The sequence below is a fragment of the Hemiscyllium ocellatum genome, chromosome 32 (genome assembly GCF_020745735.1).
Source record: "Hemiscyllium ocellatum isolate sHemOce1 chromosome 32, sHemOce1.pat.X.cur, whole genome shotgun sequence".
Lineage (NCBI taxonomy): Eukaryota > Metazoa > Chordata > Chondrichthyes > Orectolobiformes > Hemiscylliidae > Hemiscyllium > Hemiscyllium ocellatum.
In genome coordinates, this window is record NC_083432.1 from 50,057,978 (window position 1) to 50,129,053 (window position 71,076).

A 71,076-nucleotide genomic window follows, 5' to 3' on the forward strand; every position below is an offset into this window, starting at 1 on the left:
TGCCCTCCTGGTGATCTGTTATTCAGTATTTTGTTGTGAGTTGGAACCTGAGGCTAATTCTCTGGGGATGTGGGTTAGAATTCCACTCAGAAAAAAGTCAGAATTGAATTCAATTCATTTCTGGAATTAAACGCCAGCGTGATGATGACCATGTAACCATTGTAAACTGCTGTCCACTAACACCCTTTAGGGAAGGAGATCTGTCATCCTTACTCGGTCTGGCATATATGTGACTCCAGGCCCGGTAATGTGGCTGATTATGGGCTGCCCTCTGAAATGGCTGAGCAAGTCACACTGTTGTATTAAACAGCTACAACGTCAGGAAAAGGAATGAAATCTGAAAATCTACTTGGTGCTAGAGACAATGATAAATTCAACCCTGCAAAACTGAGGACTGCAGATGCTGGAAATCAGAGTCTAGATCAGAGGGATGCTGGAAAAGCTCAGCAGGTCAGGCAGCATCCAAGGAGCAGGAAAATCGACGTTTCGGGCAAAAGCCCTTCATCAGGAATGCTCCTTGGAGGCTGCCTGACCTGCTGTGCTTTTCCAGCACCACTTTAATCTAGACATAAATTCAACCCAGTTAGCCACTCAATGTTCTCTTCATCAACATCTGGGGGATTGAACCTAAATTGCAAGAGATTTCCTTTAGACCAGCCAAACAACAGCAGACATAATCATACCATCCAGTTAATGTCCCAGGTACCACCATCAGTGTTGCTGAGTCTCCCCATCCCTCTGGCAGCACTGGGGAGACAGTCAGGATAGAGCTGTCCTCAGACACCTCAACTTTGACTCATGTCCCACTTTGGGTCTCAGTATTGAAACAGCTGTCACAGCCAATCACTTTGGAAACCTCTGTGTCCCGCTCCTGTTCTTTATTTTTCTAATTTGCTTAAATAGCTGTTCCTCTTCTTTTTAGTTTAAATACCTCTAATTATTTAATTCACCAGGGTACTGTTTTAAGTTGCACCCCTCCCACCCATTCCCACCCCATCCTGGTATCAATGCCCCATGAACTGAAACCCATTCCACCCACACTAATTATTGAAGCATACGTGTAACCCCCGACCTTACTAACCCTGAGCCAGTCTTCCCTTAGCTCAGGTAGTAATCCCGGAACCAACCCACCAACTCAGGACAGCCCTCTGGAACTGTCCCACCTGTCCATCTCCCTTCCCACCTATCCCCTCCACCCTCCTCTCTGACCTATCACTATTACCCCTGACATCATCTCCCTGCCACCTTCACAGCTATCTGCAGCCCCCCCACCCAAGGCTCACTTCCCTTCCCCTCCCATTTATCTCTCAGCCTCCTTCCACATTCCCTCCCCCACCTCCTCATTTCTGATGAAGAACTTAAGCTTGGAACGTCGACTCTCCTGCTCCTCGGATGCTGCCTGACAGACTATGCTTTTTGACTCAGGTAGTAATCCAGAGATGACAAATATGGTCCCTCTGGTTGTAAGTTAGCTCTTTTCTGTGTAAGTTCTTTTGCAGGTCCTCCTTTTATTGCTTGATCCATGTCATCGGTGCTAATGTGGATAATGACAATCGAATTCCTCCGAATCAGCTTGCGGGAGAGGTTCTCCACTCCTGACAGGAAGCCAGGATCCTGACTACCCCTCCCAGCTGCACAGAACAGAATCTATTCCTCTCGTTATACTGTCCACTAATCACAGCTTCATTCCTATTTCTTGCTCCTACTTGAACAGCTCCCTGCACCAAGGCTCGGAAGTTAGTTTGCACATCCATGTACAGTCACAGAGGTGTGCAGCACAGAAACAGACCTTTCAGTCCAACTCGTTCATGCCGACCAGATCCCCAAAATTAATCAAGTCTCATTTGCCAGCACTTGGCCCATATCCCTCCAAACCCTCCCTATTCATATACCCATCCAGAAGCCTTTTAAATGCTGTAATTGTGCCAACCGCCACCATTTCCTCTGCATGAAAACTTTGCCCCTTAGTTCTCTTATATCTTTCCCCTCTCACCCTAAACCTATGCCCACTAGTTCTGGACATCCCCCCCCCACCCCCACCATAGAGAAAAGACTTTGTCTATTTATCCTATCCAAGCCCCTCATGATTTTATAAACCTCTATAAGGTCAACCTTCAGCCTCCCACGCTCCAGGGACAACAGCCCCAGCCTGTTCAGCCTCTCCCTGTAGCTCAGATCCTCCAACCCTGGCAACATGCTTTTAAATATTTTCTGAACCCTTTCATCATCTTTCCTATAGCAGGGAGACCAACATCCTTCCAATACCAAATTGCACACAATATTCCAACAGTGGCCTTACCAATGTCCTGTACAGCCGCAACATGATCTCCCAACTCCTGTACTCAGTACTCTGACCAATAAAGGAAAGCATACCAAACGCCTCCTTCACTATCCTATCTACCTACAATTCCACTTTCAAGGAGCCATGAATCTGCACTCCAAGGTCACTCCCCAGGACCTTCCTATGAAGTGAATAAGTCTTTCTCTTGCAGTCCCCACTCTTACCCACACAGCTTGGAAAAGCCTTGTAATGGTTGGAAAATTACTGACCGAGGTTCCATGAACACCAACTCTTGGATATAGATGTCCCTCACGTGTAGTTACATCCTCCTGTGCCTGATCATTGATTAAATTTCAATTATGTAATCTAAGGAGAGTCACTGCCTCCTGATGCAAAGTATTCAGGTAACTTTTCCCTTCACCTCATGTAGTGCAATATCTACAGCTCAGACTCCAGCTCTGCAATTCAGATTTGACATACTTTCAGTTGCAAACAATTACTGCAGGTGTGTTAACTCTGGATCATTTAAATATCCAGCAACTCCCACATACTGCAGCAGCAACACATCACTTGTTCTGCCATCACTGTTGTATGCTATTTAATTTATTAATTAATTCCCTACTCCTTACACTTATTGTAATTTTTAGAAATATCAGTACCAATCTTACACCTAAAAAACTAACTTTACAAATAAAGAGACAATCCAAAGACCCTACTTTTACTTTCAAAACTAGAAATATTCACTAAACCTTCTCACCAATCAGGTGCTTTGTTTTGGTAAATAGCAGCTAAACACCTTTCTTTCCATGGCTTGACTTCCTGAGACACTCAACTCCAGCAATTCTCTCATCACACTTTGTGCTCAGGAGCTGGATTTTGGTTTTGCCTGTCATTGCTGTATGAAGAGTTGATGAATTGTACCACAGAGTAATTGACAGATTCTGTCTGTGGGGAGAGTCTGGTCTGCAGAAACATCTTCAGCAGATGAGTCAAATTGCACAAAAATCAAATAATCATTTCACTGGAGGGTCCTGATACATCACAGTTTCAGGAGTCAGAAAGTCTGTACTATTTGTCTGTATCACAAACTGACCATGTGACTGTATTTTTAAATAATGCAGAATTGGTTTGAACAATTAAATATAAATGGGGTGAATGAATCACAAACATGTTGCCGAATTTACACAATTCTTTCAATTGCCGTGTTCATCCATGACTCCATCCTGTGTGTTCTAATTCACAGGCTGGGTCTCACTCACTCACTCACTCACTGTCCCTGTGCTCACCGACGTACATAGGATCCCAACGTAACCGTTTCTAAAATCCTTCATCTTGTTTTCACTGCGCAATCATCAACAGCAGTTTACACACGAACTGTGGCGGGGTGGAGGGGTGGGGGGAAGGGGGGAGCTGAGGGGTGGGGGTTAGCTGAGGGGGGGGGGAAGCTGGGGGGGGGGGGGGTGGGAGCTGAGAGAGATTATAAAATGAAACTTGGCCGTAAGCCACATAAAGACATAATTGGATAGATGATGAAAAATTTAAGGCAGTCTTTCAGAATCGTCTGAAAGGAGGAAAGTCGTAGAGATGTACAGCACGGAAACAGACCCTTCGGTCCAACCCGTCCATGCGGATCAGATATTTTAAATAAATCTAGTCCCATTTACTAGCACCTGGCTCATCTCCCCCAAACCTTTCCTATACATATACCCATCCAGATTACCTTTAAATGCTGTAATTGTACCAGTCTCCACCACTTCCTCTGGCAGCTCATTCCATACATACATCAGCCTCTGTGTGAAAAAGTTGTCCTTTAGGTCTGTTTTATATCATTCACCTCTCACCCTAAACCTATGCCCTCTAGTTCTGGACTACCCCTCCATAGGGAAAAGACTTTGTCTATTTATCCTATCCATGCCCCTCATAATTTTATAAACCTCTATAAGGTCACCCCTCAGCCTCCGACGCTCCAGGGAAAACAGCCCCAGCCTATTCAGTCTCTCTCTGTAGCTCAGATCCTCCAACCCTGGCAACATCCTTGTAAATCTTTTCTGAACCCTTTCCTTACCATCTTTCTTAAATAGTGGCACCACGTTAGCCAACCTCCAGTCTCCAGGCACCTCACCTGTGACTATCGATGACACAAATCAAATACAAATACAAAATGATAGAGAGAGAGAGAGAGAGAGAGAGCTGGAGGGTCATGTAGGTTTGGGAGAGCTTTGCAGAGGAAGAGAGGTTAGAGATGGGGCAGTAATTTCCAAGGACAATGTGGCCAGGTATTGTTGCTTTAAGGTGAGGAGTGAAGGTAGCAGAAGGAGACAAGGATAGTGAACCATTTACAATGTTAGCACGGGGTTAGATACAGAGTGAAGCTCCCTGTACACTGGCCCCATCAAACAGGGACAGCACGGGATTAGATACAGAGTAAAGCTCCCTGTACACTGGCCCCATCAAACAGGGACAGCACGGGATTAGATACAGAGTAAAGCTCCCTGTACACTGGCCCCATCAAACAGGGATAGCACGTGGTTAGATACAGAGTAAAACTTCCTCTACTTCTATAAACTGAATGTAATGCTCTCTCTACACAGCCCCCAGGAAACCCATGCCCTCAAAGACAGCTTTATGTCTTAACTGAAAAACAAAAATCTTTCACACAGTGAGAGGTATTGACATTAGTCTGAAATAACTTGATCAAGACTTAACTTTGATCACAGCTGCTTTACTAATGGGAGATGCTTGCTGAGGGATATCTCTTTAAGAGAGAGGATGGGTGTAGTACGGTTTCCCCTGTACTCACTGAGGGAGTGGTTCCCTGGCGATTGCAGTTTGCTTGTTCCAGTTGAACCTGACCCCACCCTCCAACAGGAACTTCCCTCCTTCCCGTGGGAGGGAGAATAAAAGATCCACCAAGGAGCTGGGAACTGGATTCGCCAGCAGCAGGCAGCTTCCTCACTGCACTGGAAAGGTAAGGCACACTGGGTTTGCTTTTGTTGGAAATGAACATCAGAAATTCGGGAAGCTTATGGAGTAAAGACTGTTTGAAGGAGGACGTGGGGGATTATCCGTGTGGGATGAAATGGATGGGGGCAGACCCAGATGGGCAAAGGATAGGGCTCCGTCTGTTTCTGGAACCAAATGTGAGGTGAAGAGTTTGCGAGCTTTCTGGTCAAAGGGATTGATTAATTTGATTTAATGATTACTGCTGAATATTCTGGAGAGAATTCCCTGAGATCCAGAAGCTGGAATCAAGAAGAGTTGAGAGATTTGGCAATGCCAGTGGGTAAGGATGCTGACTGGAATGTGTGGCCTCTGACCGAGGATAGAGGTGATGGTTCCACTGACTGGGCAGAGACATGAGGGGCAGCTCGGGGCTGTTATACCCATCAAACAGCAGATTCTAAGCAGAATGAGGGATTAATTGAATCATCCTGCTGTTCACAGTGGAACGACAGGGGGAACAAGCAGATTCAGGATTAGTAGTGCTGGAAGAGCACAGCAGTTTAGGCAGCATCCAAGGAGCAGCAAAATCGATGTTTCGGGCAAAAGCCCTTCATGAGGAACTGCTGGGCTGGTCATAGGATCAAGCCCACATAGTGAATGATAAATAGCAGAGGATGGGGAAGTAGAACATGGGAGGAAGGAGATTGTGAATTCAGGGCTTTAGTTCAAAATCCCTCAATGGTTCAGTCAGAGTCTGATTAAACTAAAATAGGAATTTCGTTTTCTTCAACTTGCGATATAACTAATGCCATGGAGACATGTTCACAAAGGTGATATTTAGGATGAGGCTTTAGTAACTGGAGGCTGTAAAATGCGACATCAGTAACAATAACACCAAAGGGAGAATGGGGATTTCTTCCTGCAGTGAGTTGTAATTTGGAATGTGCTGTCAAAAATGACACTAGAAGCAGATTCAGAAAGAAATTGGCTGAACATTTCCCTGGGAGAATTACTCAGGACAATGAGGAATGGACAAAGGGAGTGTAATTAATTTGACTGACCAAAGACTGAGCATGAACACGATGGGCTGAGGAACCTCCCAGTTGTATGGTTCTATTTCTTTCCAATTGAAACACTTAAATCCCACAGCATTTTCCTGTTTAAAATTTTGTATCTGATGAAGTTACTGAATTGTATAAGTTCAGGGGGCTTGCAGATTGCCCGCTACCAGGGTCACTATGGGGTCACTACCAGGGTCACTACGGGAAGGGTCAGGGTTTTTATTGGGACACAATCCACCTGGGATTGTATTCAGGAGCTTTGAGAAACTTCAGCTTAACATTCTCATTCGGGAGCGAATGCAATTTGGTTTGATTTATTACTTTCATATGTACTGAGCTGCAGTGAAAGGTGTTGCCTGTACTATACAAGGTGTGTCTAGGTAACAGAACCGAGCGCAGGGTAACAGGGTTACTGCTGCCAAGAAGGTGCAGAGGGAGATCAACACTAACATTAAAGTCTGAGAACAGTGGGGAAGAAACTGTTCGAGAATCTTTCCTCTTCCGTCTGAAGGCAGTATACTCTGGGTGGGAGCGACCTTTGACTGAGGCAGTGGGAAGTGTAGATGGAGTCAGTGAATGGAAGGCTGGTTTACTCGATGGACTGGGCTCTCTGTAGTTTCGTGTGGCCTTTGGAAGCACAGTTGCCATGCCACGCTCTGATGTATCCAGACAGGATGCTATCTGTGGTGCATCTATAAAAATTGGTTAGAATCCTTGCGGCCACGCTGAATTTCCTTAGCCTCCTGTCAGTATACATGGACTGCTGTAGTTTGAGAAGGCAGCAGTTTACCACCTTTTCCAGGGACAATTTGGGATGGACAGCAGGTGCTAGTCCAGTCAGTGGTGCCCACATCCTGGCAGCGAATTTTACAAATGTCAGGCTGAAAGCTGCTGAGATTGTAAGATGTTCTGCTCCATTTGGTTTGTATCTTTGCTTCAGTATCTGTGCCAAAGAACAATTCAAAAACAATGTGAAATGTGCCGATAAAATACACTTTTAACTGAGCACATTTCAAATGAGACATGCCCAGCTTTATTGACTAACAGGCTGCTTCCCCTCCCACTGCAAGAAGACCTGATTGTGAGATTTTCTAATCAGCCCGTTCAGAGAACCCCCTCTGCAACAGCTGGGTCTCCTCCTACTGCCTGTGCCTGGGGTACAGTGAGTGGGCAGGACTGAGCAACTCAGTGTCAGCTAGAAATTCAGACTAAACTCCTGATTCAAACGTTACTAAAGATCTCTTAGTCTCAGGTCCAGTTGTGTGCAAATTGTTGGAATCCACAATTCCTGGTAATATCTATAAACATTTCACATTAAATAAAACACTGCAGAGGAGATGGACCAGTATGGCGCCTGGGCTGAAGAGTCTCAGTTAGGAAGAAGCATTGGGCAGACTGGGATGGTTTTGTCAGAGCAGAGAAAATTGGTTAGGAGCATATTTGAGATGTATAACATTTGAGGGACATAGATAAGGTAGACAGGAAGAGAGATTTCCTTTTGCTGGGGTGGAATCAGTGACCAGGGTCATAGATTTAAGGTAAGGGGCAGGAGGGATGGAGAGAATGTCAAGAAAAATATCCTCTCCCAGAAGGTGGTGGGAATCTGAAACTCAGTGCCTGTGAGGATGGTAAAGTTAAACCCCTTCCCCCCAATATTGAAGAAGATTTGCATTTGTGGGTAATCCCAAGACACATGCAGCTCTGAGCCAAGTGCTGGATAATGGGATTGGAATAGTTAGATCTGAAATACAAACAGAAATTCTCATGAAATTCTGCGAATCTGGCAGCATCTGTGGCAGGAAAGCAGGGTTAATGTTTCGAGATCGGAGACTTTTCATCAGAACTGATTAGGAAATACCGAGTGGATGAACCATCTCAGCCTCCTCCAGTGGTCCCTCAGCGTCACACACACCACTCTCCAGTCAATTTGATGCACTCCACATTATATCAGGAAACAATTGGAGACACCGGATACTGCAAAGGCTATGGGCCCTGTCAACATACTGGCAATAGTACTGAAGATTTGTGCTCCAGAACTTGCTGCGTCCCCTAGCCAAGCTGTTCCAGTACAGTTACAACACTGGCATCTACCCTGGAAAATTGCCCAGGTATGTCCTGTACATAAAAAGCAGAACACATCCAACCTGGCCAATTACTACCCCATCAGTCTCCTCACAATCATCAGGAAAGTGATGGAAGGTGTCATCAACAGGGCTATCAAGCAGCACCTGCTCAGCAATAACCTGCTCAGTGACGCCCAGTTTGGGTTCCATCACGGCCACTCAGCTCCTGACCTCATTACAGCCTGGGTTCAAACATGGACAAAAGAGCTGGATTCCAGAGGGAAGGGGAGAGGGACAGTCCTTGACGTCAAGGCTGTATTCAACTGACCGTGGCGTCAAAGAGCCCTGGAATCAATGGGTATCAGGAGGCAAACCCTCTAGTGCTTGGAATCTTACCTGACATGTAGGAAGATGGTTGTCTTGTTGGAGGTCAGTCATCTCAGCTCTTGCCCAGCTCTGCAGGGGTTCCTCAGGGTAGTGTCCTAGGCCCCACCAGCTTCAGCTGTTTCATCAATGGCCTTCCCTCCATAAGGCCGGAAGTGGGGATGTTCACCAATGATTGCGCAATGTTCAGGACCATTCGTGACTCAGATACTGAAGCAGTCCATGTTCAAATGCAACAAGATCTGGACAATACCCAGGCTTGGGCTGACAGGTTACATTCACACCACACAAATGCCAGGCAATGACCATCTCCAATAAGAAACAATCTAACCATGCCCCTTGGCATTTTGAATCCCTCATTGTCAACCTCCTGAGGGTTACAATTGATGAGAAGTTGAACTAGACTAGCCATCTCAACACAGTGGCTACAAGAGAAGGTCAGAGACTGAGAATCCAGCGGTGAGTAACTCACCACCCCTCTCCCCAAAATTTGTCCACCATCTCCAAGACACAAGTCAGAAGTGTGATGGAATACTCCCCACTTGCCTGGATAGGTGCAGCTCCAACACCATGTTAAAAGGTTTGACACCATCCAGGGCAAAGCAGCCACTTGATTGGCCCCACATCCACAAACACCCCTCCCTCCCCCACCCACGCTCAGTAGCAGCAGTGTGTACCATCTACAAGATGCACTGCAGAAACTCACCAAAGATCTTCAGATAGCACCTTCCAAACCCCTAATGATAAGCTTTGCTGTATATCCAACCCTGTGCTGACTCTGTCCTGGAAGTGTTTGATGGGAACAGTTTTTAAAAGTGAAGGTAAAACGTCTCCCTGAGTAGAGGGACTGTGCGCTGTCTAAGCAGTTTGCAACCCTCTGAATGTTCACTTTCATGAACAGGGAATGCTTCAGAAGCCTAAAGTTGAACAAAAAGACAATGCTGGTTCTGAGTAAGGTTTAGTAGTCAGTTGCTGGCTTAGCTTCCTTTCATTGTCAACAGCTGGGGATTTGAACAATGCCCTGGGTGAGCGAGAAGGAGCACTGCCGAGGGTCCTGGGTGTATTGGGAAGTTGGTTAGTGACCACAGAAATGAAGCTAACCATCTTGCTGACAAGAGAATTGAATCATCAATGCAATACTAACCATCAGGATGCCCAGCAAGGTGCCCAGCAGGGGGAGTGGCGGGAGTTGAATGGGTGAGGTCAGTGTGATTAGGAAAGTTAGACAGCTGCTGGAACTCCAAAAATGGAGTAACAGGGATAATATTTGTGAAATGGTGTACCAGAGCAGAGCTGCATTTCTCCTGGAGGGTCTGGAATTGGGTATGGGCCCTCCAGCTGTTAGTCACTGGGTATGTTTCTGTGTGTTCTGGACATGGTGCTACCAGTCTCCTAGGGTCACTGCCCACATGATCAGCCTTTCTCTATAAACCTCTGATATTTATTGAGCTGTTTGACTGTGGGGGGCTTCACAGCTCCAACCTGATCTCATCCACAGGCTGTTTAGGTCACTTTCAGACAGCATTGAAAGGAGATGTACTTGGGCAATGATGGGATCCGTTCTCTGAACCAGGATTTCAATACAGAAGGATACAAGCTGCAGGAGTGGTGGAACTGAACTGTTTAAGAAAAAGGATTTGATTGGGTTGATAAAGAAAGAACAGTACTGGCCTTTTGGCCCATCCAGACAGCAGCAAAGCCTGATGCCTTTCTAAACCAAAAGCCTTTTGCCTCTATGCTGTCCGGATCCCTCTATTCCCTGATTGTTCGTGTATTAGTCAAGATGCAGCTGAAATGTTGCTGTTGTATCCACCTGTACCCCTACCTCCTCTGGCAAGGCATTCCAGGCACTTACCACCCTCTGCATTAATAAACCTGATCTCTCACATCTCCCTTCAACTTTCCCCTTCTCCCTTATACTTTGTAATTGTTGTTTCTACCCTCTTGGCAGGCGAGGGGAGACTCTGAATATTTGTTCTACTCAAGTCTCTCATCATTTTCTAGACTTCTATCAGGTTGCCCTCAGCCTCCAACCTTCAAGCGAAAATAAACCCAAGTTAGTCCAATCGCTCCTCACAGCCGATACCCTCCAAACCAGGCCATGTTGTGACACAGCAACTTCCCCTCTAGTGGGCCAGGGAGGAGTCGGTGCATCGGGAGACCACTTCACACAAAGGGGAAATCTGGAGTTTATTGCCCCAAAAATGTTGCTAAAGTTGAAAAGATGGATGAGTTCCTGTTGTGGAGGGGGGTTACAGAGAGCTACAGAACGAGAAAGGTCAATTAAACAAAGAGACAGCTGGCCTGTTATCTAAACGATGAAGATCCAACAAGCTGAACAGTGTATTCATCCTTTTGCTCTGAACAGTTTCCGTCCAACGTGAAATCAATCAAACCTGCTGTACCACTCGCTAAGACCATGGCTCGTCTGATGTGGGCTCCACTTCACTTCCCATAATCCTCCACTCTAGCATCAGTCAAACATTTGTCTAACTATCCGAGGGAGTGGTTCCACAAACTCCCAGCTCTCTGAGAAAAGCAATTGGATCACTCAGTCTTATTTCTAAACTGTGACCCCCTACTGCTAAATAACCCCATGGGCACACTCTATATGTGTCCCTCCTCAGACTCTAACCTGTTACAGTAAGGTCACACCCTCCCCCACTTCTGAACTGCAGTGAGTGTAGACTCCAGCTGTTCAGTTGTTCCTCATAAAGCAACATTTCCCTGGGGCTTGAGGGACCATGCTACTGGGCTGTTATAGGAAAGATGTGTATGTATTGGACAGAGCGCAGAAATGATTTACCAGAATGAGAAATGTCACTGATTAAGAGAAATGAAAAAAGTGGGACTGTTGTCGCTGAGGAGATCTGATAAAGGTTTTCAAAATCGTGAATGGGCAAGATGGAGTCAGACAGCACAGACAAACCCCCTTCGGTTCAACTTATCCACACTGAGCAGGCATCCCAGTCTGATCAGTCACATATGGCCCATAGCCCTTTTTAAACCCTTCCTATACATGTCCCCATCCTGGTGCCACTCTTTCTGACAGCTTGTTCTATACATGCAGCACTTTCTGAGATCCTCTCTAAATCATTCCCCTCTCTCGATCTCTAACTCACAAATGTGATAGGGAAGAAGCTGATCATGATTGTAAAAGGGACATGAGGGAACAGATTTAAAGTGATTTGTGAAAGAAGCAAAGGTGGGGGGGTTGTTGCAGGTTCAATTGAAGCATTACAAGGGGCATTGGATGGTTACTTGGTGGAAGTGGTGTGCAGTGTCACGGGGTGAGAAAGGCCCTGGGTAATGATGCCTGTTTGACAGGCTGTAGCATTGTGCTTCTGGGACTGTCTTTTTTAAACAAATAAGATCTTCAAATTATTCTGATTCTCAGTAGTTCTGTGATTCCAGGTTAATATTACCACTGCACGGCCACTCCTTGCACCTTTTGCTAGTCAGCGCGCTGAGAATCCTAGCAATGATCTCAGTATCTGGCTCTCTCCCCAGCCTCCGACACACCAGCCCGTGTGTCCGTGTTTCTGTGTGTCCGTGTGTGTGTGTATACAATATTTGTGGTGAACATAATTTCCTGAGTCTGTGTCATCACCACAGTCAGTGCTGAAGGCCTAGCCAGATTTGTCTGTATTTCCCTTCCCCACCCACTGCCTGGACATGATGTATCTGCACTATCCCTGCTGGAAATGTCCAGAGAGCTGGATGTGGGTGTTCAGGAGGCATTTAACTGGCATTCTGCCACTCAATCACTCAGAATAACTCATTGACAAGTTCAGGAGAGACTTACCTCAGCCATTTGTCTACTGTCAGAACAGGAGGAGACCATTCAGCCCATTGCTACCTTTACTATTCCATTAGAGGTTGCTGTACTAGTTGTGTCCTTGCAGAGACTTGACTGACCATTTGGTAAACCTGGCCTTGCCTTCCAGCTGACTGACCAGAGAGTTTCGATTTGCTGATGGTTGTGTCTCAGTTGTAGCCCCCAGTAACACCCTGAGCCACAAGGTTATGGGTTCAAATCCCACTGCAGGAGCTGTAGCAGTTCTGCAGAGAGGGCCTGTAGTGAGGGTTCAATATTTTGCAGGTCTTGTTAGGGCAATGTATGTACAAATTTGTGGGAGAAATGGGGTGGTGCCAGTCTGTCTTTGTATTTAAAGAAAAATCTAGATTGTGAAAATGTTGTCAGAAGACAGTTAACATTTTTTTTATATTGAAAGTTTGTGAGAAGATTTGTAGCTCGGGTGTTTGTTGTTGTGGTTCTGTTCGCCGAGCTGGGAGTTTTTGTTGCAGACGTTTCATCCCCTGTCTCGGTGACATCCTCAGTGCTTCGGAGCCTCCTGTGAAGGGCTTCTGTGATGTTTCCTCCGGCATATCACTATAAATACAAATCACTATAAATGCCGGAGGAAAGATCACAGAAGCCCTTCACAGGAGGTTCCCAAGCACTGAGGATATCACCTAGATAGGGGATGAAACGTCTGCAACAAAAACTCCCAGCTCGGCGAACAGAACCACAACAATTTTTTTATATGCAGTCACGTAAATGTAATTCCGAAACTTTAGCAAACTCCTCTGCAGGAGTGTCTCGGTGGTATCCTAGACCCTACCATTTTAACTGCTTCATCGATGACCTCCTCTCTGTAGTAAGGTCAGAAGTGGGATGGTTGTTGATTGCACAGTGTCACTCTGATTCATGACTCTTCAGATACTGAAGTAGTCCATCACCAAATGCAGCAAGACCTGAACCAGTAGTATCCAGTTTGAACTGACAAGTGACATTTGTGTCACGCTGGTACAAGACAATGACCATCTCTAATAAGAGAAAAACTAACCGTTGCTCCTTGATATTCAAGACCATTCCCATCACTGAATCCCCCACTACCAATGTCCGGGTGTTACCCTGGTTCTGAAACTGAACTGAACTCTCCATATAAATATTAATACAGTGGCTAAAAGAGCAGGTCAGAGGCCAGGACTTTTGCTGTAACCTGTATCTCTGTAAATACTTCCAGGGCCAACACACCCTCCCTATCTCTGTAACCCCCTCCAGCCCTAACACACCCTCCCTATCTCTGTAACCTCCTCCAGCCCTAACACACCCTCCCTATCTCTGTAACCCCCTCCAGCCCTAACACACTCCTCCCTATCTCTGTAACCCCCTCCAGCCCCTACACCCCCTCCCTATCTCTGTAACCCCCTCCAGCCCCTACACCCCCTCCCTATCTCTGTAACCCCCTCCAGCCCCTACCCCCTTCCATCTCTGTAACCCCCTTCAGCCCGTACACCCCCTCCCTATCTCTGTAACCTCCTCTAGCCCCTATGCCCCTCCCTATCTTGTCATCTCCACCACCCCCATGTTGTTCCTACAGATCATTACAACTCCTTCAAAAAGCTTCTGTTTAACTTGTGTGTTTGGGCCATATTTAATAATGGTGTATGATTTTTTTTCAGGTTTGAGGACCGACCCCTGACCGATTTAAACAATTACCAGTAACCAGGAGGACAAACCCGAGAACTGCTTCCAACCTCTGCCCCAGTGAGACCTTCAGGCCCTGATGAAAGACAGAGGCTTCCTCTCTGATGCCATGTCCAGACACACCGTCCACGTGAACAGGAGCCAGAGCTCGTGTACGTCCCCCCGGGTGGAGACCATCGTCCTGAGTGGGTCCTCAGCCAATCGCAGCCAATCGAAAGCCTCCTACCCGGACCCAGAGCATATTTCTACAGGATCCCACTGCCCTCCTGTGAGGTGGGTTTGTCGGGAGATCTCCCCTCCGTACCCCAGCTGCCCGTTACAGGACAAGCTTGAACCAGGGCTGGGAAGATCCCAAACCTTCATGGTGAACTCCGTCACCAACCAGAAGCCTCCAATCCATGATGGATGTCGGCGGATCATGGCAACTCGAGTAAAACCACACCCTGATCCCCAGGAGATGCCAAAACCCTCCCAGAAGGCCCGGAGCAGCTCTGAAACAGCAAAACCAAACTGTGCTGGAAATGATCCACTATCACCAACCTTAGACGCAACCATTGAAAATCTGAACAACCTGATTTTAGAGCTGGATCCCACCTTTCAGCCAATCAGCACCCGTAACCAAGGACATGGCTTCGTGAGTGGCAACAGCAGGTTCCTGGACAGGGCCAATGAGGAGGCTCCATTGGATGGACATCATCCAGGTAGAGATTGCCGGTTACCATGGTTAGCTGTGCAAACACAAGTCACACTGAGGAACAGATGGAGTCTCCCCACGATGACCGAGCTTACAAAACCCCCGACACTCAGCCTCCCTCTCTCCAGCTGCTTCAGAATTTCCTGATGCTTTTCCCACAGGGGACTGGGATATGTTCAACCTCCAACTGAACCCTGTGCTGGGATATCGGCTATGGATCACTCATGGGCTGGGGGTCATGCTTGGGGTAGGAGTTACAGGTTAAGGTTCATGCTCTGGCTGTTTGAGGGTTGAATTCTGCTGCTGGGTCCAGTGGGTGCTGATTGGTTAGAGTGGTGTCAGGCAAAAGATAGGCCAATAGAAGCATTTTGTTGAGATTTTGCAACATAGGAGGAGGAATGGATTTGGATAGCCCTTTGAGTGGACCAGCACAAGCTCAATGGGCTGACTGGTCTTCTTCACCATAGTCCATCCACTGAGGAGCACAGTGGGCCATTCTGCCCCTTGATAGTACACATTTTAATCAAGTTGCCTCTTCCTCTTCAGAACTCAATGGATACAAGCCCAACTACTCCTCATGAGGCTAACTACCCAATCCAGGGATCAGTTTTGGAAACCTTCCCTGAATTGCCTTCCTTTGAGCAATCCTCTAGGAACGCCATCCCAAGTGTACACTTCTGGACAATTCTACTAGAGTTGGCCAGTGAGAGTGAGGTGGGACCTTGTGGCACTGAGCCAGTCAGCATCCTGTTCCTGATTTATTGAATTAAAACAAAGTTCTGTAAACACGCAGCAGCCCTGCCCGCATTGTGGAGTAAGAAGCAGGCGTTAATGTTTTGAGTTGAACTGTTCTTCAGTCTCTGACATTTCCGATTTCCAGACTGTGCAGTGGTTGGACTCACTGGGTCAGTGTGAAAGTCAGAAACTCCATTTCTGTGCTCATTAGCTTGGTCAGGGTGGGAGGTGGTAGAAACGATCAGGCAAGGATCAGGATATTATGGGATCTTCCCGGACACTGGGTGAATGTGTGCCATTGGGAGGGGCACTGAGGATCTGCTGGGGTGGGTGGGATACAGTTCCACATGAGAATGGCCATGGGATTGAATGGGTGGTTGGCCACTCAGCACCAGACAGCGGGCAGAGTGGGGAAATTGCTGGAGAATGTTCAAGCCACACAATCTGACTCAATGCGAGCGGGAACACGCTCTGTTTTAAGCTGCTTTGGCTCAGAGTCTGTCACGTGTTATTGAATGGTTGACTTTGTTTTGTAATGATTTCCTGTCCCTCCAATGCAAATATAGTTGGGTGCAGCTCGTGGAGCGAACAGTGTTTGCTCTGACAATCTGCAATCCTATCAGCAGCATTTAATACCAGCTGATAAACACAGGCCTGCTCCATCTATGGAATCGGAGTCCGAGAGTCATACAGCACGGAAATAGACCCTTCAGGCCAACCAGTCCACGTTGGCCATAATCCCAAACTATCTTCACATGCCTGCACTTGGCCTGTATCCCTCCAAACCTTTCCCATTCATGCCCTTATCTAAATGTCTTTTAAACATTTTAACAGTGCCCACAGCCACCACTTCCTCTGGAAGTTCATTCCACACAGGAAGCACTCTGTGTTTTAAAAACAAATGCCCCTTATGTCTTTTATAAATCTTTCTCCTCTCACCTTAAAAATATGCCCCTAATCTTGAAATCCCCCAACCTAGGGAAAAGACACCTGCCATTCAACTCATCTATGACTCTCATGATTTTAGAAACCTTTATAAGGTCACTGCTCAACCTCCTCCTCTCCAGTGAGAAAGTTCCCAGTCTCCTCTTATAACTCAAACCCTCCATTCCCAGCAATATTCCTGGTAAATCTCTTCTGAACCCTTTCCATCTTAATCATATTCTTTATCTAACTAGGCAATCAGAACTAGACACCGTTCCAATCTCTCCCAATTCCTGTCAAGATCTGTCTCCTAATCCTAATTCCTAACCCTGTTAAAGTCTCTATTCCAAAACTTGTCCCAATCTCTGTCCCAATCCCAATTCCAATACCAGTCCTATTCCTTTCCCAATCTTAAACTCAACCCCATTCCAAAGCCTGTCTCGATCTCAATCCATGACCCTGTCCCCTATTTCATATCTATACCTTTTCCCTGTATCAATCCCAGTCTCTGTCTTGATCCCCATCGCAATCCAGGTCCCATACCTAACCCCTACACCGATTCCATTCACCATCTTCGAGACCCATTGCACCAGGGTTTCTTCCTCCATCAACTTATTTCCACAGGCTGATAGTATTTAACATGTTCCACTCTCTCTTCCCCAGGAATTCTGATTTATGAAGAATGGGATTCGGGAAGAACAAGCAACTCTCTGCACAGCAGCACATCAATTAATGACGATCACCAATCCGATTCACTGGGGATTCAAACCACTGGCACTTCGACCAATCCTCAAAACCGTCGGCTGGTAGGAATATAAGCAGCTTTAATATACTGTCTGTCTGTCTGTCTGTCTGTCGGTGAGCGTGTCTGTCTGTGTCTGTTCACTCTCAAACACAGCGTAACTCTCTGACCCTGCTGAGTCTAACAATAAATGTCAGATTTCTTTTCTCAGATTGTCCGCTTATAAGCCAGTTCTCTGATTAGTTTTGGGGGTTAATTTCTTCGAGTAAAAAATGAGGTCTGCAGATGCTGGAGATCACAGCTGCAAATGTGTTGCTGGTCAAAGCACAGCAGGTTAGGCAGCATCTCAGGAATAGAGAATTCGACGTTTCGAGCATAAGCCCTTCATCAGGAATAAGAGAGAGAGAGCCAAGCCGGCTGAGATAAAAGGTAGGGAGGAGGGACTAGGGGGAGGGGCGATGGAGGTGGGATAGGTGGAAGGAGGTCAAGGTGAGGGTGATAGGCCGGAGTGGGGTGGGGGCGGAGAGGTCAGGAAGAGGATTGCAGGTTAGGAGGGCGGTGCTGAGTTGAGGGAACCGACTGAGACAAGGTGGGGGGAGGGGAAATGAGGAAGCTGGAGAAATCTGAATTCATACCTTGTGGTTGGAGGGTTCCCAGGCGGAAGATGAGGCGCTCCTCCTCCAGCCGTCGTGTAGTTGTGTTCTGCCGGTGGAGGAGTCCAAGGACCTGCATGTCCTCGGTGGAGTGGGAGGGGGAGTTAAAGTGTTGAGCCACGGGGTGATTGGGTTGGTTGGTTCGGGCGGCCCAGAGGTGTTCTCTGAAGCGTTCCGCAAGTAAGCGGCCTGTCTCACCAATATAGAGGAGGCCACATCGGGTGCAGCGGATGCAATAGATGATGTGTGTGGAGGTACAGGTGAACTTGTGGCGGATATGGAAGGATCCCTTGGGGCCTTGGAGGGAAGTGAGTGTGGAGGTGTGGAGGGAAGTGAGTGTGGAGGTTAATTACCAGACACACACTGCTTGGTGCATGGGCTGTATTCACAGTAAGGACTCAGTGTGTTCAGTCTCTCAGACACTGTAGAGCTTCCTCTGACTGACATTCTGTGAACAAGATTTCAAGAGCTGACTGTCTTCAAACACATGCTCATACTCTTAGATAACTCGAATTGTTGCCTGTAACTAATGTGTTCTCTCTGCAGCCCAACTCTTTTGGATACAACAGGTTGGATGGTGGACAGCTGCGGTCTGCCCCCTGCTCTCTGCCTGCTTCCCCAGCTTTCTCTGGTTCTACTGGGTCACCACACTGTAACTCCTCTCTTGGTAAGATATAGCATCATGTGGGGTTTGTAAATTTGGTCAGGAATTTCCAACAAGGTCCCTTCACCAGCCACAATCTGCTAACACTGGCTACACGGCCCCAACAGAAACCTCAGAGACATAGATCCTGAGATCAAATCCCTGAATAATAACATCAACATCATCTTTGAACAGACCACTGAGAGAAACCACCTGCCTTCCACAACTGGGACAGGTACACCTATATTGCTTTTATCTTCTGAACAATTACTGAAAGAGTTTCTCTTTGGGTGACACATTGAATCTGAAAAGAGGGATCTGATCTTCAAACTCTACCCAAAGGGATAAAAAGGACCTTGGTTCAATGTTTGTTCCGACAGTGTGGCGCTCCGTCAGTGCGTTGACCCTCCGACAGTGCAGCACTTTTGGATATAACGGGACCATATTTGTTACAACTTACTGGAGCAATGCTCTGGAAATAAAGCCCCACTATTCCTTGAGCTATGACAAAATGTGAAAAGGTTTCGTCAAACTATCTAACATTCCTGATAAACTTTGATTAAAGGCAAGTATTCACCAGGTTTCTGTACTTAACAAGAGAATAACTGTTCCACAAGCAAATGGTCTTTAATGTTTCCTCATTGCCGTTGATTAAAGCTAACATCACTCTACAACTTAAACCCTATCCCTTCTTAAAATCAGCCCTCTCCCACTCCTTCACAAATGGACTGTCTCACAAAGACAGACACGAATGGGTATTAATACTGGGAATTAAAATGATCAGGGAGCACAGGTCAGTCGCACAGGATTTGAGTTGCTTTCTTTCTCTTCTTTTCCCCAATTCCTTTTTGCTGTTAACCCAATGCTGTTAACCCAATGCTGTTAACCCAATGCTGTTAACCCAATGCTGTTAACACACCAATGCTCTCTTTCAATCACTAGCTGAGAGTATATCCTTGCATTCTCTCTTTTGAAGGTGTTTTATTCCTCCTACAGTGGGGGGAGGGGGGATGGTGGTTGTATAGAACAGTGAGTGGAAGCTGTGCCTGGAGCTTCTCTCTGGCTCTTGGGTGGAGATACTGGACAGAGAGAGAGAGAGAGAGAGAGTCAGAGATTTGCAGGCTATTTACCCTTTGCCGCACTGGCCCCACAGGAGTCATGGTCACTTGGTCAGGGGCAAATCACAACATTGTTGTCAAGCAGTTGTCCTTCAATTGGGGACCAATGACTCTGTGACCCTCTGTGATCTTCTGCTCTCCTTGTTCCATGAAAACACAACATTGTGCACAACACACCCCAGTGGGACATGGCTTTTCAAGCTGCAGCCATCTGTTTGCATTGACCCTCCGAGTTAAAGTAGTTAACAAACCAAAAACAAAGGAAATGGGAATGTGGCCTTGACATGCAGTGGCTTCATTATAAATATCTGCTGCAGGAAAAGCTGAGCTCCTAGCAACCTGGGCAATCATGTTATAAACAATACCACTTCGAATCAGAATTGACGTTTGTCTCTTAATCTTGATGATTCAGCGATATCACTCAGTGTGGATGTGTTTAAAAGACTGACATCATTCCAAAGCTGCTGTTGTTCAGTAAGCTGTAGGCAGCTGGCCACTCCCCTGTACTGACCTGGAGAAACTGATTCTGATTAATCTGAACATGACTCAGGGCAGGAGTGGCTCGGTCCAGCATCGGGCTCGGAGTTCTTACAGTCAAGGACTCCAGGACCTGGGAAATCCACTATTCCCAGGTGACCAGCAGAATTTCAACCCCAGAGAGATTACCAAATGGAGGATAAGAATTATTGACACCACTCTTGTTGTTTTAACAACTGCTGAAAGACAAACCCTCCAGCCCTGTGTGTTTGAACAAGTTTAAAAGCTGCCTCACCCACTTGGATCATGAATCTCATTCCAAACATGCCCTAATCCCCAGAACCTGTGTGTTCCTGCCCCCGGATTCTGGCATGGAGCAGTCCGGGGCTGGGGGCTAATGCTAAATGAGGACAAAATAAAAGGGAAAGGGAAGAGTCCCAAGGAGACAGGAAGCAGAAAGCAGCTGCAGTTGTTGAGAAATTTCCTCCAAATCCTGTAGGAAGTGTGTGAGCACCTGGGAGGAATTTAACCGATCCATTCCCAGGGCTGCGCAACAAACTGGGTTAATGTAGCCACACTGTGACAGCTTTGAAGGATTCAGAGGGCTCTAGGATGGGAAGGAATGTAATGGTTATTATGGGATGTTTACACGTTGAGGGGATTTTGACTTTGGTCAATATTGTAAAAGATATTTCATCAACCCTCTTTAATTACCTTCCTTGGTGTTTTCTTAAATTACACGTGGAATACAGGTGTTACTGTCTGGGCCCAGTATTTATTGCCCCGTCCCTAGTTGCCCCTTGAGAAGGTGGTGGTGAGCTGCTTTCTTGAACCGCTGCCACACTGCCCTGAGGGAGGATTTTGACCCAGTGACAGTGAAGGAACAGCAATATACTCCCAAGTCAGGATAGTGAGGGGCTTGGAGGGGAACTTGCAGGGGGTGGTGTTCCCATGTACCTGCTGCCCTTGTCCTTCTAGATGGAAGTGGTTGTGGGTTTGGAAGGTGCTGTCTGAGGGTCTTTGGTGAATTCTGCAGGACATCTTGTAGATGGTACACTCTGCTGCTACTGAGCGTCGGTGGTGGAGGGAGGGGATGTTTGTGGATGTGATACCAATCAAGCGACTGCTTTATCCTGGATGGTGTCAAGTTTCTTGAGTGTTGTTGGAGCTGCCCCCATCCAGGGAAGTGGGGAGTATTCCATCACACTCCTGACCTGTGCCTTTCCAACTTTGCATTCCATTATCCAAAATTATAAAGTCTTCAACAGAAGATTCATTGAAATGACTCGGTTTGAGTCCTGAGATGAATTTCTCGCTGACCTAGACCTGATCTTAAATCTTTTCTGTTCACAGAGAGTTTGATCACTGTCTGCTGGTTTTAGTTAAATGGGGGTTGTATCTAACCATGGGGGGTGCGCGGGGGGGGGGGGAGGTGGGGTGGGGAGGTGTTGGCTCAGTGGCGAGCACTGCTGCCTCACAGCGCCAGAGACCTGGGTTTGGTTCCAGCCTCAGATAACTGTCTGCGTGGGTTTCCTCTGGGTGCTCCGGTTTCCTCCCACAATCCAATGATGTGTAGGTTAGAGTGGATTGGCCACGCTAAAATGCCCATTAGTGTTCAGGGATAAATATAGGATAATAGGGTAGTGGAGTGGGTTTGTGTGGGTTATTCTCTGAAGGGTCAGTGTGGACTTTTTTTTTTCTGTAGGCTTAGAGATTAGATTCCCTACAGTATAGAAACAGACCCTTCTGCCCAAGTCCACACCGACCATTCAAAGAGCAACCCACCCAGACCCACTCCCCTGCCCTGTATTTACTGCTGACTAATGCACCTAACACTATGGGCAATTTAGCATGGCCAATTCATCTGACCCGCACATCTTTGGACTGTGGGAGGAAACCGGAGCACCCGGAGGAAACCCACGCAGACACGGGGAGAATGTGCAAACTCCACACAGTCAGTCACCTGAGGCTGGAATCGAACCTGGGTCCCTGGTGCTGTGAGACAGCAGTGCTAACCATTGATCCACTGTGCCACCCTTGTTGGGCTGAATGGCCTGTTTCCACACTGGAGGGATTCTATGATTCTATGCATCAACACCGAGTGCGTAGGCAGCTGTGTATTCCTGATGAAGGGCTTTTGCCCGAAACGTCGATTCTCCTGCTCCTCGGATGCTGCCTGACCTGCTGTGCTTTTCTAGCACAGGAGGCTCCAATAGCACTGATGATGTTCCCTAGCCAGGGAATGAAACGTTTGCAGCAAAAACTTCCAGCTCGGCGAACAGAACCACAACAGGTTTCATGGATATTGCCACGTCACTTACACAGCAAAGAACCTGCTGATTCTGAGAAATATATAAAAGATTCTGAACAAAGATCAAAATAACTCCTTTTACTTCCTTTTCTCTCAGGTTTCCAAAGTGTGAACACCTTTCCCGGTCAGACTGGACAGTCATCACAGGGGACTGCAGAGAGTTCAAAGCAGCGACAGGGGATAGTGTGCTCTGCTCCAGTCTCCATCTCCCCACAGCAGGGTTCTTGCCCTATCCCTGTGCCAGCTTCCAGTAACTACACCCCTGCCAGTGCGAGTTCCTTGCCAAGTGCACACGAACAATACGCTGCCTCACTGTTACACACCAGCACCCACAGTGCAGCAGCAGCAACTCCCTATCTGTCAACCTCAGCAGGTTCGGAACATCCACTCCAGACTGACCATACCAGTCACACCGACAGTGCCATCTCCTTGCTGTCCACCTCTCCGGCCTGGGACACACTGGGAAGGTACTCTCTCTGCAATTGTTAACAATGTGTAATTCTAATGAAAATTCACCTCTGTTGTATTGACTCTCAAATCAAGGAATGGAATTGGGATTGATATTTTCATCATTAGCTCTGACCCTCTTGTTGTGCATCATCTGTGGCTCAGGCACTAGCTCTCTCCTGACTCTGCAGTTGGTGTGGGATCAGGTTTCACTCCAGAGACTTAAACACGTGATGCAGACTCACTCCCAGAGCAACACTGAGGGAGCGCTGCACAGTCGGAGGGTACTCATTTGGATGAGATATCATATTGTTATAAATGTTCCCAGTTATGATTAGATTACTTACAGTGTGGAAACAGGCCCTTCGGCTCAACAAGTCCACACCGACCCTCCGAAGAGCAACCCACCCAGACCCATTCCCCTACATTTACCCCTTCACCTAACACTAAGGGCAATTTAGCACGGCCAATTCACCTGACCTGCACATTGGACTGTGGGAGGGAACCGGAGCACCCGGAGGAAACCCACACAGACACGGGGAGAATGTGCAAACTCCACACAGACAATTGCCTGAGGAAGGAATTGAACCCGGGTCTCTGGTGCTGTGAGGCAGCAGTGCTAACCACTGAGCCGCCGTACCACCCCCACACACAAAAACAATAAATTGAACCTTCAGGATCGTGGGGAATGTTTGTGTCCCACATCAGATAAAGAACCCTCCTCCCCTCACCACCTGGTCATTTTCATATCGGTGCTTGTGGGATTGTACTGTGGGTAAAGTAACTGCTGGGTCTCTATGGGGATTATTTAACAAGTTATTGTGTGTAAAGTGCTTTGGAAGGTATTTATCCTGTGAAGGTGTGAAAACATGCAAATGTTCTTTCCCTTAGCTCCCAGTCTCTGCTGAGTGATGATGGAGAAGCTGGACGGATTTTTCGATCTACTGGAAGCACATATGGATCAAGTGGATCCTTTGTGAACCTGACGAGCCCTTACACAGCATCACCCTCCTCATGCAAGAGCTCTCTTAGTGACCAACATCTTCACCAGGCTCCTGGGCACCCAGCGGACTATCGGACTGTGCCACGCTCCCGGGGGAAAGGAGACCACACTGGTCAACAATCAGCCTCTGGCAGCACCCTGGGTAGACCAGTCATGGCCCACGTTAAAGATCACTCCAACAGCTGCCCACCATCTGCTGCCAGTTCATGGACTGATATCCCCGTCCTACTGGTGAACGGGAGCACACAATACTTGGAGCGAGACATTCACAAACTGAAAAATAAGAGGCGTCAATCCAGTTCTTCAAGTACTCCCAGCCTTCCCCTCAATTCTTGTTCCAACCTTCCGTTTGCAAAGGCTTCGAGCACCCCATCCCTCAAAGGTAAGCCCCTCATGGTGCCACTCACTTGTTGCTTCTTATTGGCCTCCACTAACTCAACATTCCCAACTTAATCATGTCAGAAATCCCTGAGTGGTGATCTCCTCTTCTTCTATTTCCAGGTTGGACATTCTTCTCTTCCCTCTGGTTTCCTGTGGATCACCTCCCAATCCCTGCTACAACCCTTTCTATCCTCAAAAATCTCCTTTAAAACCTGTTCCATTTACACCCTTTGCTGCTGGACTAATTCACTTGAATTAATTTGTTTTTAAGGAAGGAATGAGAGGGGGCCGTGATGGAACTATAAAACTCGGACAGGCCTGGACAGACTAGAGACAGCAAGGATTCTCCTGAGAGGGGATGGGGGAAGTCTAGACCCAGGGGTACAGTCTCCAATCCGGGGTAGCACTGAGATGAGAAAAGATCTTTTTATGCAGAGGGTGGTGAACCTGTAGAATTCTCTACCTGTCTTCTCAAATATTCCTGTTAATCTTTTCTTCCAGATCTCCAGTGTGAGACACAGCCTACAGTTAAATTTGTACAAGATACATCCAAATATTGGTACAAACCGAACATCAGCCGACATCAAGGTAAGGTCACACTCTCCCCGTAATTATTGTGACAATCAGCCCAGTTACAATCCCATGGTGAACCACATCAGATACACACATTTAAATTCTCTGAACATCTCAGTATGATGTAGGATGCAGCATCTGAGCTGTAGTCACTCTGCACCTTCATCATTAAGATTACCAACTCCAGCAGTGCCTCACTAGGAACGTGTACAGCACTATTCACAAACCTCAGATACTGAAGCTGTCTGTGTCCATCCAGATAAAAGACCTGGACATCATTATTCTCTTTTTTTTCTGACTCCCAGAGACTGTCCACATCTCCAAAGTACAAGTCAGGAGTGTGATGGAATACTCCCCACTTGCCTGGATGGGGACAGCTCCAACAACACTCAAGAAACTTGACACCATCCAGGACAAAGCAGTCCACGGGATTGGAACCACTCCCACCACCGATACTCAGTAGCAGCAGTGTGTATCACCTACAATATGCCCTGCAGAAATTCACCAAACATTCTTGGACAGCACCAGATCCATGACCACTTCCATCTAGAAGGACAAGGGGCAGCAGATACATAGGAACACCACAACTTGGAAGTTCCCCTCCAAGCCCCTCACCATCGTGACTTGGGAATATATCGCCTTTCCTTCACTGTTGCTGGGTCACAATCCTGGAATTCTCTCCCTCAGGGCATTGTGGGTCTACCTACAGCAAATGGACTGCAGTGGTTCAAGAAGGCAGTTCACCCCCACCTTCTCAAGGGGGCAACTAGGGACGGGCAATAAATGCTGGAGTCAGCCAGAGATACCCATGTCCCATGAATAAATAAGAACATACCATCCTTCAGAACAGCTGCAGAGTTCAGTCCTTTTGTTTTAGTTCAGTGAATTCAGTCTGTTTGGAGAGGATACCGCAAGGTTCATCTCTCAGTTCCTGGAATGATGGGTTGTAGCAGGAACGGTGAGGCTGGGTTATATTCATGGGGTTTTGTAAATGTTCAGGCAACTCGACTGAAACATAGAAGATCCAGAGGGGCTTTGACCAGGTGGATGTGGAGAGAATGCTTCATCTCATTGGTGATTCTGGAATGAGGAGGCACTCTTTAAACATTAGCTAAGACCAGGATTAGGATAATCTATTTTCTCCCAGAGAGCTGAGAGCCTTTGGAACTGTCTTCTCTGAAGGCACTGTGAGTTGAGTATCTGAATGCTTTGAAAGCAGATGTTTAATTGTTGATAAGCCAAGAGGGGTGAAAGGTTTTCTATCCAATGTGAGGACGTGGAGTAATCCGATCAGCCATGACCTTATTGAACAGGCTGAAGGGACGAATGGCCTACTCTTGTTCCCATCTTATATTGCTGTGTCTGTGTTAATTTACAAAGGATGAATGTTGAAGGTGAATCCTGCTCCCAATCTTTATCGAATATCTTGTGATGGGAAATGCACCTGTGCAGGGTGATGTCTGCTGTGGTTGGATTCCTTCCACGAAATTTGTTAATTCGATCTCCTGAGTGGGGTTGATAATTGCTTGGATAACTAGTTAATGATAGGATGCAGGGAATCTTTACATCACATGTAGTGTTAATGCTTCAAAAGTGCTTTGTTGTCTGCAAGGCATTGTGGGATGTCCCAAGATTGTGCAAGTTGCTATATAAACAAGTCTTTTTGACATTTGTGCCTGGGTTAAGGGTGTCACAGTCTAGGCCAGCATTTACTGCCCATCTCTAATTGCCCAGAGGATAGTTAAGAGTCAACCACATTGCTGTGGGACTGGAGTCCCGTGTAGGTGAGACCAGGTAAGGATGGCAGTGTCCTTCCTGAAGGATATTTGTGAACCAGATGGGTTTCCCAACAATTGTGAGTTTGCTTAATTTTTTATTAACATTTTTTAATCAACCTGTTTCGAGATGTTATTACACACCTTGGGAGCAGGTGGGACTTGTACCTGGGCCTCTGGGTCTAGAGGTAAGGACACTACCTCTGCAACACAGGAGGGAAGAGTTGGCTTATTGGTTATTGTTTGTTTTTATGCAGCTGTGGAGATGTTGAAAGACAAGGAGCCGGGTGCCTTTGTTATTCGGGAAAGCTCCACGTACGTTGGTTCATTCGGATTGGCCATGAAAGTCTCTTCAGGAGATCTCGGAAACTCTGAGGCTAAGCCAGGTCTGTACTCTGGATCCAAATATACATCCTGTACTAGAGCAGGGCATGTTGAAATTCGATTATCGATTAGCAATCTGTCTTACACATTATAACACTGTTACATATTGTGAGTAATATCTGTGGACTATGTAAGTAAGAAATCTGAATTGTGTGGGATATGCTACAATGGGACGGATTTATGTTAGTGTTCTTGACTGTAACCTTACTGATTCATAACAAAACAGCTATTGTCCTCCAAGAGGAACTATCAGGAACACATTTGAAAACTCAGCTACTGTTTAAATGTACACTGCTCCACCAAGATGTTGTAAAATGACTGAGTGACCCGGGGTGTGTGTGTGTGTGTGTGTGTGTGTGGTGTTACAGACCACCCATGTCTGAGTGTTTCATCTCCTCCTGTCACTGGCGATGACCTTTAACAGGTTAATGACCCTCTCACAGGGTATGGGCTGTGATGTGAGAGAGTTGAGCTGAGATGGTCACCACAACAGTCTCCTTGGAGAACGGTCAGTAATCTCTGAGAGGATCTACAGACCGACTGAGGGACCATGGATGGACAGATAGACAGGCAGAGGAGCGACAGGCAGACAGTTAGACAGACATACCAGATTGAAGATGAGAGCACCATTGTGAGATCAATTCTATGATGTACAATGATATCACCAATTCCTCTCTCGTTCCCTTGGCCCCTTCCTAAACAGATCTTCCTGCTGATTTAATCCGACATTTTCTGATTGAATTCTCCCGAAAAGGAGTGTGTTTGAAAGGATGTCCCCAGGAGCCATATTTTGGTAAGAAACATTTCACCGTTTCACTGTTCTGTGTGATTTTCAGGTTTTTTTTCAAAAATATAGTTTATTTGTAAAAAGCATCTTTGTGTATACACACAGTCACAAAGGCAGTTTGGTTCTGTACAGTAGCAGGTCAAGGGAAACAAACAAACATTGGACCTTTTAACTTTATCTAAAAACCAAGACCCTTACTTACACACACAAAACTACATCACCACAGAGTCTGGGATCATTGGTTGTACACTAACCAGTCCACACATTACACTGAGGTAACTCCAGGTTATAATCCAACCGGTGATAACCTGGTGTTGTGATTTTTAACTTCCTCCACTCCAGACCAACACCAGCTCCTCCACATCAACACTGAGGTAACTGTCAGCAGACTGTGGCCTTGTTGTGGATTGGTCAGTCTTTTCTGCTTTAATAGTGATCTGTTTGTCTAACAGGGAGTCTGTCAGCTCTTGTCTATCAGCACTGCATCACCACCATGAGCTTACCTTGTCGACTACGTCTACCAGACAAAGGTGAGACACCAAAACCATCAAAACCCGCCAGAAATCATCACTAAGCCAGGAGAGGGGTCTGAGTGGGGCAAGGTCAGAGAGGGGGTCAGAGTCTTGACCTAGATCAGGGTATGGTCACACCAGGGGTTATGAGGTTAGTTCAGGGCTCAGATGAGCGGTTGGAGGTCATGGGAGGGGATGGGGTCAGGTCAGAGGTCAAGATGGAGGGTCAGGGCCCAAATGCTGATAGCGGCTAGTGAAAGGTGGATAACCTGCATCGAGAGTGAAGTGTGTGGACAATCTGCTCCGACACTAGACACATCAGAGCTGAGAGCATGGATCACCCTGTGGGGGTGTTCATCGAGAAATCCACAGGGCACTGACAAACCCGGGCTCCCAGATACATCAAGCTCTTACAGAGATTGGACATGCCTCGGGCTGCAGATAGACCCTAAGGCCTAGCCCACATGTGGGCTGTAATTATACAACTGGACTGAGGCCAGACCCCAACTGGACCCTGAGTGGTCAGCCCTGTTCTCCCATCTGGTGTGAGAGAGGGGATGTGTCAGTGGGGGAGGCTGTGGTTGGGGGATTGACTGCTAAGGAAAGAAACAGCCACAAGGTACAGGATAGAGGGAAACGGCCAGGATAGGGAGTGGTCTCTCTGCTCTGCCCTCCTTGAACACTGTTTGTTTGTTTCTCTTACAGACTATTTGAATGATAAGAGTGAAGGAAGTAGTCCAGACTCAACCGACAACTCCACGTCACCTCTGGGAAAGCAGAGTGCAGGTCAGTGCCTCCCTCCTGGGGAGGGTGTCAGTGCGGAGACTGAGTACAGAGCGATCCCACACTCCCTCACAATCTGGGTCAACATCAGAGTGACAGTCAGTCACAAAGATGCAGTGACTTGTAAATAATTGGGAGGAATTTAAAAATATGACTTGTATCAAATCAGCTTCTTGTTAGAAAGAGGTGGGATTTAAACTGGGGAAAGGAATCTGACTGCTGTTCTGAAAGGGCTGATGTTGAAGTTGCTTTAACTCCACCCTAGCTGGTGAAGACCAGGGTTTTACACTGGCCTTTGCAGGGACCTGAAGGATTCTGTCTAGCACCAGAGAGTCCTTAAGACTTTTTTAATGGTATAAAGTTAGATCATGTGGGATTCAGAGCATGCTTGCCAACTGGATATAAAAGTGACTTCATAGCAGGAGACAGAGGGTGGTGGTGGAGGGTTGTTTTTCAGACTGGAGGCCTGTGACCAGTGGAGTGCCACAAGGATCGGTGCTGCGCCCTCTACTTTTTGTCATTTATATATAAATGATTTGGATGCGAGCATTAGCGGTACAGTTAGTAAGTTTGCAGATGATACCAAAACTGGAGGCGTAGTGGACAGCGAAGAGGGTTAGTTCAGTACAATAGACCTTGATCAGATAGGCCAATGGGCTGAGATGTGGCAGATGGTGTTTAATTTGGGAAAAATGTGAGGTATTGTATTTTAGTAAAACAAACAAAGACAGGATCTAGGTTAAAAACAATGACTGCAGACGCTGGAAACCAGATTCTGTCTTAGTGGTGCTGGAAGAGCACAGCAGTTCAGGCAGCATCTGAAAAGCAGCAAAATCAACGTTTCGGGCAAAAGCCCTTCATCAGGAATAAAACTGATTTTGCTGCTCGTCGGATGCTGACAAGGGCAGGATCTATCCAGTTAATGGTCGGGACCGGGGTAGTGTTGTAGAACAGAGAGACCTAGGGGTTCAGGGACATCACTGTTTAAAACTTGTGTCACAGGTAGGCAGGGTGGGTAAGAAGGGGCTTGTCTTCATTGCTCAGACCTTTGAGTGTAGGAGTTGGGACGTCACATTGAGGTTGTACAGGACGTTGATGAGGCATCATCTGGAATACTGTGTCCAGTTCTGGCTGTCCTACTATAGGAAGGATATTATTAAACTGGAGAGGGTTCAGAAAAGATTTACCAGGATGTTGTCAGGAATGGAGGGTTTGATTTCTAAAAATAGGCTTGACATTTTTCACAGGACCTTGGGAGGTTGAGGTTATAGAACTTTATAAAATCATGAGGGACATAGATGAGGTGAATAGCAAAAGTATTTTCCCTGAGGTGAGAAATTTCAAAACTAGGGGACATAATTTTAAGATGAGGAGAAAGATTTAAAAAGGACATGAAGGGCAACATTTTTAGTGTTTTGTGTGGAATGAGCTGCCAGAGGAAGTGGTGGATACAGGTACAGTTACAACATTTAATAGACATTTGGATAAGGACATGACTGGGAAAGGTTTGGAGGAATATGGGCCAGGAGCAGGCAGGTGGGAATGGGTTAGTTTGGGAACATGGTCAGTATGGACTGGTTGGACTGAAGGGTCTGTTTCAGTGCTGACTGACTCTATAAATGCCAACTATTTATTGCTATCATTGCAGTAAACCATCTTTTGCCTGAGACAGGTGCCTGTTCTGTTAAGACGCAGCCACTATCTATCCCACAGCGCTGACAGGGTCTGCAGGGCCATCCAGATGAAGGAGGACTGGTGGCAGTAAACTACAGCAACTCTTTTGCAGCTTCTCAGACTCCATATCGAAATCCACAACCTCCCAGCTTGTCCACTACCCTCCAGTGTTTTTACATTCCCCGCACTCTGTTTCGGCTGGGTCTTGTTTGCTTTCTCTCAGGAATGTTCACCCATTTTATCCTCTTCACACTTTCATCCATTTTACATCTTAACTTCCTCTTTTACCTGCATTTGTCTTTTTGCTCTGGGCACCATTGTAACACGTGAGGAACATTTGAGGATTCTGGGTCTATACTCAATGGTGTTGAGAAGGATGAGGGGGGATCTCACTGAAACTTACAGAATACTGAATGGCCTGGAGAGAGTGAATGTTGGGAAGATGTTTCCATTGTAGGAGAGACTAGGACCTGAGGGCAGAACCTGAGAGTAAAGGGAAGATCTCTTCGAACAGAGATCAGGAGAAACCGCTTCAGCCAGAGAGTGGTGAACCTGGGGATTCATTGCCATGAAGACTGAGTATATTTAAGACAGAGATAGATAGGTTCTTGAGTATCAAGGGTTACAGGGAGAAAGTGGGACAGTGAAGTTAAGAAATGTTATCAGCCATGATTGAATAGGGTGAATGGCTTAATTTCTGCTCCTTGGTCTTATGGTCCATGCAAACTGTTCCACATTCTCCTCCTCCCCCTCGGTCCATGGCATCAAAATCACCATTTTCCAGCCCCTTTCACTTCTGGGGAAGGGTCAGATTGGACCTGAAATGTTAACTGTGTTTCTGTCTCCACAGATGCTGCCAGAGCCACTGAGTTTCTCCAGCATTTTCTGCTTTTGTTTCAGATGGCAGCATCCACTGTTTTTGCTTTAACTTAACAACCCTCCACCTTGTTCGACATGGGGTAACGGGTTGTTTTTGCCGATATAGAAAAGGATTCAGAAAAGGGGGACAGCAAGAGAACTATTAACCCTGCAGGTATTTAGGGACTTGTCAGTGTATAATTGCGGTTAATTAAATACTAACTTTGGTGTGTAATTACCAAAACAAAAAGTTCTTTTTGTAAAATTATGCTTTCGGCAAAAAGCTGAGATAACCGAAATGCTAGAGTTGTCCAAAATGATGCAAGTTAATGAGATGTCCGAGGGTGGAATATACCAGCAGCATTGATACAAAATGTTAAACCAGATCTTGACAAAATAAATGTATGTGTCAGCATTTACAGAGAGGAAGGTTACCATCCTGGGGAAGGGGGAAGTAATAAGGGTGGGGCACAGCTGGGCAGTGGTCTGGCACAGGAAGAGAGATTGGGTAATTAGGAGTCTGGAGAGATGACCTCACTCAGCTCAAAGGGTATAACTGGACACTAACCTAAGTTCTAATTTGCTGATACAATTGAAGCCTTTACTTGCAAGTTCGTAATAAATTGTCTTGTCTCCAGTTTTGGTGGTCTTGTCTAAATTTTATTGAAGTTTGTTTCTAACAATCTGAGCCAGAGACTGACTGAGGTGGTAGGTACCAGGCGGTATCAGGAATGGGTATTGCAGCAACTAAAGTGTTACCGATGGTGTATTTTGAAAATCCTAAAATTCTTAAACTTTTATATCAACATTTGATCACCAATTACCTGCTGTTGGAACATAAATGCTCACAAAGGTGATGAAAGCTTTCCTGAGATCCCACTCCTAACTGAATAAGATCAATAATTGCTCATTTCGATGCTCAGAGAATCATTGCTGTGGGATTCCCCCATTCCACAGTTACCTCATAACAACATCGCCATGGTAACGGGCCTAGGCTGTTTCCTGTGCACACAATTACTCACCCACCATGAACCTGTTATATCCAAACACAGTCACAAGTTTCCAAAAGGAGAAGTCATGAGTCAACCCTGGAAAACAGCATCATCCCTAAATTGCTTCTTCCGAGTCTTTGAGACAGAACTTTAAACTGAGGCCCCACCTTTTCCCTCCGATAAGGCAAACTGAACCTCCGAGTTCACTCGAGAGTTTCACGGGCAATATTTATCCAGCAAACCACCATCACCTCACATCAAAGGATGGAATCAGGAGTGAGGAACCATGGCAATTTTATTCCTGACCACCCCCAACCTGGGGTGGCACAGTGGCTCAGTGGTTAGCACTTCGCCCTCACAGCGCCAGGGACCCGGGTTCGATTCCCACCTCGGGTGACTGTCTGTGTGGAGTTTCCACATTCTCCCCGTGTCTGCGTGGGTTTCCTCCCACAGTCCAAAGATGTACAGGTCAGGTGAATTGGTCATGCTATCATCCCCATAGTATTTGGTGCATTAGTCAGGGGAAACTATTGGGAATGGGTCTGGGTCAGTATGGACTTGCTGGGCCAAACGGCCTGTTTCCATACTGTAGGTAATCTAATCACTGGGGCAGATTAACTGGACTTTATCACATTGTGGGAGTTTGCTGTGTTTCCCACATTACTCCAGTGGCTGCCCATTGGGTATGAAGTACTTGGGGAGGTTCGCTGCAGATGTAAAAGGTGCTATGGAAATGCAGTGTGACTGTGTTTTATTTGGAAAGTGTTGATGAGATGTGACTTTGTTTCCCCAGCATGCTGTGTTCTGTATTTGAGCTCCGTTACCATGGAGTCTCTGACAGGACCACAGGCTGTTCTCAAGGCAGCCTCTGCAACCCTAGAACAGGAGCCACGGCCTCAGCCCACTGTCGTCCAGTTCAAAGTGACCGATCAAGGCATCACCCTGACCGACAGCAAGAGAAAGTGAGTAGCCCCAGCTACCTTGGACGGGGGAAGCCTCTCTGTGCTTTGCTGCTGCCTCCTCCTCCTCCTCCTCTACAGGAACATTTTTAACTTGGGGGGCGAGGAGGAGGAAGTGGGAGTAGGTGTGTGCTGGGTGAGGGAGGAGGTGGAGGGTGAGGCATGGCAGGGATTGGAGGGGTCAGGAGTGTGTGGAGTGATGGGCTGAGGGTTATGGAGGGGCAGTGTGGAGTGAGGAAGGGGGTTGGGGGGGGTGAGGGAGATGGGGTGAGTGATTGGAATGAGGGGGCGGGGTAGGGCACGGTTTCCTGAGTCTGAATCTTGGAGATGAGTGAGACCAGGATTATCCCCCGAGTAAGAGAGGCCATGGCGGGGTTTCTGAGACAATCCTGGGCAAGGGGAGACCCCGAGGGTGCACAACCCAGGGAGAGGACAGCTTTCCTGCTCCCTGAAGCAGGGCCCAGGCCGCCCTGAGGCTGGGCCCAGGCCGCCCTGAGGCTGGGCCCAGGCCGCCCTGAGGCAGGGCCCAGGCCGCACTGAAGCAGGGCCCAGGCCGCACTGTGTCCCTGTTTCGCTTTCACCTGAAATCGATTGATTTTACGTGTTCCCTGAAAGTGAGCTGTAACAGCCATGGCCAGCGAGGGGGCAGTGTGACTGTGGAGTTAAAGACATGGCTGTTTTTAATTGTTTCCCCTTGCTGACAAGCCTCTTCCTCAGAGTGTCTCAGGTTTAAAGTTGGAATCCCAATCCCGGGTCAGACAAGGACACATTGCCATTTGGAGGAAGATGGGCTTTTCTGTCACTAAGACGCTGAAGCAACTGACCAGGGGAGGGTCCAGGCGCTATGTGGATTCAAAGCCACTTTTAGCAACATTTGGGTTCAAAGGTCAACTTGTGAAAACTGTCCAATCATCATTAATCCAACTGTTTTTAATATTTCCCGATCACCTGGTCTGATGTTCTCAGATATCTCTCTCCTGTGCTGTCGATATAACCCCTGTCCAGTGCTGCCCAGTGACGCATTAGCAGCTCCTGTTTAATGTCCCCCTCCCCAAGACTCTGACAGTAATGGGGGTGGGGGTGGGGGAGGTGGTCAGGTGCTGGAGGGAGTACCCCCAGAGTGGGTGAAATTGGGGGCTGGGGTAACTGGCATTGCAAGGCAGGCTTGGGATCTGTGGACAGTGAGTTCCAGTGGGTGAACCGTGTCTCCAGGTCTTCAACCCTGTTCCTCACGGGAGCAGATTTTAAAGGGTTAATGTGTAAAGGGTTGGTTACTCTGCCTGTTTGACCTCAAGCAGTTGAGGTGATGGGTTTATGTTTGAGGTGGTTTGAAGCTGCATCTTAATCATTTCTGCCTTTCCCTTTTGAAGACTTTTTTTCAGACGACATTATCCTGCCAACACTGTCAATCACTGTGGTTTGGATCCACTGCAGAGGAAGTAAGTCAGTAATCACGGTGTTAGTCTGGGTGCAGTCTGCAACGCAGCTGCAGAGTGAGGAGTTAGCCTCCGATTCCCCCCACCCCTCCATTGCCTGGTGAGACCAAGCCTCTCCCTGGGGGGACTGGGGGGTGAACAGAGCTGGGATCACAGCCTCTGGCTGGGATGGAAAACGCTGACATGAGCAGTCTCTTGTGAAGGCAATGGGGCAGGTTTGGACATAGAGCTGAGATCACCGCACACAGCTCCACCCTGGATTGGGTGTATCAACCCCACACACTTCACCCTGACAGAGACAAAAACATTTCAAAGCAGGAGAAATGATTTGATTCCTTTCTGAATGCAGTTTAAGCAGAATCATGACTTTGATGCAGTTATCCTGCCCCCAGGAAATCAGTGACTAACAGGGAGCCATTCAGAGACACTTCACTGATTTATCATCCGATCCAGGGGAAAGGAGCACTTCCTTCATTACTGAAAGGAAAACTTGCATTTGTGTAGCATCTTTTCCCAACTGAAGAATGTCCCAGAGTGTTTTACAATCAATCGAAGACTTTCTGAAATGCAGTCGCTGTCATAGTGTAGCAGCTAGCAGAGACACAGCAGGATCCCACAGTGTTGCAGGTTGGGAAGATCCGGACCTGGGGGTGGGATAAATATTGCACTTAGAGCATGGGATGGGGGAGATTCATCTGGTACCAAGGAGAGTGGGAGGGAAAGGGCATCAGCTGAACATGCTCCTGGAAAGATGTTGCCTCTGACAGTGCCCCACCCTTCCTCCGTCCTCTTTGCTCCCCCTTCTTTTCTCCCCCCCCCCGCTTTCTTCCCCTCCCTTCTCTTTCTATTCCCCTTTCTCTCCCCCCCATGAGCTCCTGTCCATCACTGTGGTCCCATGGATTAGTTACTTCCACAGAATTGATTGACGGGTGTGGAAAATTACTCCCTGGGCCAGTGAGGCCAGTGGGGCCAATATCCCACCAGGAGCTTGGAAATGACCGGATTTCAAAAGATCAGGATCCTCCTCCAGTGTGAGTTTATTCACCAATCACCGTGATCAGCGAGTCTTCAACAGCAATCACCAACCAACCCCCCCGCCCCTGAGAAATGTACAGGTCAGTTTGGGGGATGAGAGATTGACCCTAACTCCTGCCCCTCCCAAGCACCGTCCGATCAATGCTGTTCCCACCAGGATCTGGATTAGAGGTGCTGGAAAAGCACAGCAGTTCAGGCAGCATCTGAGGTGCAGGCAAATCAACGTCTCGGACAAAAGCCCTAGTGCTTTTCTCCTGCTCCTCGGATGCTGCCTGAACTGCTGTGCTTTTCCAGCACCACTGATCCAGCATCTGCAGTCCTTGTTTTTACCCTTTGTTCCCACCAGGAGCCTGGACAGTCAGTTGATCCCTCCCTGACTGAGATTGGTTTGTGGTTTTGCTGATCCATACTCTGCCTGAGCCTCGAGTCCCAATGGGTTAATGATGGAATCCCTACACTGTGGAAACAGGCCATTCGACCCATCGAGTCCGCACTGACCCTACGAATGGTGGTCAGAGACACAGAGCCATTTCTATCTCCTACCCTATCCCTGTAACCCTGCATTTCCCATGGCCAACCCACTCTAACCTGTACATCTTTGGACTGTGGGAGGAAACCGGGGCACCCGGAGGAAACCCACGCAGACACGGGGAGAAAGTGCATAAGACCATAAGACATAGGAGTGGAAGTAAGGCCATTCGGCCCATCGAGTCCACTCCACCATTCAATCATGGCCGATGGGCATTTCAACTCCACTTACCCGCATTCTCCCTGTAGCCCTTAATTCCTTGTGACAAACTCCACACAGACAGTTGCCCGAGGGTGGACTCAAACCCGGGTCCCTGGCGCTGTGAGGGAGCAGTGCTAACCACTGAGTCACCGTTAACCAGCTGGACATGAGCCATTATCAAGCCAGCCCAATCAACTGAAGCATCATTACAGAGACCAAGGTTCAATAGTCTTTGCCCTGCTCCTTGCAGTGGAGTTATTAATGACATTAACTTCCTGTGTCTGGGGAGGAGGGAAATGTGGGGGAGACCCTGGGTGTTGATCATCAACATCAGAATTGAGGTTTTCTACATCATTGTTCCTCAATCAAACCTGTCGAATGTCGATTGGCTGAGTGTTCAGAGCATTCCTTTTGTGGGATCTTGCTGTGTACTTGTGTATGTAGCAACAGTCAAAGTAATTGGTTGTGGGTGAAACAGTTAAAACTGTATTGGGGTTAATGACTGAACTGAGAATCTGTGAGAGTTTAAATCTTCCTGTTTTGTTTTCCAGGTGGCGTAAGGATAATGAGCCTTCCAGGTAAGGGTTTGTTCACCGACCGGCCACGGATTATTACAAACGTTGGTGTGAGGACGTGTTTTGACTTGAAGCTGACCTCTCTCTGGGAGCTGGGCGTGGGTCAGCTTGAGTCTGCTGGACATGATGGGGTCCCGGGGTAGAAATCCGACCCCAAACCCAATCCCCTTCCCATCCCTGTCACGAAGGGCTCACTCAGCTCTGGTTTCGGAGCTCACTAACTGTGCCTCTCTTTAGGGGACAGTGTGACCCCTCCCACAAATCAAACACCTCAACTAGGTAGCTGATTCACTCAAACAGGAATCATCATTCCCATTGGACGGAACAATGTTGATCACTTTGCTCTCAGGTCAAAGGGCGGTTATCCTGCTCTAGAGACTGTCTCTGGGCAAAAGGCTTGTCTGGGCTGGGAAACTGACACTGTTTCTGTTTCAATGGGGACAATAAATGATGGTTATATAGAGTGTGGGCTAGGCTCACTGGGCTGGATGGCATGCTCCTGTTCCTATCCTCCCATCAGCCGCAAGGAGACAGACAAAGGACATTCTCAATAGGACATGAATTACAGGCCATTCAACGTCCAGCCTCCTTTCCCCTTCATGTTTGTAAAGGTCTAATATCAGAGGGATAAAGAAATCCTGCCTCATGATCTTTGGGCCACCCACCTGCTTAAATTTCAGGTTAGACCTTGTCACGTGTTTTACAGGAGGGCAAACTGTGTTAGGGTCAAGGAGCAAAGACCCATCCCATTAATCCCAACACCCCTCCATCACCTCCCACCCCCCAACTCCAGCATTTATACCTTGGAAATTAGGATTGGACTCTGTGAAAACAGTGACTGAGTCTGGGAGGTTTAAAGCTTTTAATTAGTTTGAAGTTTCTGTCAGGGAGTGAGTGGTTAATAACAGAACTGTGAGGAATCAGAGTCCCTGTGGAAATTAACATCCCGGATACGATTCACCTCCTGGGAACTGTGTAACTGTTAGATTTCATTAAATTTCTGTGATTTTCTTTCTCTTTTTAGTCTAATACTGTGTAACAGAACCATAAATAACGTGCAGTGTTTCTGACATCAGACACTCTTATCCTATTGGTTAATTGTGTAGATGGCTTTGAGGTAATTTTTATTTTGAATGCAGGATGTTGTTCAGCTTTGGTTTTTATTTTCCTTTCAGGCTTTTTGCGTTTGTAGCAAAGAAACCTGGCAACTCCTTGGAAAATGTCTGTCACCTGTTTGCAGAGTTTGAGCAGGAGCATTCGGCTCACTTCATTATTAACCTTGTGTCCAAAGTTGTCCTGGAACCAAACAGGATGTGATCAAACCAAGAAACTGGGGAACAGTTCCAAAACTCTAGCCTACGGACCTCCACAGTTTGTGCTGGGACCCTGCTCACTGTTCTCAATGTCTAGGAGGCTGACGCACTGCACTCAAACAGTGACACTAACAAACCGAGAGCCCGATCCCACTGGCAGTGTCTGAGGAGCTAATGGAGCCCTCTCACAACGCCAGCTGGCATAACGTGTTTCACAGCTTTAGCCAAACACTGAGGGGGCCATTGAGGGACTTGTTAGTAAGTGCCTCACAGCCAGTTATAAACAGGGGGCTGTGCTGGAATGATATCCCATTGCTGTCTGTCAGTGCATGGAATGTGTACGGCTTTTTACAAAGTCACATTTATATGGAATCACATTCAAACTGCACAATGAAAACTGTTCCACATCTGACAGCATTATCACATCGATGTAAAGTTAGTAATAACGAGTACTGACCATCTCTCCATCTCATCTATTATCCATTGACCTGCTGTGTTGATTAATTACCCAAACTCTCCTTCCAATCCTCTGGCTTCAATCTCTCTCTGTTACTAAACCACCCACCTCATTCAGAGAATTCATTCTTTATTTATTTCTCCGCTTCCTTCACTCCCTCTGACAAGAGACCCGAAAACCTCTTCCTTTTTAGTTCTTGGGATGTAAATGTGACTAGGCCCAGTATTTATTCCCCATCCCTAGTTGCCCCTTGAGAAGGTGGGGGTGAGCTGCTTTCTTGAACTGCTGCAGTCCATGTGCTGTAGGTAGACCCACAATGTCCTTAGGGAGGGAATTCCAGGATTCTGACCCAGAGACACTGAAGGAACAGTGATATACTTCCAAATCAGGATGGGGAGTGGCTCCGAGGGAACATTATAGGGGCTGGTGGTCCCACGTATCTGCTGCCCCTCTCCTGGAAGGAAGTGGTTGTGGGTTTGGGAGGAGATCTAAGGAGCCTTGGTGAGTTGCTGCACAGCATCTTGTAGATTTGTGATAGAATCATCACAGAATGTTACAGCAAAGAGGAAGCCATTCAGCCCATCATATCATGCTCCCCTAGCCCCCTCCTTTTACAACGGCGTTGTGAAAGGTCTCCTTCAGATACTTCCTGAGTTCCTTTGGACGATGTTTTGAAGCAGTGGCCATCATGATCTGACACTGCATTTTTTTAAAAAAAGTCCTCATGTCACCTCTGGGTGTGTCTCTAGTTAATGACTCTCCTCCCAGTGACAATGGTGTTGCCTCCATGTTCATGTGAACACTGTGCTGCCTAATCTCCTGTAAACCTACTGTACTGAAGGGAGAGCGATCCACATTCACCTTCCCATTCCCTGACTCCATCCCAGTAAACCCTCTCCCTCTGAGAGACTAAAGAGAAACCTACAGAATTGGACAAAATATTCTGTTTGGAATCATGTTGTAAAAACATTTTGTCCTGACTTTGTGAACTCTCAGCCCTTGTTTCCTTCACCCTTCTTTAAAATGGTGTCATTTCCTGGGCCCTTCAGCTGTGCATTACTTTACATTTCTTTGGGTTAAATTGCATCTGCCTCCTGTTCACCCTCCCCCCACCAACACCGAGCCAGTCCCTGTCCCCCTGAATCCTACCACCACCCTCCTCAGTGTTACCTATGTTTCTGCAGTTTAGTCCTGTCTTCAGATTTTGTCTCCTGTATTGGCAGGTCGACCGAGTTAATTAAATCGGGGAATCTGGAACTCGCTGCCTGAAAGGTGGTAGACACAGGAAACTCAGAACTTCTGAGATGAGCATTTGAAATGCTGTAGCACAAAGTCTACAGGGCAAGGTACGGTAAAAATGGGATTGGAGTAGATGGATGTTTGATGAACAGCACAGATATGATGGACCGAAGGGCCTCTTTTCATGCTGTGAAAACTCTATCACTCTATCACTAGCTGTGGTCCTGACACTGATCGAACCTTCCCCATTAATGTCTATCTCTGGGTTGAACCAGGCTCTATCCCTGTAATCCCATTGGTGTGAATCTTGTAAACTGGGGGTCTGAACTGGTCTGAACTGAGCCTTTCAATCATCAAAGAGTTCAGAAGCCCAAGACCCACCACATTTCTAAAGCGATGTCTCTGTTAGTTCATCAAAGAAACACTATAAAGGCTTCCTAGTGACACAATGTGAGCTGTTTTATTCTCCGCGGTAGAGCTCATGCCAGTGGGTATAATCCTGGACTGGATTATAGGGTTGTTGGGGGTGGGAGGGCAATGTAGACAACCCCCCACCCTCCGAGTGTGCTGCCCCCAGTGGCCCACAGTCCCAGGCAGTTTCACAGCGGAGCCCCCAAACCCGGTGGCAACAAAAGCTGCAGCTATTGGGCTCTGGTTTTCCAAGTAGTGGCTCCCCGACCCTCAGTAACTCCACAAAGACGGTATATCATCCATGCTCCCTATCACCCCTCCCTCAGCCAGTGAGTCTACAATCCAGCCCCTTGTTTCTAAGAATTTTGGATTTTCTAAACATTCTGTAACTGAATTAATATTGTTTTTACCGTTCTACATACTGTAATTATAAAATAAAAATGTCTGTCTAAAATCAAATACTGCAGCGCATTTATCTCTCTCTCGCTCTCTCTCGCTCTCTGAAGAGATGACTTGTCTGAAACATGGAACATGCTGATGGGTCTCAAAAGGACGGGGGGAAGTTCCTTTGTGGGACAATCTGGAATTTCATTCTCCCAGAGGATTGTGTAACTTTGGAACCCTTTTCCTGGAAAGGCAGTGGAAGGGGGGTCTTGGCAGAGGGAGAGAGAGGCTCTGGGGCCAGTGATGAGCTGGGCGTATTCCCCCTGAGCACAACAGCTCAGTAATGTCACAGGGAGAGCTTCCCCACTGCAGCCTGAGGTGTAGTGTTGAAGGGCAAAGGCCATTCCTCCAGGCTAGAGGGGTCCAAAACCAGAGGGCAGGGGTTTAAGGTGAGAAGGGAAATATTTAAAAGGACCTAAGAGGCAACTTTTTCACACAGAGGGTGGTACGTGTATGGAATGTGCTGCCAGAGGAAGTGGAGGAGGCTGGTACAATTACAGTATTTAAAAGGCATTTGGATGGGTATATGAATAGGAAGGGTTTAGGGAGATATGGGACAATGGGACTAGTTCATATTAGAAAGGCTGGTCAGCATTGGAGGAGATGGGTCGAAGGGCCGATCTCACAGCTCCCACATCAGATGCCAATGTCCCATGGCCATGGGGTGAGTGTGGCTGGTGCCCTGAGACCTACATGAAGCAAGTGGTGATATGAATCCACCAGGACCCTGCTCTTTACTGAGTTTATTCAAAAGCATGTTCGGTCAGAGAAGAGACTGAATATTAATGGGATGGGGTTATGGCATTAACAAGCACCAATGCCCCATGATCAACAACCTTTCTGCTGCCAGTGAGGAACTTCCTTCATTAGTCAGCAAAAACATGGAAGCAGAGTTGGCTGCATTTAAAATGGACCCATGCTGAGGCTTATCCAATTCTCCCCCAGATTTCACCCTCACCTACATCACTCATAGAACATAGAAAAATACAGCGCAGTACAGGCCCTTCAGCCCTCGATGTTGCACCAACCGAAGCCTACCTAACCTACACTAGCCCAATAACCTCCATATGCTTATCCAATGCCCGCTTAAATGACCATAAAGAGGGAGAGTTCACCACTGCTACTGGCAGGGCATTCCATGAACTCACAACTCACTGAGTAAAGAATCTACCCCTAACATCTGTCCTATACCTACCACCCCTTAATTTAAAGCTGTGTCCCCTAGTAACAGCTGACTCCATACGTGGAAAAAGGTTCTCACTGTCAACCCTATCTAAACCCCTAATCATCTTGTACACCTCTATCAAATCTCCCCTAAACCTTCTTTTCTCCAATGAGAACAGCCCCAAGTGCCTCAGCCTTTCCTCATACGATCTTCCTACCATTCCAGGCAACATCCTGGTAAACCTCCTCTGCACCGTTCCAGTGCCTCCACATCCTTCCTATAGTATGGCGACCAAAACTGCACACAATACTCCAGATGAGGCCGCACCAGAGTCTTATACAACTGCAACATGACCTCAGGACTCCGGAACTCAATTCCTCTACCAATAAAAGCCAGTACACCATATGCCTTCTTCACAGCACTATTTACCTGGGTGGCAACTTTCAGAGATCTGTGTACATGGACACCAAGATCCCTCTGCTCATCCACACTACCAAGTAGCCTACCATTAGCCCAGTAATCCATCTTCTTGTTACTCCTACCAAAGTGAATGACTTCACACTTAGCTACATTGAACTCCATTTGCCACCTTTCTGCCCAGCTGTGCAACTTATCTATATCTCGCTGTAACCTGCCACATCCTTCTTCACTGTCCACCACTCCACCGACTTTCGTATCATCCGCAAACTTGCTCACCCAGCTTTCAAGCTCCTCCTCCAGGTCATTTATAAAAATGACAAACAGCAATGGTCCCAAAACAGATCCTTGCGGAACAACGCTAGTAACTGCACTCCAAGATGAACCTTTACCATCAACTACTACCCTCTGTTTTCTTCCAGCCAGCCAATTCCTAATCCAAACCTCTAATGTATCCTCAATGCCATACCTCCGTATTTTTTGCATTAGCCTACCATGGGGAACCTTATCAAACGCCTCACTAAAATCCATATACACCACATCTACCGCTTTATCCTCGTCCACTTCCTTGGTCACCTTCTCAAAGAACTCAATAAGGTTTGTGAGGCACGACCTGCCCTTCACAAAACCATGCTGACTATCCTTGATCACATTATTCCTATCCAGATGTTCATATGATATCCAGACCCTGAGAAGATCCTGCCCCTTGTTTCATTCACCTCTGCTGCTGCCTCTCCTTCCTATTGGCCTCATCTCAGAAAGGATGGTCATCACAATATATAAGCTTATACATCTCAAGATGTAAACTTTTCTAAAGCAGGGGCTGTGGGGCTGAATGAACCATTTTGCTGCAGGAAAACAGGTAAAAATTGAAATCAGGCTGAATAGGTATTTCTCTAATCAACCTGTTTAGAGATAGTATGACACGCTCTGGAGTGGGTGAGAATGGAGAGCGACCTCCTGTATCAGAGACAGGGACACTACCATCGCACCACAAGAGTCCTCCCAGTCTGGCCACATTGACTCACTCGAATTCCCTTGAAAATTGACTCAGTGGTGATCATGTTGAGGTATTTAACAGAAAGGCTTTGACAGGTTCGACAGAGAGAAAGAATTCCCTCAGGAAAGGAGAGGCCGGAACAAAGTAGCAGCATCTTCAAATCCAGGTCAGGCCCCTCCTGGGGTAAGGGCAGGAAACACTTCCTCATCCAAAGGGAATGGACATTGGAACAGTCTTTCCTCCCACAGCAAATCAAATAGTTGAGGCTGGGGTCATTGAAATGACAAATGAGCATTAATAAATTTTTATCGAGCAAAAGCTACTCAGAAGATTGGAGCAAATGTGGGCGGACATTTTACAAAGACAGAAATTATTTAACTGAAATGGAACATGCCCAAAGACTGACAGATATCCACCAGTGCATTGCCCTTTCACACAGAACAGAAACATATTGCTCACACACTCAGTGACCACAAGAGGGAGACAGACTCCACATCTTGGTGGAGGTCAGTCCCAGAGGAAGGAGCTTTCATCCTGGGACTGTCCCCCCCAGAACATCCCAGTGCCCCCCCCAGTCACTTTACCCAGTGCCCCCCTATCACTTTACCCAGCCCGCCCCAGAACATCCCAGTGCCCCCCCAGTCACTTTACCCAGTGCCCCCCTATCACTTTACCCAGCCCCCCCCAGAACATCCCAGTGCCCCAGGCCAGAGACCAACAGGTTCCACAAGGCGACTGTCTCCTGGTGGGCAAGGGATTGTTAACTTAGTCCAACACCAGCCCCCCCCCCCCCCCGTCACTTTACCCAGTGCCCCCCGTCACTTTACCCAGCCCCCCCGTCACTTTACCCAGTGCCCCCCCTGTCACTTTACCCAGTGCCCCCCCCAGTCACTTTACCCAGTGCCCCCCCAGTCACTTTACCCAGTGCCCCCCCTGTCACTTTACCCAGTGCCCCCCTGTCACTTTACCCAGCCCCCCCAGTCACTTTACCCAGTGCCCCCCCTGTCACTTTACCCAGCCCCCCCGTCACTTTACCCAGTGCCCCCCCTGTCACTTTACCCAGCCCCCCCAGTCACTGTACCCAGCCCCCCCCCCAGTCACTGTACCCGGCCCCCCCCGTCACTGTACCCGGCCCCCCCCGTCACTGTACCCGGCCCCCCCCCGTCACTATACCCAGCCCCCCCGTCACTGTACCCGGCCCCCCCCCGTCACTTTACCCGGCCCCCCCCGTCACTGTACCCGGCCCCCCCGTCACTGTACCCGGCCCCCCCCCGTCACTGTACCCGGCCCCCCCCGTCACTGTACCCGGCCCCCCCCCGTCACTATACCCAGCCCCCCCGTCACTGTACCCGGCCCCCCCCCGTCACTGTACCCGCCCCCCCCCCCATCACTGTACCCGGCCCCCCCCCCGTCACTGTACCCAGCCCCCCCCGTCACTGTACCCGCCCCCCCCCCATCACTGTACCCGGCCCCCCCCCGGTCACTGTACCCGGCCCCCCCCCCGTCACTGTACCCGGCCCCCCCCCGGTGCACAATCTCCTGAAAGGTTCAGAGAATCTGTTTCTGAGCAAAAACTCAGTTGAGGAACCAAACTGGGCAAGGAGGGGGGAGGGGGAGGGGGAGGGGGGGCAGTGAAGGGGGGGAGGGGGAGGGGGAGAGGGTGAGGGGAGCAGGGGAGGGGGAGAGGGGGGAGGGGGAGGGGAGCAGGGGAGGGGGAGTGGTGAGCAATAGGCAAGGTGGAGTGGGGGGAGTGGGAGGGGAGGGGAGGGGGCCAGCTGGACGTGGATGATGGGACAGATTCTGAGAATGGAGAACTGATGGAGGGAAGGATCAGAATGAAAGCCCCCCCCCCCCCCCCCCTCCCATGGACACTAACCTGTTCCTACCCTGGGGGTGGGTTGGAGTCACTGGGGACAGAGTGGCCTGACCAGCCCCAGGTCCCAGGATCAACTCCTGGAGGGGTGGGGAGTATTGTTGTCAGGGAACTCCCCCCCCCCAGGTATATCTGATAGCTCTTCACCAAAGGCTTACACGGGACAAGGAGATTATCCCAAATCGTGGATTCGGGATGGACAGCTGCCAGGAATCTCACATCACGTCAGACCTGACTGATTCACATCAGCTCTTGCTCTTTGATGGCACCGAACCACCCTCCAATCAGAACCTTCTGTACCCTAACGCTCCCCCCGCGCCCCCGCCATCACATTCTTCCCATTGGGATCACACCCGGATAATCCCAGCTCCAGGGATTCCCCTCCCGGTCTGTATCTGTCAATACAGGCTTGGGCACTCACTGCTCCAGTGTCCTTTCTGAAACATTGGATAAGACGCACACACATCTCTGTGTGGCTTCTCTAATACCACCCCCCCCCCAAACCAGGAACAAAAACTATCAATCCCCAGCCCGGTTCCCCCCACCGCCCCACATCCCACCCCCCCCTCCCCCCCAAGTCGATGAAGGTTTGAGTGTTCAGGTGGAACTCTGCGTAGAGAACTCCACCTGATGCTCAGGAATATGAGCGTTTTGGTGCAAAGGGGATTAATCAACTTGGTTTTTTAAATTCATTTGTGGGAGGTGGGGGTCACTGTCTGGGCCCGGTATTTATTATCCGTCCCTAGTTACCCCTTGAGAAGGTGGGGGTGAGCTGCCTTCTTGACCCACTGCAGTCCATGTGCTGTGGGTAGACCCACAATGCCCTGAGGGAGGGAATTCCAGGATTCTGACCCAGGAACAGCCAAGTGTTTAACATTTCGGAGATGAGGATATTCCTGAGGGCCGGAATGTCTCTGGGCCGTGTCTTGGCCATTGTCCTGAGTGTCCACGTCCGAGGATACAAATGCTACAACCAGCTCGTTCACTTCACCTCAATCCTGCTCCAGCTCCCTCAGCACCTCCATTAGCCTCCTGTCCACCCTCAGCTGAGGACCCAGGGGACCTGTCCATCACCTCCTCCTCTACCCCCACCCCACAAACCCGGCTCTGCCACCACACTCCCCCGTCTCTCACTGACACTGACCGATCCAGAGTCACCTTCCTCATGTCCCTGTCCCACCTTCACAGCGACAGTGTCCTGGAGCTGGAGGTTCATTGGTGCTGATCATCTCTCCATCACCAGTTGAGAGAGAGAGAGAGAGAGAGAGACAGAGACAGAGACAGTGACAGACAGACAGAGAGAGAGAGACAGTGACAGACAGAGAGAGAGCCTGAGTGAGAGAGAGACTGAGAGAGGTGGGCAGCTGCGGGGTGTAACATCGTGCTCAGTAACTCGGACCAAGTGCACAGTGATCCGTCCCAGCTGGGACCTGCTCATAGCCACTATCCCCATTGGGGCGGGGGGGGGGGGGGTCACCCCAATCCAAGTTCTCCCCCAATTCACACCCCCCCCCAAACATACCGCACCCCCGCATACATCCTCCACACCCCATCCCCAAACACACCCCAACCCCAAACAACCATGTACTTCATCCTGCCCCAAACCCCCAAAAAACATCCCCAACCCCCAAACCACCAACCCACATCCCATCACCGTCATGCACCCCAAACCCCCAGGGATGGTGATGGGGCGGGGTCAGGGAGAGGGGGTTATGGGGGTGATGGGGCAGGGTCAGAGAGAAGGGGGTAATGAGGGGCGGGGTCAGGGTGAGGGGGTGGGGTCAGGGAGAGGGGATGAGGGGGTGGAGTCAGGGAGAGAGGGTAATGGGGGGTCAGGGGAGGGGGATGATGGGATAGTCAGGGAAAGGGGGTGATGGGGGGTCAGGGACAAGGAGCAATGGGGGACTCAGAAAGAGGGGGTTGATGGGGGAGTCAGGGAGAGGGGGTGATGGGGCGGGGTCAGGGAGAGGGGGGTGATGGGGGTCAGGGAGAGGGGGTGATGGGAGAGTCACGGAGAGGGGGTTGGGGTCAGAGAGAGGGAGTGATGGGTCAGGGAGAGGGGGTTGATGGGGGCGGGGTCAGGGAGGGGGGTGATGGGGGCAGGGTCAGGGAGAGGGCAGTGATGGGGGAGTCAGGGAGAGGGGGTGATGGGGGTCAGGGAGAAGGGGATGATGGGGGAGTCAGGGAGGGGGAGGTGATGGGGGTCAGGGAGAAGGGGATGATGGGGGAGTCAGGGAGAGGGGGTAATGGGGCGGGGTCAGGGAGAGAGGGGTGATGGGGGGTCATGGAGAGGGGGTTAGGGTCAGGGAGAGGGGGTGATGGGGGTTCAGGGAGAGGGTGTTGATGGGTGTGGGGTCAGGGAGGTGGGTGATAGGGGCAGGGTCAGGGAGAGGGGGTAATGGGGGAGTCAGGGACGGAGGGTGATGGGAGGTGAGGGAGAGGGCGATGATGGGGCGGGGTCAGGTAAAGGGGGTGGGGGGGTCAGGGAGAGGGGGGTGATGGGGATCAGGGAGAGGGGGTGATGGGGGGGTCAGGGAGAGGGTGGTGATGGAGGGTCAGGGAGAGGGGGTTGGGGTCAGGGAGAGGGGTGATTGGTGAGGGAGAGGGGGTTGATTGGGGGGGGATCAGGGAGAGAGTGTTGATGGGTGCGGGGTCAGGGAGGGGGTTGATGGAGGAGTCAGGGAGGGGGGGTGATGGGGGTGTCAGGGAGGGGGGTGATGGGGGGGTCAGGGTGGGTGATGGGGGGTCAGGGAGAGGAGGTGATGGGGTGTCAGGGAGAGGGGGTGATGGGTCATCAAGGAGAGGGGGATGATGGGGAGGTCAGGCAGACGGCAGTGATGGGGTGGGGTCAGGGAGAGGGAGTGATGGGTACAGGGTCAGGGAGAGGTGGGTGATGGGGGAGTCAGAGAGAGGGGGGTGATGGGGGGTCAGGGACAAGGAGCGATGGGGGAGTCAGAAAGAGGGGGTTGATGGGGGAGTCAGGGAGAGGGGGTGATGGGGCGGGGTCAGGGAGAGAGGGGTAATGGGGGGTCATGGAGAGGGGGTTGGGGTCAGAGAGAGGGGGTGATGGGGGCGGGGTGAGGTAGAAGGGGGTGATGGGGATCAGGGAGAGGGGATGATGGGGGGTCAGGAAGAGGCGAGTTATGTGGGTCAGGGAGAGGGGGTCATGGGGGCAGGGTCAGGGAGAGGGGGTTGATGGGGAGTCAGGGAGAGGGGGGTGATGGGGGGTCAGGGACAAGGAGCAATGGGGGAGTCAGGAAGAGGCGGGTGATGGGGGGTTCAGGGAGAGGGGGTGATGGGGGAGTCAGGGAGGGGTGTGATGGGGGCAGGGTCAGGGAGAGGGGGTGATGGGGAGTCAGGGAGGGGGGTGATGGGGGCAGGGTCAGGGAGAGGGGGTGATGGGGAGTCAGGGAGGGGGGTGATGGGGGCAGGGTCAGGGAGAGGGGGTGATGGGGAGTCAGGGAGGGGGGTGATGGGGGCAGGGTCAGGGAGAGGGGGTGATGGGGGAAGGGTCAGGGAGAGGGGGTGATGGGGGAGTCAGGGAGGGGTGTGATGGGGCAGGGTCAGGGAGAGGGGGTGATGGGGAGTCAGGGAGGGGGGTGATGGGGGCAGGGTCAGGGAGAGGGGGTGATGGGGGAGTCAGGGAGGGGGGTGATAGGGGCAGGGTCAGGGAGAGGGGGTGATGGGGGTGTCAAGGAGGGGGGTGATGGGGGCAGGGTCAGGGAGAGTGGGGTGATGGGGGGGTCAGGGAGAGGGGGGTGATGGAGGCGGGGTCAGGGAGAGGGGGGTGATGGGGAGTCAGGGAGAGGGGTGTCATGGGGTGGGGTCAGGGAGAGAGGGGTAATGGAGGCTCCTGGAGAGGGGGTTGGGGTCAGGGAGAGGGGTGATGAGTGAGGGAGAGGGGGTTGATTGGGGGGGTCAGGGAGAGGGTGTTGATGGGTGCGGGGTCAGGGAGGGGGTGATGGGGGAGTCAGGGAGGGGGCTGATGGGGGCAGGGTCAGGGAGAGGGAGTGATGGGGGAGTCAGGGAGAGGGAGTTGATAGAGGCGGGGCCAAGGAGAGGGGGGTGATGGGCGGGGTCAGTGAGAGGGGGTGGTGGGGGGTCAGGGAGAGGGGGGTAATGAGGGGGTCAGAGAGAGGGGGGTGATGTGGGGGTCAGAGGGGGGTGATGGGGGGCTCAGCGAGAGGGGGGTGATGGGGGGTCAGGGAGAGGGCAGTGATAGGGCGGGGTCAGTGAGAGGGGGGTGATGGGGAGGTCAGGGAGAGGGCGGTGATGGGGGGTCATGGAGAGGGGGTGATGGGTTGGGGTCAGGGAGAGGGGGTGATGGGGGGGTCAGGAAGAGGGGAGTGATGGGGGCAGGGTCAGGGAGAGGGAGTGATGGGGGAGTCAGGGAGAGGGAGTTGATAGAGGCGGGGCCAAGGAGAGGGGGGTGATGGGCGGGGTCAGTGAGAGGGGGTGGTGGGGGGTCAGGGAGAGGGGGGTAATGAGGGGGTCAGAGAGAGGGGGGTGATGTGGGGGTCAGAGGGGGGTGATGGGGGGCTCAGCGAGAGGGGGGTGATGGGGGGTCAGGGAGAGGGCAGTGATAGGGCGGGGTCAGTGAGAGGGGGGTGATGGGGAGGTCAGGGAGAGGGCGGTGATGGGGGGTCATGGAGAGGGGGTGATGGGTTGGGGTCAGGGAGAGGGGGTGATGGGGGGGTCAGGAAGAGGGGAGTGATGGGGGATCAGGGAGAGGGGAGTGATGGGGGGTCAGGAAGAGGGGAGTGATGGGGGTCAGGGAGAGGGGGGTGGTGAGGGGTCAGGGAGAGGGGGGTGTTGGGGGGGTCAGGGAGAGGGGGGTGGTGGGGGGGTCAGGGAGAGGGGGTGGTGGGGGTGTCAGGGAGGGGGGTGATGGGGGGTCAGGGAGAGGGGTTGTTGGGGGGGTCAGGGAGATGGGGATGATGGGGGGTCGGGAAGTGGGGGGGTGATGGGGGGGTCAGGGAGAGGGGGTGATGGGGGGTCCAGGAGAAGAGGGTAATGGGGGTCAGGGAGAGGGGGGTAGTGAGGGATCAGGGAGAGGGGGGTGATGGAGGGTCAGGAAGAGGGGGTGGTGAGGGGTCAGGGAGAGAGGGGGAGATGGGGGGTCAGGGAGAAGGTGTTGATGGGAGGGGTCAGGAAGAGGGGAGTGATGGGGGGTCAGGGAGAGGGGGGTGTTGGGGGGGTCAGGGAGATGAGGATGATGGGTGTCAGGAAGAGGGGGGTGATGGGGGGTCAGGGAGAGGGGGGTGATGGGGGGTCAGGGAGAGGGGGTGGTGAGGGGTCAGGGAGAGGGGGTGATGTGGGGGTCAGTGAGAGGGGGGTGATCGGGGGGTCAGGGAGACGGGGGTGTTGGGGGGTCAGGGAGAGGGGGGTGGTGAGGTGTCAGGGAGTGGGGGCTGATTGGGGGGCCAAGGCGAGGGGGGTGATGGGGGGTCAGGGAGAGGGGGGTGATGGGGGCATCAGGGAGAGGGGGGTGATTGTGGGTCAGGGAGAGGGGGGTGATGGGGGTCAGGGAGAGGGGGGTAATGGGGGGTCAGGGAGAGGGGGGTGATGAGGGATCAGGGAGTGGGGGGTGTTGGGGGGTCAGTGAGAGGGGATGTGTTGGGTGGTCGGGGAGAGAGGGGTGATGGGGGTCAGGGAGAGGGTGTGATGGGGCGGGGTCAGTGAGAGGGGTGGTGGGGGGTCAGTTAGAGGGGAGTGATGGGGGGTCAGGGTGAGGGGGGTGATGGGGGGTCAGGGAGAGGGGGGTGATGGGTCATCAAGGAGAGGGGGATGATAGGGAGGTCAGGCAGAGGGCAGTGATGGGGTGGGGTCAGGGAGAGAGGATGGGAGGGGTCAGGGACAAGGAGCGATGGGGGAGTCAGAAAGAGGGGGTGATGGGCGAGTCAGGGAGAGGGGGTGATGGGGCAGGGTCAGGGAGAGGTGGGTGATGGGGTGGGGGTCAGGGGTAGGGGGGTGATGGGGCATCAGGGAGAGGGGGTGATGGGGGGTCAGGGAGAGGGCGGTGATGGGGCGGGGTCAGGGAGAGAGGGTGATGGGGGGTCAGGGAGAGGGGGGTGGTGAGGGGTCAGGGAGAGGGGGGTGTTGGGGGGTCAGGGAGAGGGGGGTGTTGTGGGGTCAGGGAGATGGCAGTGATGGGGGTCAGGGAGAGGGATTGGTGAGGGGTCAGGGAGTGGGGGGTGATGGGGGGCAGGGAGTGGGGGGTGATGGGGGGGTCAGGGAGAGGGGGGTGATGGGGGTCAGGGAGAGGGGGGTGATGGGGGGGTCAGGGAGAGGGGGGTGATGGGGGGGTCAGGGAGATGGCAGTGATGGGGGTCAGGGAGAGGGGGGTGATGGGGGGGTCAGGGAGAGGGGGGTGTTGTGGGGTCAGGGAGATGGCAGTGATGGGGGTCAGGGAGAGGGGGGTGATGTGGGGTCAGGGAGAGGGGGGTGTTGTGGGGTCAGGGAGATGGCAGTGATGGGGGTCAGGGAGAGGGATTGGTGAGGGGTCAGGGAGTGGGGGGTGATGGGGGGCAGGGAGTGGGGGGTGATGGGGGGGTCAGGGAGAGGGGGGGGTGATGGGCGTCGGGGAGAGGGGATGATGGGGGCAGGGTCAGGGAAAGGGAGAGGGGGGTGATGGAGGGGTCAGGGAGTGGGGGGTGATGGGGGGGCCAGGGAGTGGGGGGTGATGGGGGTGTCAGGGAGAGGGGGGTGATGGGGGGTCAGGGAGAGGGGGGTGATGGGGGTCAGGGAGAGGGGGGTGATGGGGGGTCAGGGAGAGGGGGGTGATGGGGGTCAGGGAGAGGGGGGTGATGGGGGGGTCAGGGAGAGGGGGGTGATGGGGGGGTCAGGGAGAGGGGGTGATGGGGGAAGCACACACGGTGTCTCAGCGGTGAGCACTGCTGCCTCCCAGCGTCAAGGACCCGGGTTCGATTCCAGCCTCGGGTGACTCTCCGTGTGGAGTTTGCACGTTCTCCCCGGGTCTGCGTGGGATTGCTCCGGGTGCTCTGGTCCCTCCAGACGCTTCGGGTCCTCTGGGTGCTCCGGGTGCTCCGGGTGCTCAGGGTGCTCCGGGTGCTCAGGGTGCTCCGGACGCTCCGGTTTCCTCCCACGGTCCCAATGATGGGCAGGTCGGGGCATGTCAGGGGTGAATTGGCTAAATTGCCCGTCGGGTTCAGGGATGTGTAGGTGAGGGGAATGGGTCTGGGTGGGTTACTGCACGGAGGGTCAGTATGGGCCTGTGGGGCTGAAGGGCCTGACTCCTCACTGTAGAGAATCTTTGGAAAGTGGCCTCATTGCCGGGGTCTGGCTGGTTAACCTGGTGAGGCTTCACGCAGAATCAGAAGCTGTTGTTCATGGAGGAGCCCAGGCTGGGAGGCAGTTTGTAACCAGAGGGTTTGGGTGGGGGACCCTGAGGGGGGTCAGGTTCAGGCTGAGTCCACAACATACTCCCAGGGTCTGGGGGAGAAACGGATCTGCCCCAATCCAGCAATTTCATTAACCTGCTCCCCCTCCCCCTTCCACCTTCCCCTCCAGCTCCCCTTGCCCCTCCTACTCTCTCCACTCCCCATCGCCCTCACCAAACCCCCTCCCCCACCCCCTCGCATTCCCCTCCCCACTCCCTCTCCCCACTCCCCTCTTCCCTCTCCCCTCTCCCCACTCCCCTCCCCCATCCCCTCTCCCCTCTCCCCACTCCCTCTCCCCTCCCCCCTGTCCCCACTCCCCTCTCCCCACTCCCCTCTCCCCATTCCCTCCCCCTGTCCCCACCCCCACCCCCCCTCTCCCCTCTCCCCTCTCCCCTCTCCCCCTCTCCCCACTCCCCACTCCCCTCTCCCCATTCCCCTCCCCCTGTCCCCACCCCCCTCTCCCCTCTCTCCTCTTCCCACTCCCCACTCCTCTCCCCTCTCCCCACTCCCCTCTCCCCTCTCCCCACTCCCCACTCCCCTCTCCCCACTCCCCTCTCCCCTCTCCCCTTTCCCCACTCTCCCCTCTCCCTTCTCCCCTGTCTCCCCTCTCCCCACTCTCCCCTCTCCCTCTCCCCTCTCCCCACTCTCCCCTCTCCCCTCTCCCTCTCACACTCTCCCCTCTCCCCTCTCTCCCCTCTCCCCTCTCCCCTCTCCCCACTCTCCCCTCTCCCCTCTCCCCACTCTCCCCTCTCCCCTCTCCCCACTCTCCCCCCCCCCCCCCGTTCCCCAGCCTATTCCATGTGTCTTTCCCCATAGCCCTGGTTTGTATCTGACATTGCTGAGAGCTGTCTCTCTCTCTCTCTCTCTGTGCCCCCCTCCCCCTGCTCTCTGTCTCTGTCTCTCTCTCTCTCTCTCTGTCCCCACCCCCCTCCACACACCCCCTTCGCCACCCCCGGTCTCTGTCTCTCTATCTCTCTCTATATCTATCTCTCTCTCTCTATCGATCTCTCACTCTCTCTCTGTGTCCCCACTCTCTGTCTCTCTATCTCTCTCTCTCTCTCTCTGTCTCTCTGTGAGACAAGCTCCTGGCACGGTCAGGGGTCTCTCCCTGAGCCCCATATGGGCCCCTGTTTGCCATTTGCGTGTGCGTTATATTCTGTTTTGCTGAATGGAACTAAGTTTCACATTTTTCATCTTTGTTTTCAAATCCCTGTGCTTCCTTCCCCCTGCCTCTCCCTCTACAATCTCCCTCTACAATCTCCCTCTACAATCTCCCTCTACAATCTCCCTCTACAATCCCCCTCTACAATCTCCCTCTACAATCTCCCTCTACAATCTCCCTCTACAATCTCCCTCTACAATCCCCCTCTACAATCTCCCTCTACAATCTCCCTCTACAATCCCCCTCTACAATCCCCCTCTACAATCTCCCTCTACAATCTCCCTCTACAATCTCCCTCTACAATCTCCCTCTACAATCCCCCTCTACAATCTCCCTCTACAATCTCCCTCTACAATCTCCCTCTACAATCTCCCTCTACAATCCCCCTCTACAATCTCCCTCTACAATCTCCCTCTACAATCTCCCTCTACAATCCCCCTCTACAATCTCCCTCTACAATCTCCCTCTACAATCCCCCTCTACAATCTCCCTCTACAATCCCCCTCTACAATCCCCCTCTACAATCTCCCTCTACAATCCCCCTCTACAATCTCCCTCTACAATCCCCCTCTACAATCTCCCTCTACAATCTCCCTCTACAATCCCCCTCTACAATCTCCCTCTACAATCTCCCTCTACAATCTCCCTCTACAATCTCCCTCTACAATCCCCCTCTACAATCTCCCTCTACAATCTCCCTCTACAATCTCCCTCTACAATCTCCCTCTACAATCCCCTGTCATCGTCTCCTCTCCCTGATGACTCCCCATTGTCACTGGCTCTAATTACAGCTGGACCTTCATCTGCCTGAACCCTCTGTTTAGGAATGTACCCCCCACCCAACCACCCAACCCTCCCCACCCCCAATTGTTTCCAACTCTCTAACAGCCCCCCCAACTCCTAACTTTCCCCACCTCAACCCCTTCCTACTCTCTAACAGCTCACCAATCCCTAACTTTCCCCACCCCCCCAACTCTCTAACTCCCCTAACAACGCTCTCCAACTCTCCCACTCCGCTACTCCATCCCTTCCTTCAGATGCTTGTTGTAGTTGAGAAGGGGATAGTGCAGTGAGTGTGGGAGGAAAGGGATCTCAGATACACAATGTAAGGTGACACTGGGTTAGAAACATTTCACCTTCTACCAGGCTTCAGGGCGCTCTGTGTTTGGACCACACTTAGAAACTGTCTGAATCCATTTGTTGGGTTATAGAAAGACACTGGAGATTTACAAGAACAGCGCCAGAAAAGTGTATGTTTATAAATCTGGATTGGGGTGAAGGGGGTGCCTGGATTAAACAGAAGACCAAGGGTCCAATAGACATTTTTAAATGACAAAGATCTCTGACCAATTGGGTCCAGACGCTGTTTCTCTGTTAGTCAAGACTGCGACTCTGACTGTGAACCCAGGGTCAGGGTGATCAAGGAGTGACCCTGGATGGTTGACCATCAGCGCCAGTCAAATACCCAAATCTGTACCACCGGGCTCTGATGGTGCAGGACATAGAGCATCAGCCCCAACATTACCCACTGGACCCCCTGACACTTACCCCAAACAATGGCCAGCATCAGGGTTACCTGCATCACCACCTGTCTGCCACCCCCACCCTCACTCCCCAAATCCAGTGGGCACTGACTGAGATACATTACCCACGATGGGGTGATTTGTGTCAACGTGCTCTTTCAGGCCCTGGCTCGGGTTCAGTTTGTGAATTTGTTTTACTGATTGGAAGTCACGAGGAAACTCAATAGTGGGAGGTCAGAGCAAGAGATTTTTCAGAGACTGTGGAGCTCAATCCCACAGTCAGGGGCCAAGGTGAACGGGTGTCTTCAATTTGGTGGAAACTGGACAAATACACGAGGGAAAAATTAATAGAATTTTTTAAAAATTCATTCATGGAATGTGGGGATCACTGGCTGCACCCATAATTTATTGCCCATCCCTAATTGCCCTGGGGGCAGTTAGAAATCAATCCCGTTGCAGTGGGTATGGAGTCACTTGTAGGTCAGCAGATTTCCCTTCTTAAAAGGACATTAGTGACACAGATGGTGTTTTCTAACATTTGACAACAGATTCTGCTCAAAGGTAGAAGACAGAGGGTGGTGGTGGAGGGTTGTTTTTCAGACTGGAGGCCTGTGACCAGTGGACTACCACAAGGATTGGTGCTGGGCCCTCTACTTTTTGTCATTTACATAAATGATTTGGATGCGAGCATAAGAGGTACAGTTAGTAAGTTTGCAGATGATACCAAAATTGGAGGTGTAGTGGACAGCGAAGAGGGTTACCTCAGATTACAACAGGATCTGGACCAGATGGGCCAATGGGCTGAGAGGTGGCAGATGGAGTTTAATTCAGATAAATGCGAGGGGCTGCATTTTGGGAAAGCAAATCTTAGCAGGACTTATACACTTAATGGTAAGGTCCTAGGGAGTGTTGCTGAACACTTGGAGTGCAGGTTCATAGCTCCTTGAAAGTGGAGTCGCAGGTAGATAGGATAGTGAAGAAGGTGTTTGGTATGCTTTCCTTTATTGGTCAGAGCATTGAGTACAGGAGTTGGGAGGTTATATTGCGGCTGTACAGGACATTGGTTAGGCCACTGTTGGATTATTGCGTGCAATTCTTGTCTCCTTCCTATTGGAAAGATGTTGTGAAACTTGAAAGGGTTCAGATAAGATTTACAAGGATATTGCCAGGGTTGGCGGATCTGAGGAAAAGGCTGAACAGGCTGGGACTGTTTTCCCTGGAGCGTCGGAGGCTGAGGGGTGACCTTATAGTCGTTTACAAAATCATGAGGGGCATGGATAGGGTAAATAGACAAAGTCTTTTCCCTGGGGTCGAGGAGTCCAGAACTAGAGGGCATAGGTTTAGGATGAGAGGGGAAAGGTATAAAAGAGACCTAAGAGGCAACATTTTCATACAGAGGGTGGTACGTGTGTGGAATGAGCTGCCAGAGGATGTGATGGAGGCTGATACAATTGCAACATTTAAGAGGCATTTGGATGGGTATATGAATAGGAAGGGTTTGGAGGGATATGGGCCGGGTGCCGGCAGGTGGGACTAGATTGGGTTGGGATATCTGGGTCAGCATGGACGGGTTGGACTGAAGGGTCTGTTTCCGTGCTGTACATCTCTATTACACGATGACTCTATGAGATTCGTGGTCATCAATAGACACTTAATTTCCAGACTTTTCTTAATTCAAGTTCCACAAGCCAGGTCCCAAGAACACTAGCTGGGTGCCTGGATTAACAGTCCAGCAATCAGACCGCTAAGTCATCACCTCCCCTACATGACAGTGAGAGTGAGGTGCCCGAGGAATCTCCTGAAGTTTGGTTGGCTCAATTACCTCTTCCTGTGCCATCCAGCTGTTGGGAGTAGAACTTTGACCATGATGTGGAGGGACCGGTGTTGGACTGGGGTGGACAAAGTTAAAAATCACACAACACCAGGTTAGAGTCCAGCAGGGTTATTTGGAAATATAAGCTTTCTGAGCGCTGTTTCTTCATCAGGGAGCTACTGTGAAAGCTCGCGCTTCCACATAAACCTGTCGTTGTGTGATCTTTACATTTAAACATTTGGTCACCAGGTTCCTCACGTGGGCCAGGTTGAAATGTTTTTATTAAAACCTCTTGAGAATTACACTGGGGCATTGCACTCTGTAGAAATGGTGTTGAATGTTCACTTGTTAAACCATAGAACAGAGGAGCAGGCCATTTGCCCCACTCCATCTATACTAGCCCTCTGAAAGAGTTATCTGACTCTCCTCCTGCACTCTCTCTATCGTGATGCTGTTATTTTGTCAGGATGGGGCTGGGAAGGAATCGTTCTGAACTTTGCACTTTGTGTTCTCACGAGATCAGAGGGATCTCAATGCTGCTATCACACAGCAAACTCCAGCCGGCTTCTCAACCCAGCGTGCCATCTGGAGTCCAGCTGAATGAAGACTTCGAACATAGAATGTCCCAGTGCAGTACAGGCCCTTCAGCCCTCGATGTTATGCTGACCTGTGAAATTAATCTGATGCCCAGCTAATCAACACTGTCCCATTGTTGTCTATATGTCTGTCCAATGCCCATTTAAACCCCTTAATCTTTGAAAATGTCCAACATCATGTCAACCGATCGTCCTCCTCTCTGACACAGATCCCACATTGAGAACATATTCACCTCTTCATTCCATCGATCAATATCTCTCTCTTCGGGCAGTAGCTTGTACCTGATTCTCTGTGTTCTGAATGCTCTGCGCCCTCTCCAAATTCGTGAGCTTCCTCACTCACCAGCTACTTTTGTGCTGATAACGTCACTCCATATTCAGCTCCCTTCACATCCCAGTGCTCTGCAGCATCACTCCGTTTCCATCATTCCTCAGGTGACATGCTTCTTTTTCTCTCACAATCCACCTCCTACTGCCGCTTCTCCTTTAGTTCTTGAACGTGCTGGCCCTCAGTATCGCCCGGGCTGACAGCTGGGGTTTCACACACCTCCTCTATTGCAAGGAGAAACAGAAAGTGCTGGAGAAGCTCAGCAAGTCTGGCAGTACCTGCAGAGACAGAAACAGAGTTTTCTCTGCATCCAGTGACCTTTTCGTCAGAGTCATTATTGTGAATATCATTTGAGAATCAATTTTTTGAAAATCAGTTCCAAAATTTGTCATCGTTACTAATGTCACTGTCCCTTCCCCAATCACAGGGTCAAAATCTTGTGGATGTCCCAAAGACCACAAACTGCTCGAGAAGGTACCACCTTCTCCAGGGCAATTAGGGATGGGCAATAAATGTTTCCCCTGAATGAATTTAATAGCTGCCATTTTTGCCATATTGAAAACTGGATCAACAAGTTTATTAGAGTGAGAGGCTTCCTCTCTGTTCTGTGAAAGATTTTTAAAAAGCTGCTCTCGGGGAGAGACATAACTGGTCCCTCACAATCAGAGGAAATATGATCTAAACAGTTTGGCAATGATCCAGACAGCCTCTGAGCTGAGTTAGCCCTCGGAGACCAGGCAGGGAAAATCCCAACTTCCCCCACCCAGAGCTCAGGAACAGATTCACCCCCAGTCTCCAAGACACGGGGGAGAGATGTCCTACTGGAGCCCGGGGACCTGCAGAGTGCTGCATACTTTCAAAGCAGCTCAAGAAACCTCTGAATATATTTGCCAGCTGCAAGGAGGCTGGGAATTGTCCAAAGAGCCTCACAATTGGATGTTTAACACAGAACATTCCTGGTCATCAGAAGGGTGAACTTTGGTCCATTTACAGACAGTTCTTTCAGTCAGTTTCTGCATGGATCAAAGTGCCAGAACGACTTCAATTCCTGCCCTCTCTGTCTTGTGTTAATAGATTTTAATAATTACGGGCATGGTGCTGTAACACAGTCTCCTCACAATCACTAACACATCATTCCTGTGTTGGTCCCAATGATTTCAGTCCGAACATTGCCCAGGTATTTTACTGAGTAACACTTTGGATTAAATCCCGCTCCAATGCTCGGATCAAAAACTCAGTTTCATATTTTAAAGTAAAGCTAGGTCTTGTTCTCTTAACTGTTTCAGTGCCAGACCCTGAACAGACAAACGCCATAGAATCAAAACCCTGGCATGAGGAATCGACACTGGGAATGGCTTTGCAATACTGACCACATTCCTGACCCCACCACTCGCCCCAACACACTGAAAACAGAGTGAGACAAAGCAGTCAGATGTGAGGGACTATACCCCAGTGAGAGTCAGTGTGTGTGGGAGTGTACCCCAGTGAGAGTCAGTGTGTGGGGGACTGTACCCTAGTAAGAGTGAGCGTGAGGGACAGTACCCCAGTGAGAGTCAGTGTGTGGGGGACTGTACCCTAGTGAGAGTCAGTGTGTGTGGGACTGTACCCCAGTGAGAGTCAGTGTGTGTATGGGACTGTATCCCAATGAGAGTCAGTGTGTGTGGGAGTGTACCCCAGTGAGAGTCAGTGTGTGTATGGGACTGTATCCCAATGAGAGTCAGTGTGTGTGGGACTGTACCCCAGTGAGAGTCAGTGTGTGGGGGACTGTACCCAGTGAGAGTCAGTGTGTGTGTGGGACTGTACCCCAGTGAGAGTCAGTGTGTGTGGGACTGTACCCCAGTGAGAGTCAGTGTGTGTGGGACTGTACCCCAGTGAGGGTCAGTGTATGTGGGAGTGTACCCCAGTGAGAATCAGTGTGTGTGGGAGTGTACCCCAGTGAGAGTCAGAATGTGTGGGAGACTATACCCCAGTGAGAGTCAGTGTGTGTGGGATTGTACCCCAGTGAAAGTCTGTGTGTGTCTGTGGGACTGTACTCCAGTGAGAGTCAGTGTGTGTGTGGGACTGTACCCCAGTGAGAGTCAGTGTGTGTGGGGGACTACCCCAGTGAGAGGCAGTGTGTGTGGGACAGTACCCCAGTGAGAGTCAGTGTGTGTGGGACTGTACCCCAGTGAGAGTCAGTGTGTGTGGGGGACTATCCCAGTGAGAGTCATTGTGTGGGGGACTGTACCCCAGTGAGAGTCAGTGTGTGTGGGACTGTACCCCAGTGAGAGTCAGTGTGTGTGGGGGACTGTACCCCAGTGAGAGTCAGTCTGTGTGGGACGGTACCCCCGTGAGAGTCAGTGTGTGTGGGGGACTACCCCAGTGAGAATCAGTGTGTGTGGGAGTGTAGCCCAGTGAGGGTCAGTGTGTGTGTGGGACTGTACCCCAGTGAGAGTCAGTGTGTGTGGGACTGTACCCCAGTGAGAGTCAGTGTGTGGGGGACTGTACCCCAGTGAGAGTCAGTGTGTGTGTGGGACTGTACCCCAGTGAGAGTCAGTGTGTGTGGGACTGTACCCCAGTGAGAGTCAGTGTGTGTGGGACTGTACCCCAGTGAGGGTCAGTGTGTGTGGGAGTGTACCCCAGTGAGAATCAGTGTGTGTGGGAGTGTACCCCAGTGAGAGTCAGAATGTGTGGGAGACTATACCCCAGTGAGAGTCAGTGTGTGTGGGATTGTACCCCAGTGAAAGTCTGTGTGTGTCTGTGGGACTGTACTCCAGTGAGAGTCAGTGTGTGTGTGGGACTGTACCCCAGTGAGAGTCAGTGTGTGTGGGGGACTACCCCAGTGAGAGGCAGTGTGTGTGGGACAGTACCCCAGTGAGAGTCAGTGTGTGTGGGACTGTGCCCCAGTGAGAGTCAGTGTGTGTGGGGGACTATCCCAGTGAGAGTCATTGTGTGGGGGACTGTACCCCAGTGAGAGTCAGTGTGTGTGGGACTGTACCCCAGTGAGAGTCAGTGTGTGTGGGGGACTGTACCCCAGTGAGAGTCATTGTGTGTGGGACGGTACCCCCGTGAGAGTCAGTGTGTGTGGGGGACTACCCCAGTGAGAATCAGTGTGTGTGGGAGTGTAGCCCAGTGAGGGTCAGTGTGTGTGTGGGACTGTACCCCAGTGAGAGTCAGTGTGTGTGGGACTGTCCTCCAGTGAGAGTCAGTGTGTGTGTGGGACTGTACCCCAGTGAGAGTCAGTCTGTGTGGTACTGTACCCCAGTGAGAGTCAGTGTGTGTGGAGGACTGTGCCCCAGTGAGAGTCAGTCTGTGTGGGACTGTACTCCAGTGAGAGTCAGTCTGTGTGGGACGGTACCCCAGTGAGAGTCAGTGTGTGTGGGACTGTACTCCAGTGAGAGTCAGTGTGTGTGTGGGACTGTACCCCAGTGAGAGTCAGTGTGTGTGGGACTGTCCTCCAGTGAGAGTCAGTGTGTGTGTGGGACTGTACCCCAGTGAGAGTCAGTCTGTGTGGTACTGTACCCCAGTGAGAGTCAGTGTGTGTGGAGGACTGTGCCCCAGTGAGAGTCAGTCTGTGTGGGACTGTACTCCAGTGAGAGTCAGTCTGTGTGGGACGGTACCCCAGTGAGAGTCAGTGTGTGTGGGACTGTACTCCAGTGAGAGTCAGTGTGTGTGTGGGACTGTACCCCAGTGAGAGTCAGTCTGTGTGGTACTGTACCCCAGTGAAAGTCAGTGTGTGTGTGGGACTGTACCCCAGTGAGAGTCAGTGTGTGTGGGACTGTACCCCAGTGAGAGTCAGTGTGTGTTTGAGACTGTACACCAGTGAGGGTCAGTGTGTGTGGGACTGTACCCCAGTGAGAGTCAGTGTGTGTGGGACTGTACCCCAGTGAGAGTCAGAATATGTGGGAGACTATACCCCAGTGAGAGTCAGTGTGTGTGGGACTGTCCTCCAGTGAGAGTCAGTGTGTGTGTGGGACTGTACCCCAGTGAGAGTCAGTCTGTGTGGTACTGTACCACAGTGAGAGTCAGTCTGTGTGGAGGACTGTGCCCCAGTGAGAGTCAGTCTGTGTGGTACTGTACCCCAGTGAGAGTCAGTGTGTGTGTGGGACTGTACCCCAGTGAGAGTCAGTCTGTATGGGACGGTACCCCAGTGAGAGTCAGTGTGTGGGGGACTGTACCCCAGTGAAAGTCTGTGTGTGTGTGGGACTGTACTCCAGTGAGAGTCAGTGTGTGTGTGGGACTGTACCCCAGTGAGAGTCAGTCTGTGTGGTACTGTACCCCAGTGAGAGTCAGTGTGTGTGTGGGACTGTACCCCAGTGAGAGTCAGTGTGTGTGGGACTGTACCCCAGTGAGAGTCAGTGTGTGTTTGAGACTGTACACCAGTGAGGGTCAGTGTGTGTGGGACTGTACCCCAGTGAGAGTCAGTGTGTGTGGGACTGTACCCCAGTGAGAGTCAGAATGTGTGGGAGACTATACCCCAGTGAGAGTCAGTGTGTGTGGGACTGTACCCCAGTGAAAGCCTGTGTGTGTGTGTGGGACTGTACTCCAGTGAGAGTCAGTGTGTGTGTGGGACTGTACCCCAGTGAGAGTCAGTCTGTGTGGTACTGTACCCCAGTGAGAGTCAGTGTGTGTGGGACTGTACCCCAGTGAGAGTCAGTGTGTGTGGGACTGTACCCCAGTGAGAGTCAGTGTGTGTGGGGGACTGTACCCCAGTGAGAGTCATTGTGTGTGGGACTGTACCCCAGTGAGAGTCAGAGTGTGTGGGAGACTGTACCCCAGTGAGAGTCAGTGTGTGTGGGGGACTGTACCCCAGTGAGAGTCAGTGTGTGTGGGGGACTACCCCAGTGAGAGTCAGTGTGTGGTGGACTGTACCCCAGTGAGAATCAGTGTGTGTGGGAGTGTAGCCCAGTGAGGGTCAGTGTGTGTGTGGGACTGTACCCCAGTGAGAGTCAGTGTGTGTGGGACTGTACTCCAGTGAAAGTCTGTGTGTGTGTGGGACTGTACCCCAGTGAGAGTCAGTCTGTGTGGGACTGTACCCCAGTGAGAGTCAGTGTGTGTGGGACTGTACCCCAGTGAAAGTCTGTGTGTGTGTGGGACTGTACTCCAGTGAGAGTCAGTGTGTGTGGGACTGTACCCCAGTGAAAGTCTGTGTGTGTGTGGGACTGTACTCCAGTGAGAGTCAGTGTGTGTGGGGGACTGTACCCTAGCGGGAGTCAGTGTGTGTGGGACTGTACCCCAGTGAGAGTCAGTGTGTGTGTGGGACTGTACCCCAGTGAGAGTCAGTGTGTGTGGGACGGTACCCCAGTGAGAGTCAGTGTGTGTGGGGGACTGTACCCCAGTGAGAGTCAGTGTGTGTGGGAGACTGTACCCCAGTGAGAGTCAGCGTGTGTGTGGGACTGTACCCCAGTGAGAGTCATTGTGTGTGGGACTGTACCCCAGTGAGAGTCAGAGTGTGTGGGAGACTGTACCCCAGTGAGAGTCAGTGTGTGTAGGACGGTACCCCAGTGAGAGTCAGTGTGTGTGGGACTGTACCCCAGTGAGAGTCAGAGTGTGTGGGAGACTGTTCCCCAGTGAGAGTCAGTGTGTGTGGGACGGTACCCCAGTGAGAGTCAGAATGTGTGGGAGACTGTACCCCAGTGAGAGTCAGTGTGTGTGGGACTGTACTCCAGTGAGAGTCAGTGTGTGTGTGGGACTGTACCCCAGTGAGAGTCAGTGTGTGTGGGACTGTACTCCAGTGAAAGTCTGTGTGTGTGTGGGACTGTACTCCAGTGAGAGTCAGTGTGTGTGTGGGACTGTACCCCAGTGAGAGTCAGTCTGTGTGGTACTGTACCCCAGTGAGAGTCAGTGTGTGTGGAGGACTGTGCCCCAGTGAGAGTCAGTCTGTGTGGTACTGTACCCCAGGGAGAGTCAGTGTGTGTGTGGGAATGTACCCCAGTGAGAGTCAGTCTGTGTGGGACGGTACCCCAGTGAGAGTCAGTGTGTGTGGGACTGTACCCCAGTGAAAGTCAGTGTGTGTGTGGGACTGTACCCCAGTGAGAGTCAGTCTGTGTGGTACTGTACCCCAGTGAAAGTCAGTGTGTGTGGGACTGTACCCCAGTGAAAGTCTGTGTGTGTGTGGGACTGTACTCCAGTGAGAGTCAGTGTGTGGGAGACTGTACCCCAGTGAGAGTCAGTGTGTGGGGGGAACTGTGCCCCAGTGAGAGTCAGTGTGTGGGAGACTGTACCCCAGTGAGAGTCAGTGTGTCGGGGACTGTACCCCAGTGAGAGTCAGTGTGTGGGGGGGACTGTACCCCAGTGAGAGTCAGTGTGTGTGGGACTGTACCCCAGTGAGAGTCAGTCTGTGTGGTACTGTACCCCAGTGAGAGTCAGTGTGTGTGGAGGACTGTGCCCCAGTGAGAGTCAGTCTGTGTGGTACTGAACCCCAGTGAGAGTCAGTGTGTGTGTGGGACTGTACCCCAGTGAGAGTCAGTCTGTGTGGTACTGTACCCCAGTGAGAGTCAGTGTGTGTGGGACTGTACCCCAGTGAGAGTCAGTGTGTGGGAGACTGTACCCCAGTGAGAGTCAGTGTGTGTGGGGGACTATCCCAGTGAGAGTCATTGTGTGGGGGACTGTACCCCAGTGAGAGTCAGTGTGTGTGTGGGACTGTACCCCAGTGAGAGTCAGTGTGTGGGGGACTGTACCCCAGTGAGAGTCAGTGTGTGTGTGGGACTGTACCCCAGTGAGAGTCAGTGTGTGTGGGACTGTACCCCAGTGAGAGTCAGTGTGTGTGGGACTGTACCCCAGTGAGGGTCAGTGTATGTGGGAGTGTACCCCAGTGAGAATCAGTGTGTGTGGGAGTGTACCCCAGTGAGAGTCAGAATGTGTGGGAGACTATACCCCAGTGAGAGTCAGTGTGTGTGGGATTGTACCCCAGTGAAAGTCTGTGTGTGTCTGTGGGACTGTACTCCAGTGAGAGTCAGTGTGTGTGTGGGACTGTACCCCAGTGAGAGTCAGTGTGTGTGGGGGACTACCCCAGTGAGAGGCAGTGTGTGTGGGACAGTACCCCAGTGAGAGTCAGTGTGTGTGGGACTGTACCCCAGTGAGAGTCAGTGTGTGTGGGGGACTATCCCAGTGAGAGTCATTGTGTGGGGGACTGTACCCCAGTGAGAGTCAGTGTGTGTGGGACTGTACCCCAGTGAGAGTCAGTGTGTGTGGGGGACTGTACCCCAGTGAGAGTCAGTCTGTGTGGGACGGTACCCCCGTGAGAGTCAGTGTGTGTGGGGGACTACCCCAGTGAGAATCAGTGTGTGTGGGAGTGTAGCCCAGTGAGGGTCAGTGTGTGTGTGGGACTGTACCCCAGTGAGAGTCAGTGTGTGTGGGACTGTACCCCAGTGAGAGTCAGTGTGTGGGGGACTGTACCCCAGTGAGAGTCAGTGTGTGTGTGGGACTGTACCCCAGTGAGAGTCAGTGTGTGTGGGACTGTACCCCAGTGAGAGTCAGTGTGTGTGGGACTGTACCCCAGTGAGGGTCAGTGTGTGTGGGAGTGTACCCCAGTGAGAATCAGTGTGTGTGGGAGTGTACCCCAGTGAGAGTCAGAATGTGTGGGAGACTATACCCCAGTGAGAGTCAGTGTGTGTGGGATTGTACCCCAGTGAAAGTCTGTGTGTGTCTGTGGGACTGTACTCCAGTGAGAGTCAGTGTGTGTGTGGGACTGTACCCCAGTGAGAGTCAGTGTGTGTGGGGGACTACCCCAGTGAGAGGCAGTGTGTGTGGGACAGTACCCCAGTGAGAGTCAGTGTGTGTGGGACTGTGCCCCAGTGAGAGTCAGTGTGTGTGGGGGACTATCCCAGTGAGAGTCATTGTGTGGGGGACTGTACCCCAGTGAGAGTCAGTGTGTGTGGGACTGTACCCCAGTGAGAGTCAGTGTGTGTGGGGGACTGTACCCCAGTGAGAGTCATTGTGTGTGGGACGGTACCCCCGTGAGAGTCAGTGTGTGTGGGGGACTACCCCAGTGAGAATCAGTGTGTGTGGGAGTGTAGCCCAGTGAGGGTCAGTGTGTGTGTGGGACTGTACCCCAGTGAGAGTCAGTGTGTGTGGGACTGTCCTCCAGTGAGAGTCAGTGTGTGTGTGGGACTGTACCCCAGTGAGAGTCAGTCTGTGTGGTACTGTACCCCAGTGAGAGTCAGTGTGTGTGGAGGACTGTGCCCCAGTGAGAGTCAGTCTGTGTGGGACTGTACTCCAGTGAGAGTCAGTCTGTGTGGGACGGTACCCCAGTGAGAGTCAGTGTGTGTGGGACTGTACTCCAGTGAGAGTCAGTGTGTGTGTGGGACTGTACCCCAGTGAGAGTCAGTGTGTGTGGGACTGTCCTCCAGTGAGAGTCAGTGTGTGTGTGGGACTGTACCCCAGTGAGAGTCAGTCTGTGTGGTACTGTACCCCAGTGAGAGTCAGTGTGTGTGGAGGACTGTGCCCCAGTGAGAGTCAGTCTGTGTGGGACTGTACTCCAGTGAGAGTCAGTCTGTGTGGGACGGTACCCCAGTGAGAGTCAGTGTGTGTGGGACTGTACTCCAGTGAGAGTCAGTGTGTGTGTGGGACTGTACCCCAGTGAGAGTCAGTCTGTGTGGTACTGTACCCCAGTGAAAGTCAGTGTGTGTGTGGGACTGTACCCCAGTGAGAGTCAGTGTGTGTGGGACTGTACCCCAGTGAGAGTCAGTGTGTGTTTGAGACTGTACACCAGTGAGGGTCAGTGTGTGTGGGACTGTACCCCAGTGAGAGTCAGTGTGTGTGGGACTGTACCCCAGTGAGAGTCAGAATATGTGGGAGACTATACCCCAGTGAGAGTCAGTGTGTGTGGGACTGTCCTCCAGTGAGAGTCAGTGTGTGTGTGGGACTGTACCCCAGTGAGAGTCAGTCTGTGTGGTACTGTACCACAGTGAGAGTCAGTCTGTGTGGAGGACTGTGCCCCAGTGAGAGTCAGTCTGTGTGGTACTGTACCCCAGTGAGAGTCAGTGTGTGTGTGGGACTGTACCCCAGTGAGAGTCAGTCTGTATGGGACGGTACCCCAGTGAGAGTCAGTGTGTGGGGGACTGTACCCCAGTGAAAGTCTGTGTGTGTGTGGGACTGTACTCCAGTGAGAGTCAGTGTGTGTGTGGGACTGTACCCCAGTGAGAGTCAGTCTGTGTGGTACTGTACCCCAGTGAGAGTCAGTGTGTGTGTGGGACTGTACCCCAGTGAGAGTCAGTGTGTGTGGGACTGTACCCCAGTGAGAGTCAGTGTGTGTTTGAGACTGTACACCAGTGAGGGTCAGTGTGTGTGGGACTGTACCCCAGTGAGAGTCAGTGTGTGTGGGACTGTACCCCAGTGAGAGTCAGAATGTGTGGGAGACTATACCCCAGTGAGAGTCAGTGTGTGTGGGACTGTACCCCAGTGAAAGCCTGTGTGTGTGTGTGGGACTGTACTCCAGTGAGAGTCAGTGTGTGTGTGGGACTGTACCCCAGTGAGAGTCAGTCTGTGTGGTACTGTACCCCAGTGAGAGTCAGTGTGTGTGGGACTGTACCCCAGTGAGAGTCAGTGTGTGTGGGACTGTACCCCAGTGAGAGTCAGTGTGTGTGGGGGACTGTACCCCAGTGAGAGTCATTGTGTGTGGGACTGTACCCCAGTGAGAGTCAGAGTGTGTGGGAGACTGTACCCCAGTGAGAGTCAGTGTGTGTGGGGGACTGTACCCCAGTGAGAGTCAGTGTGTGTGGGGGACTACCCCAGTGAGAGTCAGTGTGTGGTGGACTGTACCCCAGTGAGAATCAGTGTGTGTGGGAGTGTAGCCCAGTGAGGGTCAGTGTGTGTGTGGGACTGTACCCCAGTGAGAGTCAGTGTGTGTGGGACTGTACTCCAGTGAAAGTCTGTGTGTGTGTGGGACTGTACCCCAGTGAGAGTCAGTCTGTGTGGGACTGTACCCCAGTGAGAGTCAGTGTGTGTGGGACTGTACCCCAGTGAAAGTCTGTGTGTGTGTGGGACTGTACTCCAGTGAGAGTCAGTGTGTGTGGGACTGTACCCCAGTGAAAGTCTGTGTGTGTGTGGGACTGTACTCCAGTGAGAGTCAGTGTGTGTGGGGGACTGTACCCTAGCGGGAGTCAGTGTGTGTGGGACTGTACCCCAGTGAGAGTCAGTGTGTGTGTGGGACTGTACCCCAGTGAGAGTCAGTGTGTGTGGGACGGTACCCCAGTGAGAGTCAGTGTGTGTGGGGGACTGTACCCCAGTGAGAGTCAGTGTGTGTGGGAGACTGTACCCCAGTGAGAGTCAGCGTGTGTGTGGGACTGTACCCCAGTGAGAGTCATTGTGTGTGGGACTGTACCCCAGTGAGAGTCAGAGTGTGTGGGAGACTGTACCCCAGTGAGAGTCAGTGTGTGTAGGACGGTACCCCAGTGAGAGTCAGTGTGTGTGGGACTGTACCCCAGTGAGAGTCAGAGTGTGTGGGAGACTGTTCCCCAGTGAGAGTCAGTGTGTGTGGGACGGTACCCCAGTGAGAGTCAGAATGTGTGGGAGACTGTACCCCAGTGAGAGTCAGTGTGTGTGGGACTGTACTCCAGTGAGAGTCAGTGTGTGTGTGGGACTGTACCCCAGTGAGAGTCAGTGTGTGTGGGACTGTACTCCAGTGAAAGTCTGTGTGTGTGTGGGACTGTACTCCAGTGAGAGTCAGTGTGTGTGTGGGACTGTACCCCAGTGAGAGTCAGTCTGTGTGGTACTGTACCCCAGTGAGAGTCAGTGTGTGTGGAGGACTGTGCCCCAGTGAGAGTCAGTCTGTGTGGTACTGTACCCCAGGGAGAGTCAGTGTGTGTGTGGGAATGTACCCCAGTGAGAGTCAGTCTGTGTGGGACGGTACCCCAGTGAGAGTCAGTGTGTGTGGGACTGTACCCCAGTGAAAGTCAGTGTGTGTGTGGGACTGTACCCCAGTGAGAGTCAGTCTGTGTGGTACTGTACCCCAGTGAAAGTCAGTGTGTGTGGGACTGTACCCCAGTGAAAGTCTGTGTGTGTGTGGGACTGTACTCCAGTGAGAGTCAGTGTGTGGGAGACTGTACCCCAGTGAGAGTCAGTGTGTGGGGGGAACTGTGCCCCAGTGAGAGTCAGTGTGTGGGAGACTGTACCCCAGTGAGAGTCAGTGTGTCGGGGACTGTACCCCAGTGAGAGTCAGTGTGTGGGGGGGACTGTACCCCAGTGAGAGTCAGTGTGTGTGGGACTGTACCCCAGTGAGAGTCAGTCTGTGTGGTACTGTACCCCAGTGAGAGTCAGTGTGTGTGGAGGACTGTGCCCCAGTGAGAGTCAGTCTGTGTGGTACTGTACCCCAGTGAGAGTCAGTGTGTGTGTGGGACTGTACCCCAGTGAGAGTCAGTCTGTGTGGTACTGTACCCCAGTGAGAGTCAGTGTGTGTGGGACTGTACCCCAGTGAGAGTCAGTGTGTGGGAGACTGTACCCCAGTGAGAGTCAGTGTGTGTGGGGGACTATCCCAGTGAGAGTCATTGTGTGGGGGACTGTACCCCAGTGAGAGTCAGTGTGTGTGTGGGACTGTACCCCAGTAAGAGTCAGTGTGTGGGGGGGACTGTGCCCCAGTGAGTCATTGTGTGTGGGACTGTACCCCAGTGAGAGTCAGAGTGTGTGGGAGACTGTACCCCAGTGAGAGTCAGTGTGTGTGGGACGGTACCCCAGTGAGAGTCAGTGTGTGTGGGAGTGTAGCCCAGTGAGAGTCAGTATGTGGGGGACTGTACCCCAGTGAAAGTCTGTGTGTGTGTGGGACTGTACCCCAGTGAGAGTCAGTGTGTGTGGTACTGTACCCCAGTGAGAGTCAGTGTGTGTGTGGGACCGTACCCCAGTGAGAGTCAGTCTGTGTGGTACTGTACCCCAGTGAGAGTCAGTATGTGTGGGACTGTACCCCAGTGAAAGTCTGTGTGTGTGTGGGACTGTACTCCAGTGAGAGTCAGTGTGTGTGTGGGACTGTACCCCAGTGAGAGTCAGTCTGTGTGGTACTGTACCCCAGTGAGAGTCAGTGTGTGTGTGGGACTGTACCCCAGTGAGAGTCAGTCTGTGTGGTACTGTACCCCAGTGAGAGTCAGTGTGTGTGGGACTGTACCCCAGTGAAAGTCTGTGTGTGAGTGGGACTGTACTCCAGTGAGAGACAGTGTGTGTGTGGGACTGTAGCCCAGTGAGAGTCAGAGTGTGTGGGAGACTGTACCCCAGTGAGAGTCAGTGTGTGTGGGACTGTACCCCAGTGAGAGTCAGTGTGTGTGTGGGACTGTACCCCAGTGAGAGTCAGTGTGTGTGGGACTGTACCCCAGTGAGAGGCAGTGTGTGTGGGGTACTGTACCCAGTGAAAGTCAGTGTGTGGGAGACTGTACCCCAGTGAGAGTCAGTGTGTGTGGGGGACTGTGCCCCAGTGAGAGTCAGTGTGTGGGAGACTGTACCCCAGTGAGAGTCAGTGTGTGGGGGGGACTGTGCCCCAGTGAGAGTCAGTGTGTGGGAGACTGTACCCCAGTGAGAGTCAGTGTGTGGGGAGGACTGTGCCCCA

At 50.9% G+C, this 71,076-nt stretch overlaps 1 protein-coding gene across 1 annotated transcript; it reads left to right on the top strand.

Moving 5' to 3' along the window:
• The first annotated feature begins 5,217 nt into the window (after positions 1 to 5,217).
• Positions 5,218 to 41,291, top strand: LOC132830789 (tensin-4-like). Its single transcript, XM_060848638.1, has 15 exons — positions 5,218 to 5,249; positions 14,202 to 14,927; positions 17,243 to 17,385; positions 18,521 to 18,641; positions 22,621 to 22,990; positions 23,862 to 24,355; positions 24,856 to 24,942; positions 26,960 to 27,088; positions 27,790 to 27,879; positions 28,326 to 28,403; positions 29,091 to 29,171; positions 33,486 to 33,654; positions 35,022 to 35,090; positions 37,404 to 37,430; positions 38,603 to 41,291. The coding sequence occupies exons 2-15, from the start codon at positions 14,306 to 14,308 to the stop codon at positions 38,742 to 38,744; spliced, it is 2,622 nt and encodes an 873-aa protein (XP_060704621.1). The 5' UTR covers positions 5,218 to 5,249; positions 14,202 to 14,305; the 3' UTR covers positions 38,745 to 41,291.
• The last annotated feature ends 29,785 nt before the right edge of the window (positions 41,292 to 71,076 follow it).

Coding starts and splice junctions, on each gene's coding strand:
- LOC132830789 (XM_060848638.1), top strand. CDS start 14,306: ATGAAAGACAGAGGCTTCCTCTCTGATGCCATGTCCAGACACACCGTC. Junction 22,991..23,861: donor GCCTGGGACACACTGGGAAG/GTACTCTCTCTG, acceptor TCTTTCCCTTAG/CTCCCAGTCTCTGCTGAGTG. Junction 35,091..37,403: donor TTGGATCCACTGCAGAGGAA/GTAAGTCAGTAA, acceptor TTTGTTTTCCAG/GTGGCGTAAGGATAATGAGC.